Source organism: Netta rufina (assembly GCF_964035555.1).
Source record: "Netta rufina genome assembly, chromosome: 3".
Taxonomy (NCBI): domain Eukaryota; kingdom Metazoa; phylum Chordata; class Aves; order Anseriformes; family Anatidae; genus Netta; species Netta rufina.
The window spans coordinates 77,585,141-77,657,229 of NC_140125.1; the positions used below are offsets into that span (position 1 = coordinate 77,585,141).

Sequence of the window (72,089 nt, forward strand, 5' to 3'; positions counted from 1 at the left end):
AAGCACTCCTGAGATCTGCAGCTAATATGTAAATTGTTCACTGAAAATTCAAAACTATTTCTGGCAATGATTCTAGGTGCAGTGTCAGGCCGACCCTGCCTCCACAGTGTGCTTCCAGTTTGTGCTGCTGTCTTGCAAGGTACCCAAACCAGGCTGCTCCTTTTAGGGACGAGACAGATATTTGCACACGTTTGTTGGATCAGCACAGTTACCTGGTTGCACAGCAGAGCTGTAATCTTTGTGATGTCCTGCAGGTGTCCTCCTGTGATTCCTCAAACCTGGCGTTTTATACCCTATGCAACCAGAGCAAAAGGAGGGAAAAGGATGCAGCGGCCAGCAACTGGAGGAGCTAACTACAACTAACTGAAGTGCGTGTGTGTGAAGGTTGCAATCGGGCATAGATTTCTCTATGTAATTATGCCTGGAAGTTTTTCCAGGGAATGTATAGATAAATAGAACTGACACAGTGCTCAACTCCAGAAGGTAGCTAAACAGTACAAGAAATTAGAGATTCACTTTCACTGTAGTAAAAATTGGTCTATCGTTTGCCTAAGAAGAGTAGTAACAGTTCTGCATTGAATTACATTGAACAGACCAGGAAAAAGGCAACATGGTTCCTGTAAGAGGAAAGTTAGTGTCTTTCAAAGCTCTTGTTTTTGCAAACACTATTAAAAAAAAAAAAAAAAGGCTAAGGTCCCTCACAACTAAATTGGAGACACATAAATTGGTTATTGCTCTACACTTTTTGTACAATCAAAAGAGGTAAGTGGGCCGATTCACCTCTGAAGCTGCCTGTTGACTGCAGAGGAGGTTAAAGATTTTTTTTAAGCTAGGTGACTCAGTCAGCTTCATTTTAAGGGAAGTAAATTACAGCAAAGGAGGAAGACTGGGGGTCTAATTTTCTCAATTATCTGTGAATACCACTGAGATCAAGTAACAATATTCACATGTATTTAAAATAAGGGGTTGCTCTGACACACTGAACATATCTGATTTCTAATGTTATAAGGGAATCCTGTTATTCTTTAGGAATTGTGTCCTATAGTTTTTAACAGTTTCAGAGCAAGAATAAAACTGGAGAAGAAGTGAATGACCATTAGTCAAAAGCTGATATTGGGATTCTCTAGCCATGGTTAGTAGAATATTGTGTTTGTTAACAATTTAGTGAAAAGAAAGGACACCCAGGTGCCATTTTTTTCAGCTGCCAAACCAGAATGGCAAGTGCTGCAGATACAGCTCCTGAGAGCCTAAAGTTTTTTTTCTGGCATTTTAAATAACATGATGCAATTTCATATTAATTCTACACCTCCTCACCTTGGAGTTGTCTGTTGAATAAGTACGAAGGCTTAGGGAAAGAAAAACACCCAAGAGCTGAGATTGTGTATGTGAGCAGAGCCATCGCAGACTGCAGAACTGGGCACCAGATACTACAAAGATCAAGAAAACAATGGTATTGTGATAATGCCAGTTCCTGTATTAATCAAAAATGCCAGACTTTTGGGGAATACATATTACAGTGTTCTCAATGCCATTTAGTAGAAACTCACTTTTTCCTAGTCTCTTTAGGTTGTTTTTTAAGAGACTGGTTTGATAGTGGAACAGCTGCTGCTGACTTTGGCAGACATGGTAACTTCTTAACTTTCTTCTCCCTGTAAATGACAAATCCCTGTGCTAGTAAAAAAAAAAAAAAAAAAAAAAAACAACAAAAACCAAGCCTTTCCTGAAGTCTAAAAATATGATTAGGTGAAGTGAATGCACCCATTATCATCCAATTATTGTTCACAGCTATTAATTTCATACATAAAAATTTACACATGAAGTGGAGGATGGCAGACAAAGCCCCTTATATACTTTGCAAAGCATGCAAGAAAAAATACGCAACACTCACTTCAGAACGTTATAACAAAATGAGCTAGTGTATTTTATTTCGGGTAAGAGCCAAGAAATCTGACATTTTGCCCAATATGGCTTTCTTCTAAAATTAAAAAGTTGCATATACCTACAGTTGAGTCCACCAGCTACAGAAAGTTTGCTGTATGCATCTTTAATCCACAGCAGCATCACCAGAATACAGCTTTCAGTGGAGTTTTCAAGCAAAATTATAAGAAGATTTAAAATGTTCATTTAGAATATTTTATATTGTTTATATGAAAACATACAAATTTTTTCATTTATACATATACTACATATAAAACTCATTGTAATTAGCAAGTATCTTCATCTGGGTATTTACCTTTGTGCATACAAGGAAAAAAAATATGTAGTTAGGGCTTCAGATGAATATTAAAGTTCAAGACCTTTGTATATGCTAACTAAAACCTTATTCAAACAACTCAAACAGATTTTCCTGCTTTTAAAAGATAAGAGATTCAGCTTAAAAATACATTCATAAAACAAAGAGACAATTTTCTCCCTGAGACTACCAGTGTGAATTACTTTGTGGTAATCTTTGAATGAAAAAATACAAAAGAGACAATGGGCTTTTTCAATATACTGCAGCAAATTTCTGGAACAACACTGGCATCATAAAAGGTGTAGATTGGAGAATCATGCTCACTAGCTGAAAAAACATGTTCATAGATTAGTTTTAAGACAAGAAAACCCTTTAATATAGACAATTGAAGGTAATTCAGTTCTCAAGATCTGTATGTGTAATAAGTAGAACTGGGAAAAAGTTGTTTTGTTTTTTTTTTGTAGGCTTTTTTTTTTTTCAGACATGATTTTTATCCAAAGCAGGACTTCATGCTCAAAATGTAGATTCTTGATTTATGCAGAGATACTTAGTACATAGTATTCTAAAGGTTTCAAGCATTTGTTTTTGTTAGTATTAATAAAATAAATACATAATCTGTGAATCCAGTTTCTGCTTAAACTCAATGATAAAGTTATAAAGTTTTAGATTATAACTAGAGGGCAAAGTCTCAGAAGCAGAAGTTAAGAAGTCAAAACCCCTGCCCCAATGAACAGTATCTGTTTTGTTTTTATGGTCTCGTCAAAATCACTCTGCTCTGAAGGCTAGCAGCTACACTGATTTTGATTTATTTCACATTCTTCCTTTGAAATGTTAGAAAAAAGGCTTTTAAATGTTAGAAAGAGGAGAGTTTTTAAAATGCTAACATAATAGAATTGGGATGGATTAAACATACCTTGCCCAAATTGGAGAGAGAGTGAGATATATATATTTTTTCCTTTTACAATTTAAATTGTATTTATAACAACCATGCGATTTTTTCTAGGGGGGGAAAGCCTTACCTGAAATCAAAGAAAACATTTATAGGAAAAAGGGGGAAAGCATTATGTTTGTTCTACCAAAATTTATTATGTTGTACTTACAAAGTTTAAAGGTTCTTCCATTTTAAATAAAAATAATAGTTATAATTACACACATTATATAGTACCATGTCAAGTGATTCCAACAAATATCACATGAAATACAGTGCATTTTCAAATCAGAAAGACAAATACTTTCTCATTCACAGTGTTTGACAAATTACAGGAAAGCTTGTTCACATGAGGGTTTACTTAAGGTCATGCTCTGATAAACAGTCCACGTCACGCTGTGCCACAAGAACAAATCATCTCTCAGAATGTGAAGTATCGGGCAAACCACTCCTGGCGTTGTGGATCTGGTGAAGCCACTGGTGAAGCATCAGTCTGAGGAGGGCTAAATTCATAGAAAGAAAAAAAATAATTAACCCACAACTAAACAGAGTACCAAAGTTAGGAGGAAAAAACAACAACAACAACAAAAAAAAACAACACAAAATATAGCCTGGTTTTCCTTGGATTAATCATCAGTGTGCCTCTGGATATGATTTAATGTCTCCCTACAGAATCTGTGATCATCCACTCCATTGGAGAGCATCAGCAGCACAGACAAGTCAGTTCAGCAGCCACATTACAGGGTGGGCAAATAATACTTTGGGAAATGGAATTTAAAATCTCATAAACAGACGTGTTTTCAGAAGAATAAAAAGGGTTTTCTTGGAAAAGTGTGACTGTACAAGGTCCTCTTTTAGCATCCTTTTCCTGTGGCAAAGTTAATTTTCAGAAATATGATGCAAGCATCATATTCATAGACATGTGCTCACAGAGACTGGTTGGCAACTGAACAAAAATACAGACTGTTTTAATACTTTACACTGATCACAAGTATCACTTGCATTGTTGTTCATGCACACATTTAATATTTGATAATATGCTGGGAAAAACAAGATTTGATTCTCCTTTGAACCATTAAAATCCTTATTAAATAATCAAGAGCAAAATTAATTTGATTTAGATCTAATTATACAATTAAGCTCCTTTATCAATAAAAATCCATAATAAAAAATCCCTACTGTATTACTGGATAATACAAAGCACAAAACATTTTGGAATGGAAACTCCAGCATCACAGTCCACGAGTTCATGCACATGCATATTATAGATACCTGACCACAGTCATGCACATGACATGCACAGGAAAAAGTAAACTTACTTAACTTTTTTAAAGATTGTTTTCTTGCCATAAACTGTTTTTACTCATCTATTTTATATTCTATTATTTTTTTCCTTTTATAATAAGTAATTGCTAGGTATGTGGCCTTTCACGTTAAACCAAAAGAAAGCATCAACAGGCAGGTGCGAATTGGTAATTCTGTACATCACTTTAAGCTGCCAACTTGGAGGCAAAAGATCAGTACCTATTAAACACAGGATACAGCACTTCTTCAGTGCCTTTAATATGTGTAGCCACATAAAGCAAAACAATTAAAATGCTACCTCTAAGAAACCATTTTAAAGTTAATAATTTACTGTATGAATTTATGAATTACTTTAGACTTCAATGCTGATTTTAACTACCAGAAGCTCGGCATTAAGCACCCAAGCGTGTACGTTTCCTGTTTTGGTAGTAAAATCACCTATGAAACAGTTTGATATTGGTGGGGAAAGGGGAAACACAAAACATTCATGTAGCACAGAGAAGAGTTTTCTTACATAAAACCATCATCACGCAATACTGAATAAAAGAAATTCTGTGCTGGTATCACTTCCTAAATGACAATCAGCAAATAACACAAACATTTAGAACAATTGTTCATATATGTAAACAATTGGAAGCACATGATTCTGTTAAGGTATCTAGAGAGGTTTTCAAAGTTCAGGGTTTAGGAAAAAGTGAGAGAATACTTCATGTTTCAACAACGTCTACAATAAAAAGGAATACTATAAAGAGGTTACAAATATTATGTAAAAATTGAAAATTCATAATAGCACTTGTACCTCTGAAAGGTTCGTAAAGCAAGTGGGATTCGGCTCAGTACAAAAGCAAAATTTTCCTGAGTTAAGAAAAGAAAAAGAAAAAAAGATTGGTGAGGCAGTGCTCACCTCAAAAACGTCTTGGGCTCTTTGGGTGGTATTGGCTGTGGCAGTGGTTTGCTGCTGTTGAACTCAATATCGTGGATGGGTGAGTTGGGAATGGGGTCCAGGCGGTTAGGATGTCCATTGCCCACTCCGCTAGATTCCAGAGCACTTAGATTGGGAACACTCACAAACCTGTTTGTTGATTTATCGTTCTTCTTCTTTTGCTGCATTAAAAATAACAAATGTAAGGAAGGTGCCAGGACAGATGAGGAGATTTGCAAATTTAGGATTTTATTTATTTATTTATTTATTTATTTTTATTCTTTTTTTTGTGGTGTTATTTTTCTGGGGCTAAGGGGCAGGATAGGAAGGAGAGCAACTGGAATGGACTGGATTTTTTTTTTCTTATAGTAGTTTTACTGTTTTCTTTGACCAGAACTGACCACCACAAACTTCACACATTTCTAATCAAGTTGATTAAGTTATTAAGACTTAGTGTAATAATCAACAAGTACATGATTTTTAAATATCTTCCAGTATAACATGTTGCTCTATTCTAAAACACTTAAGATAGTAAGTTTTCCACCAAGGTTTTGTTAAACCTTTCATCTTTACTTATTTCTTTTCTTAGTATTAGTGAAACAGCTCTCCTGCCAAATATAATTACATGAAATTTCAGTGATGAAAAAAGTACATCTCTGAAACAGGGTTCACCGTATTACCGAGGCACATTTTGGTCAGTAAAACTTGGAACCTAGAAAAGCAGCTACATTTCTTTAAATGCAGTTATGCCCTTACAGTAAGCATTATAGCAATCCTGCTGAAGATGAAAATAATACTGTGTGAGAGTTCAGATGCTCAAAAAAAAGCCAGGCTGGTAAAGCTGCTACAGCTAACACTTCTAAACACCAGATGGCACAAGTGAACCTTCTTCCTTTCTTAATACTGCTGATAGTATTCAGGGGACACAAAATACTGAAGAACTTTATTTCGATTTCACTGTTTTACTCTCCATAACACATCATACTAAGGAATGAGTATTTATCCTCTGTGCTCTTATACATTTTCATGCAGAAAAATGGTTCAAATAGTTCTCTAGGTCTTCAAAAATTACTGTGACAATGCCATGTGTGTTTTCTGACTTCTATTCAATATTCCATGTCAACAACAAAACTATTAAGAAAACACCCTATTTACAAAAATAAGATTAATCTATTCTTGTGAATTATCTATTAATTGAGTACATAATAAAAACTTTCAAAAGAAGAGCTGCTCTATTCATGGGTGGCCTACAGTTCAAATGGAGACAGTCTTGCTATTTGTTTGTTTGTACTCTTCTGTTTAGCTCCCTGCTATCTGATTTCACTACTTGACCTCTTCAAAGTTGAAAGGTGCAAATACTGCTCTGTAGGCCAGTGGTGCATGTGCTTGTCAAACTAAGAATGAAATATAATATATTGAACAGAAAGCTATACTAGAAAAAAAAAAAAGTTTTTTGTTTTGTTTTGTTTTTAAATCACAGAATCACACAGAATCACACAGAATTTCTAGGTTGGAAGAGACCTCAAGATCATCGAGTCCAACCTCTGACCTAACGCTAACAGTCCCCACTAAACCATATCCCTAAGCTCTACATCTAAACGTAGAGGAAGGCCATCACAGAGGAAGGCCATTAGCTGTAAAAGATTAAACTAAAATCATCCTGAACACTGTACTTCCTCAGGCTGAATGGAAAAATAGTTTGCTAAAAGTAACCAAATGTATGTAGAACACACCTGCAAGGTAATACACACTGTAATTAAAACTGTGTATAGCACACACTGTAGTTAAATCTGCACTTCACAATGGGCTCATTTCTGGACAGTGTATTTATCTATATAAATACTTTGAAAATACTGTAGTTTGTATCTTATTTTCTATAAAACTCTACACTTCCGAAGCCGTCAAATCTAGAGAATCTAAATTGTGTGTATTGTTGCTATGGAATTTATGCAAAGTATTACAAAACCGCAGATCTACCAATGAAAGACTAAACAGATCCACTGCATAAACTTGAAAAAAGCTCTAATAAATACTGCAATGGTTGTAATTTTGTATTAATATGCAAAGCATATAGTAACTCATAAATTCTGTCATTTTATTATTTCAAAGATAATAAAATTTTCAGTTTGTAATTCATTCTCCAATAACATAGCATGTGCTTTGATAAAGTAACATGTTCCACAATTCATGAAATGAGAGATCAAAATGTTCTGGAATATAAGACTGTTTCAAAGTCTTACGGATTTTAAGAGCTAGAAACATATGATAAAAGTATATGAATTTTCTTTAGGGAAATCTGATGTTGAAGTACTTTTCCCAAACAATTCAGACTTCACACAAAACACAAAGTTATATACTCAAGGGTTAAATTTCACATCTTTAAAATGAAGTGGTTCAGACAAGCTTCCAAAATTTTCAAACAACCTTTCACACAAAGACAAAGCATTCAGATCAGTTTGGGCCTAGCAGAGACAACACCAGGACTGCTAAGTTCCTTTATGCAGACATTCATATGAGTTAGGTACCAGCAGGTAAGCTTGTCAGAGCTGCTGGACTCCTGAAAAATGTCGGAGAGTGTCGACAATTTGTTGAGTTTGTGGAGAACTGAGAAATACTCTCATCTGATGTGAAACCATAAGATTAGCTAAATAACACAGCCTGATCTCTTAAATGACAGAGACAGACCTTCTTTTACACAGTGACATCCTATTCGTTCTGCCCAACCTGCTTCCTTGATAACCAAACAACTCGATCTTAGGTAAAATTATTCCAATGTCAAAGAACCCTGAATTGTGCAAGAACTACTTTGCTTTATTTGGTATATCTTTATTTTTTCCCATACTGTCTGTACTTGTGGCAATCTGAGTTTCTATATATAATCTTCATAACTGACATGGTTGTGAACAACATAGCCTAGAGAACTTCAGAGAGTGATTCTGCACACCCTATATAGAGTAGATACCTACTCTATGCTCAAGTCTGTTGCAAGCTTCATTAATGAGATATCCCTTGGCTCTAACAGGAATTTAGACGCACAGTGCACATGTAGATACTAGCATGCAGACATATAAATTAAGGCATCAATACTGAACTGAATCTCAACCGAAATTTTTTTGTTACCCATTTCCTGAACGCATAAAGGATGTTTCGACTCCAACTGTTCTCTGATACCTGCGTGAGCTTGTTTAGCTCCAAAGTGGACCTCACAGCTGGGAAAAGTCCCTTCCCTTTCCATGCAGGTGAAATAACCTATGGATTATTACAAGGAAGAAGGAAATGTCAGAGGACTCATTCTTACTGCTAAAGTGATGGAAAGAGACAGAATGAAGGTACCCAACTGCAGACTATTCTTCATGTAGGAATGTTGCTGGCTTTTTAAGTGACAGGGAGGCTACTACGCCTGTTTGTACAGTAGCCTCCATTGGTTGCTGTTCACCAGGATGGAGAGAATTGGAAAAGGCTGCTACTGAAGTGTTTTTGCTCATATAGGATGCAACAGTAACTCAGAAGGTTGGAGGCTGACTTCTATCTCCTACCGCCCTTACACTCCATACCCAGTTTGTCACTCCAATTCTCCATTATTAGTCTGTCTTTTTCTACTCGGACTCATTTTATGCTCTCCTCATACTTTTCTTCTTCCTCTTTTCACCCCTATTCCTTTTCTTTAGTGTCCCTGCTCCGTCTGTGTTTCTAGTGGTCTTATATCCTGAGCACCATCTGCAAAATAAATTTGTCCTTGCATTTTCCATAATAACCAATAAAAATCATTTGAAAATAAAGCTGATTGAGGATGTTACCATTCTCTATTATATATATGCTATATATTATATATATGAGGACGTTACTATTCTCTATTATATATATTATATAGTGACATATATATGTCACTATTCTCTATTATATGTATGTCCTCTGTAGGGTCACTTTTCTGTTTTGACTTCAGAGTTTTGTGAGAAGGAACTGTGTTTTATGTTATATATACATGTACATAAGAAACAAATATGTACACAAAAATCAGGAGAGACAAATGGAAACATGATGTTCCTTGTTTTAAACATGTCACTCAGTAAAAAAAAAGTGATATATGTACATACGCACACACATTTCTTTTTTTTACTATATGCTAACTTTAGATTTCTTATTTCTCACTTTAGCAGTGAAGCCCATGAAACATACCTTCACCAATGGATTAATAACACCAACATTTGGGCTTGCATTAAACACTTTGTTGTAGTTAGTCTCCCTGTTAACTAGCTCCAGCTGATAGAACTTTTTGTCCTCCTAAAAAGAAGAACAAATAGAAACTTCTTTTTATGCATTCTCAATCAGTTAGTGGCCAAATCTGCCTAGAAAGTGATCTCAAATAAATTTATGCTTACATTTTTTAAAGGAACTGATATTTCTAAAAACTACATTTCATGTTTTGTATATTATTATATGTAAATACTAAATAATTTCTATTTATGCAGTTCTGTTGTACATGTTGTAAGAGAGTGAGTATAGCTCATTGGATTATACACTGGTAAGGATACAGTATAGTTGACTTCTGATCTCTAGTTACTTTGAACTTTCCTCATTCCTTCTTGCTTCTGAATTAGGATCTAATCAGACTAATCTGAGCAAGGCTGCTGAAGTGTGAGTTTGAGAAACTCAGTGCATCAGGAAATTGGAAACCTTCTTAAAAAGCTCATAGAAGAGACCATTTCTTATTTGGCTTACATGGCTCACTTCTTATTCCAAGATTGCAAATAGGATATGTCTGATCAAGGTCATACTGCAATATTTTTTGTAATAATGTATTATGCTTGATTGTACAAAACTCTTTGCATCTAATTAGTTTTACTATTATGAGGCACTGGAACCACAGGAATAATGTATTAAAGAATACAAATACATGCTATCAGCATTGGCTCTTTAATGAATTTTGTACACTTCATATTAGATTAACATTTATGCCTGTCAAGATATTAAACCAAGAGAGCATAAAAGTCTTACAATCAATTTCTTTATGAGTTGGTCCCGCTCTGCAATTAGGTCTTTCAGTTCTGAGATAAGCTGCAAGTCTTCTGGTCTCGATTCTCTGTTTTTATATTTTTCTTCCATTTCTTCTAAACTTTATAGGAAAGAAAAATACCCCCTTTAGTCTGATCCAGTGTTAAATGATGAGCGAATAAAGTCAAAACTTTGATTTGTATAAAAGAGATTTCAAAGAATAAAAACAGAAGATCATTTTCTTTTCTCTTTGAAGTTAGTTAATTCTATATTAACACTGAGCTTTGTCTAGTTAAAATAAATAAATAAATAAATAAATAAATAAATAAATAATCTTTGCTACAGTAAGTGAAATTTTTTGCAAAATTCTAAAATCCTAACATCCCTCTTGTACATGCAGTATTAGTTCTTTGAAAAGAGGCCTCTTGGAAGCCAGACTGAAAACAAGGCACTCAAAAAAAAAAAAGTGGACAGTAGAACTACAGCAGACATAGCTGAGACTGGTTATAACATATAATAAAAGAACTACATTGCTTTATATTTAATAATAATGTAAATTTTAAAAGCTGGCAATTGACTTTCTTAGTGAATAAACCAAACAATATCATTTTTCTTTTAATAGGTGACTACTCTGAATAAAGACGCATGCTTATAATACTGGATGCTGGCACCATCTTCCTCAGTTCAAGTGGAACATAATGGGACAAAGATATCCAAGAACACCGAAGACTAACAGGTAACTAACTCCTCTCCACAAAAGCAACTTAGTACCATTAGAGTTGAAATAAAGGAATGAGCTGCAAAAGAAAAGCAATAAAACCTGGATATTAGGATATGTGAATTAAAAGAAATGCCACAATTGATAAATGCTTGAAAAAAAAAAAAAAAAAAAAGGAAGAAATCTGAAATGCCTAGTGGGAAAGCATTAAAGGAGAGAAGTGAAATAAGCCAACTGAGAGGGGAATCGTGCAAGTAACTGCATAAATCTCCTTGTTTCTTTTTAAAGAACAAGTTTTGAAGACACACAATAATTTCAAATGTCTGTGTATCTGTGAAACAGACACAATGTTCATGATGCTAAACATAGTTCTAAAGGAAACTACTCAAATACTTGTCTCACATATTCAGCATTCATATAGATCAGAGTACCAAGTTTCAGAAGAGATCCAGGTGAAAAAAATATTCCTAAGGAAAAAACTATGAATTTAAGGTGTCTTAGCTCAAACTTAATTCCACAAGTAAATTTGACTTTGTGTTGCAAATGAAAAAACAGTGCATATTAAATTATAGCCTTCAAACAACCTGTAAATAACTTGAGGAGATTATGTAATCTATTTATATAAAACATTACAAATATGAGCAACATGACTGTTTTTATTTGCAGAAAATGCCTTTGACTCAGCAGAACAGCAATATGCTCTGCTGGCTTAATTTCCGTGTATACATTTTATGCTAGGTTAAGCTATTGCATACAGATCCCCAGAGTATAATACATAGTTACGCACAGCTGTCATGCATGCGTATGATTACGAGGGAGTAAGAACTAGAATTTTATACTCGATTATTGACACTCTTGGAGTGCTCATATTGTTAAGACAGAATTAGATGCATTTAGGTTTTACTGTCCATTATTAGTTGTTATTTACTTGGAGGAATTTCCTATCATATAGTTAGAACCAGTTATTCTCTCTGCCATACAATTTGTGCTGCACATACAAATCCCTCGGTGACCACTTTGTGTCAGGAAGCTCTCAATGCCCTATGGAGCGTTAGCAAGAAACATTGGGTTGCAGACCAAATGGGCTACATCACAGACACAGATAAAGAATGAAGATCATGGAAGACAAGAAAACTCTGGCTAGACAACATATTACCACACCACTCCTGCCCTGACATAGTCTAACCCCAGGTGACATTTTGACTCAGAAACATCATAAGTATTCTATTAAACTTATATAATCTATTTCAGACACTAATTTTCCTAGGTTTCCTAGCAAACCTGAAGCTGTTTGCAACACTAATTTGGTATAATCAAGCTTCTAAATAGCTAATATTGTACTTATTGTACTAGTTTTAAACTTGCTGAAGAAACTTTTGTATTCTCAAAAATATGCATTAATGTTTGAGAAAAAAATATTTTATTTTTTTTAAGAACAGCACATATTTAATATCTTTCCTCCTTGAAAATTTTTGGTCTCAAATCACTAACAATTATCTTGGTTAATTCCCCTAAGGCTTACAACAATTGTGTTGTCCAACAAATACAGCAATAGGCCTCATATTTCAGTAAGGTTTTTGTACTGTTGCACCTCTGCAGTATCTTCAGTGACTTATGGACATCAGAATGAACTAATGTTGACTCAAATGCAGCTACATACAAACTTTTTAATGCAACAAAACTTACGAAACTTGTAAAGCTGAATTAATTTCCTTGAGCAGCTCTTGGGTCTTATTAAAATCTGCCAGCATACTTTGTTTCTCTCTGATGTGATCTGCTGCCAAGACATCCAGCTCTTTCTCATGTTTCTTGCTTAAATCTTGCTCATGCATCCTGTTTAATTTATTTTTTGTTAAAAAAAGAGTTATTCTATAATCAGACTGATTTGTTCATCATGAATTTCTGCTATGCTTTTAACGGCTTTTACAAAATACCAGACAACACAGAAAGGAATTATTCTTCAAAACCCACTACTTACTGTCCTCCAATCTTCTAGCTTATTTCATCGAATATGCGTCTCCTTTAATGCTTTTTTATTTTTTAATAAACAAGCATAATGAATTTTTAAAAAAAAAAACAACCACACTTGAGCAGACTGTTGTTAAAATATGCCAAAGTGTGTAACTGAAATGCAGCTTAACTGTATGGTAATATTCACTAACTGTACCAGTAATGGGCACAGCTTCTTATGAAGAAAACTAAATGGTATATACTGCCCCTTGATTAAAAGGATAAATTAAAAGCTGCAAATGATAAAATATTTTAAGTAAAACAATATGTGAGACAATAAGTGTTTGAGTTCAGAATGGAAAAATTCATACCTGATCTGTTGGTTAGATTCACTGCGTATTCTAAGAACTTCTTTCCCTTTAAACTCTAGTTCCTTGGTCAATGCACTTATATTGTCATGAAGATGCAGAATCTCTTTGTCCAGTTCAGCTATATGATGGTCTCGATGTCTCAGTTCATCTTGGAGGTCTGATATTCGGCATAAAAATTCTTTCTCCTATGACATAAGTAGCAGCAGCAAAAACTATTTAGACTTGCCTCTCAAAAGCACGATACTTGTTTTCAGAAGACAACAGCTAAGCAGAATTTTTTGTTCAATATATTTTTTCTTTTTCTTTTTTTTTTATGCTGACACAAATTACAATTAAAACTTAAGAGTTGTTTTTTTTTTTTTTCTTGTGTGCAAGTACAGCTAACAATGTAATCAAAGTTATGTAACAAGTAAACATTTGTCAGAGAATTTAAAGCATTGTCATTGCCTGATAAAGTTTGTGTATTTCACTACATTTTCCTTTTGCCCATACATACAACAACAAAAACAACTACTACAAAGAACTATGGGATTGGGAATTTAGGAATTTCTACCTCTTGAACATACAATGTGGGGAAGCTGAAGGAAAATCATATCTGTTTTTCCCCTCACAACCCCATACAATGGGATGAAATAGTGTAAGATGTATGCACTGTGCCCATAAACACTATAATTCAGAAGTCTCTAATGCACATACAAATACAAGGGTCAGAAATATCTCACAGCACAATACACGTCGTACAGCCCATCTATGTAAATGTTTGCACTTACATGTGTTGGTTTTTGGTTTGTTGTAATTTCTTAGTATAAAATATCACTTAAAATGCCCCTAATGTGTGGTTTTAGTTTATATAATATTTACTTTGTGTCCAATAAATCAATAAAAGTCATTCTTTTCGCTTAAGAAATTCCAATCCAGTTAACATCTGGAAAACTTATCTGGATCCAATCCCAATGGTTTTGATAACGTTTACAACCAGTTTGCAAAGAATAAGATAAACCTTTTTCAGGGTTTTCCATTCCCATCTATCCCACTTCTTACAGTTGCACAATAATTAATATCATAATAATAAAAACCTTGCTTTTTGTGCAAATAGAATAAAAGCAAAGATTTTGAAGTAGTTTTATGTATAATTGTGTTTTGTGCCTTTATGCACCCAGGAAACACAAACATATCCTAATGCACAAATATTATTGTATATCCTTAAAAACAGAGTTTTAAAAATAACTCTCTTCCTCCCCATAGAAAGCCTATATTAAAGCTGTATGAAAAAAAAAAAAAAGGAAAATAAAAAAGTTATGAAAAGTTATTTAAGAAAAATGTTATGTCCACATATTTAAATATTTCAAAAATTAGCAAATAAAATCATCCCATTCTCATGTCTCTGCATCTTGTTCATCTGACTCTGTAAAGTGATAGGCATCCCAATGCATGAAAAAACAAGTGATTGCTTTGCCTTCAGTATAGCTGAAGTATGTACCTAACTGCTTACTGTGCTGAAGTCAAAAGTACAAGGCATTTGGTTGGATCAAACACATGCTCTTAAATTTTAATTTGGTTTCTTACATCCTCCGTGGGTGTCTCTAAGCTTAAACAGGACATTGAAACTACATCCTATTAAATACTCCATGTTTTCTTTCATTGTTGCTGACAGCACCACATTTTTGCCTGTAGTGATCATGCTTTCAAACCCATAAAGACACAAGGAACATGGGAGGGAAAAATAAATAAATAAAAAAGGCTCATCCTTGAATGTCATGCTGTAAAGGCTATATCCAATCAAACATTTCCTCTATTAACCTACTTGTAAGTCACTCCACTTCGCTGGTACTGGACTATTAGTAAGTGAATCCTGAAAAGCCTATTCTGTATGCAGATGAAGAAATTTCTTTGTTCTCTACTTTTCAGGAGTCTGTCTTCCTTTCAAATAGAGATGAAGCTTTAAATTTTAGTTTCTAGTGGAAAAACTGATTCTGTATAACATGAAAAATTAAAGATATAAGTGAAAGAATCACTTGGTTGATGAAAACAATTGTAATCCTTACTAGCTTTAGGAGTTTTGTTTTTACATATGAATTTGTTAGGTCTTCTCTACTTTCTTCAGAAGCTAATTTATCTTTTCCAGTTTGGTGCTGAAAATAAAAGATACTGAGCTACATTTTTGTTTGAAGCAATAATTTGACACCATATCACTTTGGTGTTGGAGAGAAGTAGTTTTTTTTGTTTGTTTGTTTGTTGTTTTTTTCTTTTTTCTTTTTAAGTCCTGCTGGCCACTGAGGACAAGTAGAATTTTGCAGGAATCAGCACTTTCCCCCCAAGGCAAGTCAGTTTGCTCCAAGATGGCTGCACAACTCTAAATGGAAACTGCCTTGATATGACAGCCTTTACTAAGCTTCTAAAGAAGTTTGCTGAAGGAAGAAAAAGCTAAGCAAAAAAATTTAGGTTAACTGGTAGGGATGCATTACCTGCTGGTGCTGGCTGACTTTCAAAGAGTAAATTCCTCCTTACATTTCCACAACAGTTATTGCCTCCAGCTAATAGAAAACAAACACTGATTATTTTACAACAAGTTGCCAGCAATGCCTCCTACCTGTCTTCTGCCAAGTTCTATGCTTCTTTCAAGCTCCATTTTGGCAGCTACCAGTTCCTGTTGATGGTTGTGCCTTAGTTGGTCAATTGCTGCTGCATGTTGATGATTTAGCTCTGAGCGCAAGGAAGCTAGTTACCGTGAACAAAAAGAAAAGCTTATTTTGCAAATATTTACTCTTAATTAACAATAACAGTCCAGCTCCTTCAAGTAGTGCCACTGACCTAACACACACTGCTTATATTAGCCACATGAAACTTCTGTTGAATAGGCTGATCGCATTCGAGCTCCACAGCCACGAAGGTTTAGACAGACTTGGATTTATTGAATATTAAAATACGAGCTACTAGAATATACCTTAGAACGATGGTTTCTGTATCCCTTCTTCAAAAGCATGGCCTATTATGTAAAAGTATTTATAGCCGGATTTGAAAATGGGATCAACTTTTCCAAATGTGAGTACTTGAGTATTCATTTTTGCAAATGGGTTTTATATGTGCATATTCAACCATCTATACATACACACGTTGGAAGCTTCTGCAGAAGGAAACTGATGAGACCATTTTAAAGAACAAGTCTCTAAATGAAATCTATCATGAATTCTTATTTGTGCGTGCCACTGTTCCTTCTGGTATTTTAATAAAATCTCCCTAACTACAGTGCCTTGGGCACCTCATGATCTTAACTATGTTTGCTCTCCTGATACTACTGAAGGTGGGGAATGATTCATTCTTATTCCAGTTTTACAGAGGGGAAAGAAAACGAGAGATGAAGTGTCTTCCCTTAGAAGAAGTCTGTTGTAGAACAGGAATTCCCCTTTCTTCAGGCAAAGTCAAGACCTTACCCATTAGATTATTTGTCCTTTGGACTACATTTCACTTATATTTTTCTTCTAATACTTACCTTTTCAATTTTGGGTGAGAATTAGTTATTAAATACAAATAGCGTCACTGATTATGATAACAAGTTTGTCAGTATTAAGAGGAAAGAACTTTTCTCCACTGATATTTTAATTATCTGTCACCGACATTCCATATGCCAGATTATTACTACTTCTGTATTAAAATTTTCCTGATGTCATTCACTCTCGTGTTAAATGTTCCTTGTCATTAATTTATATCTTTCAAATATTTCATTATTCTTGTATATTTTCTTATACCTCCATAATTACTGTCCACTTCTTTTTATATTTTCAGTGTTCTTGTTTACCAGATTTTGTGACTTGCATTTTTCTCCGTCACAGATTAAATCAGATTAAAAGCGAGATTTATGTTTTTTCTAGATTTTAAGAGAATTATTTCCTCTACCTTAGTGACATCCTTGGCTAGATGCATGCTAAGCTTTTACTGTCAATTGGAAGTGAGGATGAAATGATGTTTTTCAGCTGCAACACTTGCCTTTCTACTTAGGAATCATTCTGTTTTAGAAAAAATCACTTTGCATCAGCTTCCCCTGCACTTTACATAATTTTGATATAATCCTCAACTCAACTTTCTCATTCAGTTCATGTATTTTTAAAATTCTTGTATTTATAAAATCCCATATTTATTAAATTATCATTTTGCTGCTATGATACGTCAGCTACCTTTTAAAAACATTTTGAGACAAGCAGTATTCCAACAATTCACAGACAGAGGATGCATAATCAGACTCCATCTAAATTCCTACATGAGCGTGACTTATTAGGCATCTCAGAATGTGAAAAGTTTTGAAAGATAGAGCATAACAATGACCATACTGTCATAGACCAAAGGTCTACCTTGTCCCGAATACAACAGCAGATCCCTAAAGAAAAGCTTGAGCATAGGCAAGCACGTAATGATACTGCCTGAAAATACATTTGTAGTTACCAACAATTTAGATCTCAGGGACATTTCCGAATCAAAGGTTTGTCTTATTTTTAATAGCCCTCAATGTATTTTTTTTCCCCACAAACTTGTCCAGTTCATTCTGAAAGCACTCTAAAATGTCCTCTGGTATAGAATTCTACAGGTCCATTCCACATTGTATGAAAAAGTACATTATTTTGTTTTAACTTTTGCTAGGTTTATTGAATAGCTCCACTTCTCAATTGGAGAACCAACAAATTAAACAGAATGATCACTCTTCATTTACTCACTGAAAATTGGTTTCAGCTCCACAGAACAGACACAGTGTGTGTAGCCACCCAGTGCTGCTTTAACTGGGAAAGAACTGCTCTGTGCAGTAAACTGTTATACAAGAGAGAGGCACCAGCACCATCATCCTGAATAGAACTGCCTGTGGGTTCTGTGCTTTCCGAGCAATACCTACCCAAGTAAATTATAACAGGAGCTTGCCTGTCAATACTGGGGGTGGAAGGCCGTCTCAGAGACCCTTGAGTGTGAGAATCTGCTTTGTAGGTAGGCTCGGGCAGGTAACAGTCATTGAACTGCTCACCTCTGCTCAGATAGAAGGCACTTCTACAAATACATGTACACACAGCATTTTTGGCACTAACTAAACTTTGCAAACAAACCTGAAACGTGTTTTTTTTTCTTTTTTTTTTTTTTCTTTTTTTTTTTTTTTTTTTCCTGTTTCCTCTCAAGAGATGGAGAGGTTAGTGTTTTGGAAACTATACTTCTCGGGACTATAATTCTGGATTTCAGTGTCTCACAGTTTCACTTAAATTAAGCTTCTACTCTTCATACACTTCGTGACTACAGACCTACATTTACAAAGGACTTATCTGTGAGAGGCGACTGCAAGTAATAATGTGACAGAGGATACAAAGTTACGCTTGTATGGCTACAAAGGACAGTGGTAGAAATACCGATGCAGAAACTAAATACCATCCAGATAAAACAATTACTCCTATTTGGTGGGAGTTCTCCTAAATACATTCTTCAGAAATCTTCTCCAGACAGTAAAATGATGTTAACTGGTCAAAACTAACCACAGTGTAAGTCCACTCCAAATAGTGGGTCAGGGACTGCAAACAAAAATAGACAGAAGTCCAACTTTGATGAGTTCCAACATCTAGCTGAAACTTCTCTAACTACAGGATGTCTCCTTTCTTTTTTTCTGGTAGAAAGACTGAGCTAAATGAAGTGGAACAGATGCTCAGGTGGTACAAGAAGATAGAGTTCTGGGAACAGAGACACTGACATGAGTGAAATTTTATTCAGATGTGCATTGTACAAGATAAGATGTTCGCTTTCTCAGAGGAGATATGTTTGTACCTCACCACAAAAAAAAAACACTGTATTCCCAGTGATAACTTCCTGACACATAACATGGACAAAGAAAGCAGGGGTTAGACAGAAAACATCAGTGAAATGTCACAGCCCTTAGAAAAACATTTCTTTCTACATATATTTAACTATTTGTTTTAAGGCTTATATCTACCATTTTTAGCTGCTGTTAACAAATAAAAAAGACATGCATGTCTTTTTTTGTTGTAGCTCTTTCTCTGCAGTGTTTCTAAAATTTGACTTTTCCTTCCTGTCTGAAAAGAAAATCCCTTCTGTTTACTTATCTCCTGCTTGGAGTGATGCAATTTATCTTTACTTTTTTGTTTGTTTTTTTCATGCTACCCTTGTAATTTCTACATTTCAGACTTCCAAAATGCCTCAACAGACATCCTCCTTGTCTTCTCTTCTGTATTTCCTGCTTCCATACTACCTTGTACTGCAGTCTTCTTGCCTTTGACATCAATGCCAGGTATCAGGCCACTCTTTCTACTTCTGTGAAGTTTCTTTCCGGAATTCCTCAATCCTCACCATTTTGTGTTATACCACTGTCGGTATTCTTTAAACCTTACCACTCACAGACATTTGTTTTCCTCCATAAAACCTTCTTTTACATGTGAAATGCTTGAAGTCTATCTACCAAGACATCTTCCTTGCCTCATTCCAATTCCCTTCCAAAACTGACTTGTGCTGTTTTTGTCAGTGGAAAAAGTGTGTGTGTGTGTGTGGGGGGGGTTGCTTAAATTTTAGATCCAGCAAAAACACAAAACTGTGAAGTATTCAAGTGTTGTGGAGTAGAAGCATGTTATCTCTGTCCTTTCTATAATTATCACATTATCTCATCTATCTATATGCATCTATCTTGCATATACTAGGTTATGTGTTCAAAGATCATAATTTGCTTGTGAATGCTTGCTTCCTTTTTCAAACACAAAAAATTGACATTTCATCTACATTATTAAGAAAATAAACAAGGAACAAACTCTTATAAAACTCTCATAAGTTTTCTTATGTTTTGTCTTATTTGTTTAAGGAATTGTTTCACATTCCTTAGCTTGAACCCCTTCTGCAGTACAAAATACAATCTAACCTGTAATTCAATGTATCAGTGTATTACCTGACTCAAATATTTATTTCCTATAGAGACAGAGTGCTAGGGATCATACTCCTAAAATCAATACACAAAGAAATCTAAGCAACTACCCTGCTGCTTCTATTCTATACTCTGTTAATTTCCAAAATATTCATTATGAAATTTCATTGCTTACTTCTTCCAAAAAAATTAAGAGTATGATTCTTGAAAGTGAACAATTTTGACTTACCTGTTAAAGCTTATACTGATTTTAAGAGGAACAATTAGGTCAAATTTGAATGACACCCAGATACACTACAGTGTTACAATACACATATGTACGTGTGTTTGTGTGCGTGCGCACGCACATGTAGACTTGTATGAGTAGAAATGCTGTTTTTGGACCCATCTGCAAATTTGAAGACAGTGTACCTAACATAGCTTTTCCTTCATCCTCCAGCTCAAATCGTAGAGTCTGAAGTTCCTGTTCCATCTCCAATTTGAAACCTTCCATGGCTTGTTTGTGTGTTTCTTTGAGTGCCTGAAGTTCTTCTGAATGCTTTTGTTGTAAACGTTCTTCTAATGCCTATGAAATACAAATGAACAAGATTAATTCTATAGCAGCCTAGGGAATTATAAAATATTAAACAACTGGCAGCAAAACAGACAAACAAAAACAAAAACAGGCACTGGCATACTCTAGAAATTACTACAAAAAGCACAGATATTGCTCATAGTTTCTTCTCTCACTACGTTGTCCTGCTACTATAATTTTTCAAGGTCTGCTGGTTATCAAGATTACCTGTGTTCAAAACAACTGTTCTGCTCACAGTTAGAAAACTTTAAAAACAAAAATAACAACAAAGAAACTATGTTTTTGTTTTTTGTTTTTTTTTTTTAAACTATGTTTACATGTTTATATTAGCTAACAATTAGACTAGACAGATCCATAGATGGGTCTACTGTACACATAAGACTTTTGGGAGTGTTTGCTCCCCAGTAACACCCATTTTTACTCCCCATTAATGTGTACTAAGCATAATGCTCCTGGAGTACATCGTCTTGTTTCATTTTGAACACAGTGAATGGAGCAAGTGCTCCAAGACAATTCTATGATGTGAACCAAGTATGTGGGGACAACTGGTATATTCATTGAAAAGGTACACCTCAGATTTGAACTGAAAAAAGACAAAACCATAAAGACACAAACCCTATTTAAGTACAATGCCTTGTCAACACTTCTATTTTAAAGCAGGTTTAGTCGGGGTTTAAACAAAATATCTTAGGCATGACATTATTCTAGATGTAAAAACTATCTTACAAGTTGCAAAACAGTTTATACAAATTTTTAACACAATGAAAATTTAGAATACATTACAAAAGGAGTAAATCAACAGGAAATATCAGAAAACACATAAAATTGGGTAAATAGAATGGAGAAAAGACACCTCTTCCAAATCAAACCTGGAATATAATCTTATAGATGACCATCTCAAACTACTGTTAAGAAATGTGTGTTGGTAATTATTTTATATATATATATATATATATATATATACACACACACAATACATATATATATGTGACTGCATACATGAGTATTTATGAGCATATATATATATACACAAATACCAACATGCTGCTAGAGTATAAAGCAAGATGTGAAATAACGCTAGTATAAGAAATGACTTTCAATGTCTTAATCAGATTTAACTAGATAAAAATGTTACTATAAAATACAACATCTGAAAAGGAAATTCAGTAGTTATGCAAATAGTTTTACTAGACTAGTTTTTAGTCTTTACTATTTCCCTCTCAGTACATAACATTTTCTACATAATAGAGAATACCCATATGAACATGCCTTTTGTTCTTGCTCTTTTGTTTCTTCCATATTTTGAAAGGCAAGGATATGGGCCTCCTGAAGTGACTTATGCCTTTGCTGATGCTCTTCTTCTAATTCCTGCATCTCCTGAGTCATCCTCTGTCGCTCCTGACTGAACTGGGCTTGTAGCTGTTGCAAAGAGCTCTGTGACTGGGAAAGCTGCATCTCCAGATTCTGCTTCAGCAAGGAGATCTAACCCACAGAACAGCAAATACCAATTAGTCATTAATAGTAAAACAAATTCCCAGAAACATTCAAAAGAAGAAAACACTTGAAAGTTAAACAGAACAATAAGAGGGACAAGCAATGTCATCCATCCATTGAATTTCTTGTTAAAGTTATACCTCAGGAATGTAATCATTACATGTAGATAGCTTTTTTGTAAGGGTTCTCACATTTGTAAGTTGATACTACAGCACTAGCTACATGATTGTTCATGGCTGAATCATCAAAATTTACTTCTAGGTTTTGTGCAAAGATCAATAGAAATGACACTATCAAAGTCCGAGATTAAATGTTTGATTGCTAAAATAAGCTGCTCTTCAGATGAAGATCACATCAATTCTGTATGGAAAATCCTGCAGTTGATAGGGGAGGATAGCCTGTGCCATCGAGATTGATGGATTTTTATATCTTTTGATACTGTATGGTCCTATCTTACTGGTAGTTTTCTGATTTAAAAAGAAATGGTAGCATATAACTACTACATGAAAAGCAAAATGTTGCACTTGATAGATCTTTTTTCCATTGTTGTTGTTGGCTCAGTAATGATATGAGAGTGATTTTTTCTGCTCATTTTCAACTAATGCCAAAGCAGTTTGAGTCACAAGTACTCATCTTAGAAATACCTGATATTACAGATGCTTTTCACCCAACAAGCATCTTAATACATTTGAATACACTGCACTCCTTGAAAAAGTTCCATTTTCTTCTTGTAATAATGTTATATACTTGGTTCTTCACATCAGAGAGCATCTTTCCAGACTGAAAATACTAAACCTCTATTTCCTTTGGAGGCAAACAACAGAGATACACTCTCCAATTCTGAAAACAACGTTTTACAAAAAAAGAATTTTGTTGCAGTAACTCAAAGGAAGGAAAAATAAAATTGTCACATGACAAAAGATTTAAATTAATAAGGATATTTTACAAGCTTCAGAGCATTACATAGAATTTAATTAGAATTGAAAAGTCTGATAGTGTCATTTGATTCAGCATCTTACAGTTAATTTTGACAAATTAATTAAGACATTGCACATCAATTTATTGATTTACAGAACATTAAAACCCACCACTTAACATAAAATTAATAGCAGCATACCAGGGACAACTTGCAGCATGAACATTGTTATTGAACATGTTTTATTTTTCAGAAGGACATAGCTTAAGCAGATTTGAAAGAAAGAAGCTACACTTAAAGTAAAATTAGCACTAAAACAAAACAAGCAAATTAATTTGAATGAAATGACCACGGCTAGTTGCACTTAAAAATCACCAGGTCTTTGTTTCTGGGGATATATACGCTAGCTTCCATGCAACCTATATCAACAGTATTTTACTTCAAATAATGCTGAATTTCTAAGTGAAGAACTATGCAAAGGCCTACACTGCATTCTGTAATCTGCAAAACCTTCTACTGGCTACATTAAATATAAATGTGACATAGAAATCGCATAGTCAGAGGTTTGACTCCAGAGGTCACACTCCAGAAATGGCCAACCCTGGTTACCCAGGCTAAGACATAAAAGTAGGGATCATAACTCTAAAATCTACTAGCATCTACTAGATGCTATTTCTTAAACCTCAAGATGTATTTTTGGACAAATTCACGGCAGAAAGATCCATTAAACACAACTGCTATCTGAATCAATGTAAGCTTTTAGGAACCACAAAAACCTGTGGTAATTCCCACATTTCAGTAGACATGCATATTACACCTGTAATAGAAAGAAATTGGAAGTTCCTTTTTTCATTTATTCTACTAATCTTTCTGTAGATTTCCATCATATCCCTCCTTACTTTCTTTTCTAGACAGAACAGTTTTGGCTTACTGAGTCACACCTTGTATGAAAGCTATTTCATAGCTATCATCATATTTGTCCTACTTTTGCCTCTTTTCTACTATTTCAGATTAGGTGGCCAGAAGGTAAGGTATTTAAGATGAAGGTGAACTCTGCTTTTACATAGTGGCATGATTTTACAGACTTTGTTCTCTTTTTCTCTGCTATATTCCTAATGTTCTATTGGCTTGTATGACTGCTACTAAGCACTGAGGTGATATTCTTATGGGATTATATATCAGTATCCCCAAATCACTCTCTTTAGTTGTAACTGTCAAGTCAAAGTTCATCATTTAATACAATAAGTTAGAATTTTTTATTTTTTTTTTTTCCTTATGCATCACTGCAATTATCTACACCAAATTTCATCTGTCATTTTGTTGTTGAGTCCCTTCGGCTTTTTACAAATCTACAAGTCTTCAACCATTTTTGTCCTTCCTACCCTGAATAACTTTGTATTAGCTGCAAACGTTCCCTCTTCTTTTTTTTTTATAAGCAATCTGCAAAAGAAAGTATAATGAACAACTGTAGAACTCCACTGAGCATCTAACTTCACTGTGGTAATACTGTATTTAATTCATATATTTCAACCTGTTACTTAACTATGCAAAAAAAATTCTCTCTTGTGTCATGGCATTCCAGCTTGCTCAACATCCTCACCACTACTCAGCTGATTCCTTTCAGCATACCGTGGCTAGGGTTGCCATGCCATGCTGGTCAAGCAAGCCAATGACGCAACTAAATGTGGTATTCTTTCTCTACAACCCCAGAACTCCACTCCACTGATGAGATCGATTTGCACCATACCACTGGCAGCATAGTCAACTCTGAATTTTCATGTATGTGGTATTTTCATGTATCGTGCTATTAGGTTGCCCAGCAAGGTTGTGGATGCCCCATCCCTGGAGGCATTCAAGGCCAAGGCCTGGATGCAGCTCCGGGCAGCCTGCTCTAGTGGTTGGCAATCCTGCCCAGAGCAGGGGGGTTGAAACTAGATGATCCTTTTCAACCCAGGCCATTCTACGATTCCATTCTATGATTGTCTTTTTCCTCCAGGAAATAAAAAATAAAAAATCCAGGCACTTTATCTAAACTCTCCATTGATCTCCTCACATCCCCATCTGTTCTTATTCACAGTTGGGCCTTTGTCTCTTCTCTTAGCTTTCTGGGGTGTCCCCCCCCCTTTTTTTTTTCTTTACTTTGGTCTTTCTTTCCATCTGTAAGCCTTTATTTACTCTTTCTCTGCAACACTACCACCTAGCAAAAAACACACCCTAACTGGAGGTCTATTATTCTCTCTGTGCGTTTAGGTAACTCCTGCACTTCTTTCAGTTATATCTGTTCCTATTTATCCACCATCCATAAACTCTCAGGATGCATTTCTGTTTCCTTGTTTCCCCAAGGTCACTAAGGTCACTATGCCAACTTGGCTCTAGCTACTCCTTGTCTCCAATCCATTCAGTACTCCAGTATCTCTCCCCTTGCTTTTTCCCTTCTTTTGCTAATTTTCTTCTTCCTAACTGTTTTTAGAATCATAGGAATGTGTAAATTAGGATAGTCTTAAGAGATTATTCAGTCCAATTCTTTGCACTTGTTGGGAACGCTATATACAATTTACTGCTTAAAAATTGATATAAAGGGAAATCCACAATTTTTAATTAGATAGCCCTCCTCCAATTACCTGTGACAGAAACACTGAGATACTAGACAGAAGATCTGTCCAGTCTTATTTGTCCTTGTCTCCTTTCTGTCCCTCAGGTTTCTCACCATTGCTCTGTCCCTTTCACCAAGGCTATCAGGAAGGGCAAGGGCATTCTAGGGTAAGTCCTGATCAGTCCTGCAGTACCTCGGGTAATATAAACATGACCTTCTAAAAAGCCTTTCAGGATAACATTCAAATGGAATTGACTGGAATCAATTCAAATTGATATGGATTTTTATGAAGATGCCAAGAAAAAGCATATTTTGGGCTTCAGGATAAATCTCTCTCCTACTTAAGTCCCTGACCCACATTCTCATAGTTAACACTGTACCATTTATAAACATTTTAAGCAAGATCAAAACAGTTTTCTTTAATTCCTTTCTTGGAAATGCATGAAACATTTTAACTGAAATGTCTGGGAGAAGTCCAACATCTGGTCAGGAAGTTGTCTTAGAAGAGATCAGGAACACCCTTCTCAAGAGCAGTTCACACTTCCACCAGATTAAAGTGACTGCAAAACCACAGACTGAAATGAGTTAATCTCTGGAGATGCCTATTTGCATCAACAGACTACAAAAAAAATACAGGACAGTGAGAGTTAACAACCAACTCAGATTAGTCTACTACCCTAATGGCTAATAAGGATTTATTTTTGTTGTTGTTGAAAACATATACAATAGTTTTAAAAGAGTTATTTTTAAAAAAATCTTTTTAAAAATTAAAAGGTACATAATTTTAAGTGCTGTTTTGATTATATAATACATATACAGATATTCTTAAGTGCATCCCTTTACATGTCTTTGGAGCTTTGCCTCTCTATATTACTGTATTGAAGACTCAAAAGAAAACAGCTCTGAATACTGTTATCTGAACTTCCAATACTTCTATCTAAAGTTTTCAGCAGATTAAAAATATTGTTAAGAATTTAAAAAATAAAAATAAATAGAAAGAAAATTCTGGCTACAATTATAACTTGCACCGCAAAACTGCAAATTATAATACAGCATCAATCTCATGCTTTGTAGAAAGCTCCGCAATACACATTTGCACTGCCCACAAGCTTGCTTGCTTTAATGATGACATAAAAATATTGCTTATATTATGAATATGTATGTAATGTTTGATGTCCAGTGATATGTACATTTACACAGATGAATGGATGCAGAACACAAGCTTTTGATAACTAGTGGCAAACATGTTCTCCTCTCAAATGTTGTTACGTGTTCTATTTCACAGGCTAAAGCTTTAAAGCAGTATTACAGGTTACGCAAATTTATTAGTGCAAACATGCCCTATTTACAAGCTGTAAGTGCAAATCACTTACATTGCTGATAGATTTATGCAAAGCTTCACCAAGACAGTGCCGCTATGAAGAAAAGATCACAGGAATAAAGGGAAACATTCAGAAATCAACTAAGTGAAAGAAAAAGGATAAAGAAGGGAGAGTAAAACATAGAACATTAATTATAATATGACCAGGGAAAAACTAAGTTGAAAACCATTTGGAAAAAATTTAAATGAACACATTGCTTTAACTTCACATATAAACTACTGAACGTCTAACAGAATGATCAATTTTCCTGCATTAGGCTTTGAACATACAGGATAGCGTTATCTCTTCAACATAATGCTGCAATAGACTCCTATATTATAGAGCTGAACATTTTGGGAATTATCCAGCTGCTTTCTCTTCTCCTTTATGGAAGCAATTCTGGGGAGAGACCATTAAGTGCACCAATTTGCATTACTGTTAGAAAGTATGTTATATAAGGACTCAATCAACAGTCAGCTGTGTCTCTGAAAGCACAAGCATATCGAATGTAAAGATCAGATTTCACTGCTGGAAGGCAGAAAACAATTTTAGGCTGTAATGAAGACAAATATTAATATTAAAGTATTTTTTCTTAAAATTCAGAAACAGATGGGCAAATAAAAGACTTTTCCTGAAAGCTTTTATCAAAATTCCTTATTGTACCGCCTTATAGTGGTGTTGATTATTAATGAAAAACAAAAATAGAAATGTATCGCTAATAAATGTTCAATATAAAATATTGGTTATACAATTCTTATATATCACTCATATATAAATATATAAAATGCCTGCATGTATATATATATATATATATATGAATTACACAGAAAGGTGCACATGCAACAGAATCATCAGAAATGAAGTGAAAACAATTTAAATCCAGCATGACCAATCTCTCCTTTTGGCACAGGTCGGTCAAGAAGATGGCTTTCTCAAGGAGACAGCATGTATTTTTACACCAGTTTGGAAGACTTAACCTGGGAACTTTTAGGTAATACTTTAGGTAATACAATAAAATGAAGATATTTTCCTTCTCCTGAATCTACAAAAAGGAGTAATATAAAAATACATTATAGTGGAAAACCCAAAATTACCTTATTAAAATTATTAAAGTCAAGTTACAATCAAGACTGTAACACTAGGAGGCATCATACTCCAGTGAACAAGACAACAGACTGCCATGTAACAGTTCTGACTTCAACAAATAATTTTGCCAGTGCCAACCTGAGCAAACCCACAATTTTTTCTCTGCTTCCTTTCCCATCTGTCTTGCTTGTTTAAGTTGGAAGCTATTAAGAGCAGGAATTATTTCTTGCTAATTAAGTAGAAACCTTAGTTGTGTTCTACATTGAAAATAAATTGCAAGTAAAAATATCTTTTGGAAGCTATATTCTGAGTTCTAGCCTATGAATAAGAACAAATTGCCCCCCGCTGCTCAGACATTAAAACATTTATTTCCCAAGAAAAAAAAAAAAAAAGGTCTTTTTTGCTGTCAAACTGGCCTTATCACTAATAGAATAAAGAGAGCTTTTAATTTAAAAAAAAAAAAAAATATTTTTTTTAGCCATTTTAATATATGTGATTTCACCAAGTTTAAAAGTTTTAGATCTGGAAAACAGATAAAAGAAAAATGAATTTTTGGTGAAGATTTTGGACTAACACTCTCTATTTAAGTTCAGTACTTGGATTTGTTACAGATTTCTTTCTACCTGAGACTCAAAGCAATCTTTCTGCAGCCCACATTGCAGACTGTGAAATGAGAACAGTAATAGTCTTATGTAAGTATGCAAGTATGAAATATTCAAAGATTATAGGGGTGGAAAGAAGACCATGCACAGACCTATATACATATACATAATTTTAATAAATTTGTAAAGTTGAGCTTTTATACTTGACATTCCTAGGTTTTCAAAAAGACATGCAGGAACATTCAATGTATAGCTTATTACTTTTTAACAAAACTTCAAGTACATAAGTATTTCACAAATCTTGAAGTACTTCACATCTCTAAATATCATGGCACTGTTCAAAAGCATTTAATTATAGGCAGCTAACTAAACATCAATCTTGGAAAAAAAGAAAAAGACTGGAAAAGATGATATAAGAATCAATAAAGAAAGACTTCAAGTGTGAAAATAAGGTGAATTTCAGACAGCATAACAATGGAAAAAGCCCTGCTAAAGAAAACACGATTTCTTTCTTCAACAAGATTACAAACTTGAGTGATAAAAGCTATTGCACAGAAGCAATTCTTGAGGACTTTTTTTTTTTTAATGTTATTCAATTTATTATCACATTAGAGTTTAATTCCCCCAAAAAAGTATGTTCATACAAACTTAGTGAAGGAAAAGATGAGACCAGACCTCAAGTACTGTGTTCAGTTTTTGGCTCCTTACTACAAGAAGGACATCAGGGTGCTGGAGCATGTCCAGAGAAGGGCTACAAAGCTGGTGAAGGGCCTGGAAAACAAGTCCTATGAGGAATGGCTAAGGGCACCAGGGTTGTTTAGTCTGGAGAGAAGAAGGCTCAGAAAACCTTATTGCTTTCTACAACTATCTGAAAGGAAGGAGTGGGTAGCTGGGGGTTGGCCTCTTCTCACAGGTAACTAGTGATAAGAGTAGTGGGAATGGCCTCCAGTTGTCCCAGGGGAGGTTTAGGTTGGAGATGAGGAGACATTTCTTCTCAGAAAGAGCAGTCAGGCGTTGGAACAGGTTGCCCAGGGAGGTGGTGGTGTCACCATCCCTTGGGTTGTTCAAGGAAAGGTTGGACGTGGTGCTTAGGGACATGGTTTAGTGGGTGACATTGGTGGTAGGTGGATGGTTGGACCAGGTTATCTTGAAGGTCTTTTCCAACCTTAATAATTCTATGATAAATCTCAAAAACTGGTAAGAGGTGAATCATCACTTAAATCAAACAGGGATGCACTAGGATTAACACTAAATCTGATAGCCATTTATTATTTTAATCCTTTATTGGCAAGTAAATACTTTTCATATAATGCATACATGATAGAGTAGTAAATTATAGTTATGTAGGTATAGGGATTGAATTCAGCAAAATGTGTAGCAATAAAATGATACACAGCTCTGTATTGAAAAGGATTCAGGACACATTTAGAATGGAGAACACCAAAATAAGTCCAGTGTAAACATTAAGAAATTCCATAAAAATTCAAACATCATTGTGACTGCATCTACAGTATGGCCCATAACCTGGGGAAAAACTGATGAGAAGCAAAAAGAATGGAGGTGTAATTATTAACTCTCTTTACAACAGGAAAAAGTGATCAGAAAATGATGAGGAATAAATCATAGAATGCTTTGGGTTGGAAAGGACCTAAAAGACCATCCAGTTCCAACCCCCTGCCATGGGCAGGGACACCTCCCACTAGACCAGATTGCCCACAGCCCCATCCAACCTGGCCTTGACCACTTCCAGGGATGGGGCATCCACAGCTTCTCTGGGCAAAGAGAGAACGTGGATTTAACTATCAAACTATCACCCTCCTTATTTCTACATGTTGGAATTTAAGGTTTGTGATATGATTGTAATATAAGAAAGTAAGATAATTACAAATGATTGCAATATAAGAAAAACTTGCTCAACTGTCAGGCTTCACAGATATACATACATTTATTTGGTATCTTTATATTTATTAGCTGCTTTCATGTATTTTGCTGTCTTACCCCCTCCTTTTTTTTTTTTTTTTTTTTTTTTGCAGAAGCTTTGTCTTCTCAGGAGACACACAACTAATCCTCAGATATAACCAAGAGAAGAACTTCAGTGACCCAGAGGAACAGAATAGAGGTTGCTGCATCTTTAGAACCCACTGATCACTGCGGGCTAAAGAACAGGTCTGAAAGACCTATTATGCAAGACATGGTAGATTTGTATTCCCACCTCTGTTTCAAAATCTCTCCAAAAGAGCTGAGTTTTCCATGAAGTTATACCAAGTGATCTTATTGTTGTACTTTCCTCAAGAAGGGAGTTTTACTGCACCACTGATCTTTTCTCTTTTCATTCAGTTGCACTATTTCCTGCAAGACATTAGTTTACTGGATGTGTGGAAGTTCTCTTATTTCACTGTTTCTCTTGGCTAAAAATTACCCTCAGCCACATTACAGAGGCTTGACACTGAAGTTCTGCATCGGTCTTCATGTCACTCAAAGATGAGTTATGTAACTTTCTCACTGTACCTACTGAAGATATTTTAATATCATATCGTGCCAAGACCTGACTTCAGTATATGGTTTATTGAGTTTTCAAAATTACCTTCAGCAACAGAGATTGTTGTGCTGAAGCCTGAAACCCTAAGTGGGGAAAAATAACTTTATCTGTTGTATCAGAGCAGATGTAGACTACCAGATCATTGCCTCATTTTAAGAATGACCTCTGATGCTGCTAAACTTCTTGAGGAAGAAAACCTATATGTGCCCATATGATGTTAGTAAAAGAAACTATTTTGAGGGGCCTACTGAGGAAGCTGAAGGGACCTTTGGCATAAGTCCATTTTATCCAGCTCAAAATAGTGATAATAAACAAAACTCTCTTGAGATACTTCTTTGGTTTGAAGAGAAAGACTGATTTTATAGCAGATTTACTGTCTCTGGCTGCCTGCTGCTTACAAGACAGGTGACTGCAGAGATTTAGAAAGCAGATGTTTCCTACTTCAGTATTTTGTAGACCTGTGACATACTAGCAATGGAAAAACTGCATCAAAGTTTGCCTGGTCTGGCTGATCAGAAAAAGCAGCATTTAGAGCCCCTTCCCCTTCCTCTCTGTCAAAACCCAACAGTTTTCTACTGAGAAAAATGACGTATATATAAGGCATTCTAAAATGTATAAATATCTCTGAGATCTAATTAGTCCTGATTCCCTCCTGGTTTTGCTGCAACCCTGAATGAAGATACTGTGTCCAGGCAACACAAGGTAGTAAGCATCCTGTTGTTTTAAAAAGATTAAGCTCTTCCCTATTCTAGTTGTAGGATTCTATCAAGCTGATAAACAAAATGATTAGGTATTTTGACAAATTTTTACCTGTTAAATTTTGGATTATGATCATTTTATCTGACAAACTGCAGGTTCAATGGTCAAGGAAAAAAAGTTTTGAATAGAGAGATAATTTGCATCTACTGACATTTATTTTTTTTAAACATTTTTTTGAATGGTACTAGAGCTTCATTTCATTTTACTTATTTATCATAATGCTTTCAGGATTTTAAAGATTATTCATGCGTCTTGGTTAGCATTTCCTAGAGCACAGAGGTATCTGTTAAGAAAGGCCCTTTACCTAGAGTTTTATACACTTACTAATCTCAAACAAATGTTGTCCTACCCATTAAGTTCTTTGTCATTAATTCCAGCGTCTATTTTTACTGTTCCTGGGCCTATGCAAAGGCATGGAGATGGTTAGTACTTACCTGTGAATATATGGGCAATTATCTTCTGGAGCAAACAGGCTAAGAGAGATGCTTTAAAACAAAGTTCTTGCCAGAGTCTTGGTTTTATATTGAGGAAAAAAAATATATACATGCAAATGAGATTAAAATTTGATTTGGAGAATGGTATTACCATTGGATTTGGTTTAGATTTCTATTTACAAGTTTTGGAAGTGTTGGCTCCAAACATCAAGCTAAATTCCTTTATGACTCATGCATCATTAATTACATACTGTACTAAGAATTTAATGCTCTTTTCATGCACTGACAGGTAAAATTAAAAAGTCTTTCAGTCTCCTTCAGATTTACTAACTCAAATACTTCCAAACCAAAACTGATATCATTAAATTCCAATTAAAAGTTTATGACGAGAAAGACAAGATTCTTTAGATAGGAAGATATCACAATTTCAAACAAACTAGATGTACTTTTTAATTTAGCTAATCACAACACCATGGGAGAAAAAATTAAAAGAAGATGAGACCAAAAGAGAGATGAAAATGAATTCCAGTAACACATTTATTCTTAAACAGAGAAACAAAGCAAACATTTATTAGTATTCCTATCATATCCCAGTGAAAATACTTTGAAAACTCAGATTTGTTCTGGGATTTTTTGGTCTTTGTTGTGGGGTAGCTCTTAGTTTTAAATTGTCTTTAATGAATTTCCTCTGTTAAATTCAGAATCTATTAAACAAAAGAGTAAAATCACCACCATAGCTAAAAGCTCAGAAAAAGAGATAGTACAGCTGGCTGGATCTCATGCATTTTTGTTTGAAATGAATGTTTATTTGAATGAAAACAGAACTACAATGACCAATCTGGATATGATAAAAACACCAACTAAACTCCAGGATCACATCTCTGCATGGAATACGGATCCTAGAACAAGGCTTTGTTATTAAAGAGTACAGACAATTGCTAAACAAGGGGGAATACTCTCAAGAGACAGTTCTCTGAAGGCTTCAGTGACTCTGGATTGCATTATTATTCATATGCTCACATACAATAAATTTTGATTCGCTTAAAGCATAGTTTCCCACTCAGATTACTGAAGTACTGATTCCTGAGAGTCAGTGCTAAGTGGCAGGGTCCTTACAGGAACTGGACCAAAGGTCCTAGGTAGGAACTCCCAAAGCTCCCCTGATTCTCTGGGACTCCTATTACCACAGTAGTAAGAGCTACAGTCACTTGTGAAAAGTTTCCCAGAGCTGCAGGTAGTGGTGCCTCTTTGAAAAACAAACAACAAAAAAGCAAATATAAATACTTACAGATTAAATAAGAGGCATGCAACTTTATCCTGAACTGCGTTCCAGGTCCCCTCCTTGGTATTATTTCTCTTTTTACTCTCTTGAATTTTTGCATTTCATATTTGTAAGTACTTTTTAACTTTTGCCCCAAATCCTTATAGGGAGACATTTACCATCCACTAGGTGTCATATTAGCCTTACTGATAGTACTGAATACAAGAATGACCAGAGTTAGAGTAAAGAAGTTGCTTGAAATTTACATCCTGCCCAATTCTGACAGACAAACATTTATACAGTGCGTTCATGAGAAGATCAAGTGAAAGGAATGAAATGATTCTGTGCTCAAAGTTAATCCTCCTTCCTTCAGGAAACAGATATATAGTATACGCAGGTTTTCTCTAGCAGAAATTTCCAGCATCCATTCAACAGCAAATCTTCTAAGCCAAGGATTACCAAGACTGTAGAACAGGCCATTAATCCTCATGCTAAGGAAAGCAAGTAGCATTTCCTGATTTTGCTTATGTGGATGCATGTCAGTAAGCACAACAGGCAAATAAAGACCTAGCAATAAATGTCCTTAGGTAGTAAACTGGACAACAGTCATTTACAGATGGGCATAGGAGCTCTATGACTTTTCTACAGCACTCAGTTTTGTGAAAAAGACTGTATTCAGTGGCCAGAACTTGTTTTTAAGACTCTGTGAAAGAGTATGAATTTTTCTAGAAATTGCAATTTGAATAAAATCTACATCAAAATGAAATATTTATACTTTGATATAAATAAAAGTTTCTCATGTTTATTTTGAGATTGTTTAAAAAGGAAAAAAAAAACAAAAAACAAAACAAACAAACAAACAAAAAAAAACATAATAGAAACAAACTCCAAACATGAAGTTTCCATAACCTTTTTCAAAACAGTAGCAAACCTTTGCAGCGGGACAAACAATAAAGGGCTACCAAGTGTATGTAGTATACTTTTGTCCATTCTCACTGTACTATTATTTCCACTAACAGAAGATGGTATCTTTGTATGCAAAACGTTAACAAAGTTAGAAATAATGTCATGCTAATGCTTGGTCACATAGTAGTATGAAAATACATCAGAATTGGGGAAAAACTGATAAAAATTTCTTTCAACTTACTGGAACTTGTATTACTGGTAAGTAAGGAAGACAGGAGAACCAATACATGTATTTGGTAAAACATAGAAAAGTTCATCACAATCATATTAACTGGTTCAGTTTACAGAAATAGAAAGAATATAGAAATTCTATAAAGAATATAGAAATAAATAGATAGGATAGGAATAGATAGGAATATGCATGTTGAACTGAGCATAAATTCTCAAAATTGAAGGTTGCAAAACATGAAGCAGCAGAACAGAGAACACATTCATGCTTTAAAAAAGAAAATTTCTTCCATTTTGCTCGTGGTAAAGCCTTCTCAGCAGTAAAATGTTTTTAAGAAAAAACATTAAAAGTGCATTCCACAGCTAAGAGAAATGGAAAAGAGCCAGCACATCTGATTTTGCTACATATTTCATGAAGATACTCCCTCATGGATTGATATAGAAGTACTTGGTAAAATTTGCAGGAGAAAAAATAAAGGCAAAGCACTTTCTTTTTTTATGTCTTCTACAACCATTGCTCATATCAGAAAAAAGAGATACACACTTGGTCTTTAGACACTGATCCAATTAACTTACCAACCAGAAACTTAACTGTAGATGTTAAGTGATGCTTTACAACCAGCAATAAGGCATTTAAACTTCTGGTCAGCTGAAAAGCATTTTCTCTCAAGGGAGTTATTTTACTCATAACAAAACTCTACTGTTACAAAATCAATAATCCTACATGCAATTCCATAAAAGACTACTTAGCAAAACTGGCATAAAAGCAAAAATATTACCTTGCTTCATTTAAAACTAGGTCTCATCTATCAAATATGCAACAACTGTAATATGACAGAAATTTGGCAATTAGTGTAACATTAAAAATATCTTAGCATGTTTTATGGACATAAGTTGTTGGATTCAACTTTTTTTTTTTTTTTTTTAATATTGTCACCATTTATAGTTGTCCCTCGTCATTCATTTATTATGGCACCAATCTGCAGTACCCCAAAATGGGCATACTGTGTGTATAACACAGTATTCTGTAACATTTTCTACAGTTTAAATAACTACACTGTGTCTCTTCTCTCCATTCATTAAAACCAGCTTTTTCAAAACCTTGCTTACATAACCATTCCAATACTTCAATTTAGGTATTATACTTCATTGTAACTCATTTTCAGTCAAGTATGAGATGCATCAATACATATTAGAAAACAATGTACCCACAAGAATGAAAGCATATAGTAAATTTATCAAGAAACACAGTTATTATCTAAATTAAAAAGCATATTACTATCACTGTTTCACGCTGGACATCATACTTTATCAAGCATGCAAAAAATGATACTCAAGTCCTTTAAACTTAAACTGTATCTGTCAAATATACATTATCACACTTTTTTTTTTTTTTTTTTTTAGAAAAGCAATCCCCCCCCAGTGTTCATTAGAACTTTCTGGAATGCCCTATACTGCAATATACTGATGAGCAATTAATTTATGAATTCAACCTTTCTGAACAGCATTTATACAACTAAAGGTCAAGCTCCAGACACTTTCTAAACATAAAGAGCATAGGCAGACCACATTTTCTGCCAAGTTAAGAGTTTACAAATGATTTTGCAGACAGCAGTAGACCTTGCTCGTGTATTATTTTGACAAAGCATTGTATAGTACTGCTGCTATAGACCAGGGAAATGCTTCAGATGTACAAGTTTGAACTGCAGAAAAATGAGTCGGAACTTTGCTCTCTTCCCAATAATTTAATGGACCTTGTGCTTGTCAAATGTGTTTTCTGAAACTGTAGGTTAGAGTTATTACGGTATTTTTAAAAGGAAAAGAGAAACATATTAAAAATACTGAAAGCTTAACATACCACTCTCTATTTGTACTCTCATGTAAAAAATGCACTTCACAGGTTCAAGTAAATAGAACAAATGAAGCTTGGTTAAAGACAAGTAAGTGAAACTTGACATTAAATGAATTCAATTCCTTTATTACATTCACATTGTAAAAAGTGTCACACCAAGAACTTTCAAAGCCTTCAGCTTTTATGAGCCTAGACTACAAGATTTTAAAAGCTTAAATTTCTTTGGCTGCAAAACACATTGTTATCTGCTCATATAAGAAGCTCTGTAATCAAGTGCACGTTCAGTTATTAAACGTCTCAAATTAGACAACAAATTTAAAGCCATCCCAAAGCAGCACCGTGAAATCATAGTCATTAGATGAGTTCCTTTTTTTTTTTTTTTTTTTTGCTTTAAAATGTTATTTGTTTATTGTCAGCTATTCTTTCAAACCGTAGCCAACAAAACAAGCACTATTGCATTTATGGTTTGGAAAAAGTACAAAGCAAGTATTTTCTGTGAATTACCTAACATAACTGAGTTGATAAATATGAGCTGCAATTACAAAGCCAGTATTTATAAAAAAATTATCCCAAAACAATGTCCAAAATTACTTAAGAGAAGACATAGTTGTAAGAAATACGTTGTAGAAGCTGAGGGATGTTTTGGCTTTTCAGTGACCTGTCCAGTGTCTGTACTGTAAAGACATAAGATAACTCCAACTTCAAAGAATTAGCTTGGATAAATATTTACACTAGAGTGTAGAGCAGAGAGAATCAGAAAGTTTTTCAGTGAAGTTGTGAGACTCCCACTGCCTCCAAAAAATCTGCAAAAAGTTTTATTTGCATTCAGCATGAAGAACATTCTTATCATTTTAAGATATCTTCATGGATTACTCAAAACATTCATTAATGATTAGCCTTAAAAAAACATCACACTAACAAATTTCATTTCAAAGATATATGTCACAAACAATTTCATGTAGCTAATTGGTAATAAAGCATCAGAAACCAAATTGTAATGGACTTCAAATTCTCAGAGAGACTATACTTACCTGGTCTAAAAGATCTTCAACTTTTTTTTGCCATCCATCCCTGGCCGCATTTTTTTCACGTTCTTTCAGCTGCAATAGTTGAGTCATAGCTGCTTTCTTATCCTCTTCATGTTGAAGCCTCAGCTCTTCACGAAGCTTATTACACTCCTGTCTAAAAATAAAGGTCAAATAACTAAAATGCAAAATAAAAATTTAGCAATAACTGGAAAAGCTTAGATAATACAAAAAAAAACTTTGTTTTACTTTTCATTTGCTGTTACATTTGTACTTAATATTTACTTTATTTCTTATTTAAAGAAAACAAAGACAAAAATTAATACTTGCCGAAGATTTTCTGTCCATTTGATTTCCAAGTCACGAGCCATTCTGTCAACTTTGAACTTTTCTTCTTCTCTCATGGCAGCAATCATTGCTTCGTGCTGTTGTCTCTCCTGATCTAGTTCTCCCTGCAAACACAAGCTTTACAATAGAGACTGATCAGCAGCAAAAAAGTATTTCAAACCTTACATTTATATATTTATAACAAAAACATCTGTTACAATTGGCTTAAGCTTTGGACTATAACTTTTTCACTGTGTTGTTCCTTATTTCACCTATTAATGCCTATACTTCCACTGATATTTCATACCTGTGGAATGCAGTTCTGTACTCCTCTAAAAAGTTTTTAAAAGGAATTTGCTAATAAGTCATTTTGAAAATAATCTTTACCAATATTGCTATTTGGAAACACAATAATTTGTTACAAGACATCTCAAGAGATCTTCCAATCCTATTCAGTACAGGACTAACTTCAAAATTAGAGCAGGCTGCTCAGGTTCATCAGGTTCTTGTCAAGTTGTTAATGTTTCTTTTAATTAGCAATTAGTACTTGAATTACAAACCTCGAGCCATCTGGATTAGATACACAGTTCATATATCTTTTTATTTCTTGACCAATAGAAACAGGGTTTTACTCTGAATATAGAAAAAAAAAACACAAAACAAACAAAACAAAACAAAAAACAACAACAACAACAAAAAAACACTTTAGATTTCATATCAATTTCTGTTCAAATTTTACCATACTAAATAGTATTATGTACTACCAAGATTCATGCTTACAAGAATATTTTTCAGCAGTGCTGGCTTCATTCAAGAGAAGCAAATATTGCCATCTAAATTTAATTATTTTTTTTTCATGTAAGAATTTTTCTGTACTATTTTGTCCATTTATAGATTTGAAAATCTCTTAAGATAAATGTTATTGCCAGTAGTCTGCTATATATGAATATTTAAATGTGAATAAATGAAGAGATAAGATTGTAGTAGCTCATATGCACACTTAAAGAAATTACAAAAAAATACAGAGGAAGTTATAAACTGTAATAGGGTGCACATCATATGACTATAAATTAAAAAAAATAATAACAATATCCTGCTTCAAACTGCTCCTTTTAAGAAAATTACAGCAGTATGAAATCAGATTCAGGAATATTTTTTCTTTTGCTTTACTTCAAATATTTGCTGTAATCTTGTAAATGTGCTTTGTTCATTGAGGAAAGAGGGAAAAAAAAGTTATGCTCAGTATTGAAGTATCGTAGAATGGCTTAGGTTGGAAGGGACCTTAAAGATCATCTAACTCTAACCCCCTGCCATGGGAGGGATGCAACCCACAAGATCAGGTTATCCAAGGCCCCATCCAGCCTGGCCTTGAACATCTCCAGGGATGGGGCACCCACAGCTTCTCTGGGCAACCCATGCCAATGCCTCACTACCCTTACAGTGAAGAATTCCCTCCTAATGTCTAATCTAAATCTATTATCTTTTAGTTTAAGGCCATTCCCCCTTGTCCTATCATTATCTCCCCAAGTAGAGTCCTTCTCCATCCTTTTAATAAGCCTCCTTTAAGTACCGAAAGGCTGCAATGAGGTCTCCCCAGAGCCTTCTCTTTCTCCAGGCTGAACATCCCCAGCTCTCCCAGCCTTTCATCATGCTCCAGCCCTCTGATCATCTTTGTGGCCCACCTCTTGTCAGTAGATGACCTACTGACAGATAACTTGCAGTTCTATTATTTTACATTCATATCACAGCTTTTCTTTCTTAAAATTTTATAAAAATAATAACTAAAAACAAACAAAAACCCCACCTCTCAGTGTAATCTTGTATCTCATTCTAATGTGATATTAATGAGGTACGAGTAGGTGATGGTAGCCATACTACCTGGAGTTCAGAGTGCTGAGCTTACCCACAAAACCGTCTTAGGCACATGTTTCAATGAGTTCTAGAGCCAATAGTGTTCTGGGTCATGTTTATCATCAAGACATGAAACTGTCTAGTACAGCAGAGGTGTAACACATATCCTTTTCACTTTTTCACGAAATTTTGTTAACTCAGGCATCTGAGAAGTATGACTCAATACAGTTTGTACAGACTTACTATGGCAGGTACAGTTCATATAGCTCCTTCAATAACGTGTACATTATAACATGTCTTGCCATTTCAATAACAAGACTGAAATCACAGTGATGGTACTTTGCACAAATTATTTTCCAATGCTATGGTTACCTCAACATTATACAATGAATCTGTAGTTTCACGCAGTCTTGCTCTTGTTAACTCTAGTTCTTTCTGGAGTATTTCCTGAGCTTCCTGAAGACTGGAGATATGTCCTTCTGCAGTACCAAGGCCTTGTTCACTTTTTCGTACAAGATCTTGCAGACGACAAACCTACAACATATCAAAAAAGGTACCTTATATAATTATTACTAACAGCCCACTCAGCTTGGTTTCATTTTCTTCTATTTCTAATTCCAATCTTTTTTTTTTTTTTCCTTTGCACAACCTGTTCTCCTTTAATATCACTTAATGTTTGTGTATTAAAAAACAAAATCCTGTAATACTGGAAAAGCGAACAAAGATTCAGATTAAAGGATTTTTTACAAGGAAAAAATCCAACTTATAAATGAAGCACTTCGGAAAGGAAAGAGGTCACATAAAAGTTCTGAAATTACCTGTAATTTTACTGTGAGAAAGCATATTTTATGCAAATTAAATTGACAAGAAACACTATTTCTAAATACAAAAGCTTTAATCTAATGGACAAATTGACTTGTACCAGGGTATATTTGTTTTATATTTGCTATCTGTCCATAAATTAGTCTGTAAATTATAATAGTATATAGTAAATTAATAGTGTAAATTAAATAGTGTAAATTAAAATGTGATTATTTCCCTAACTGCTACATAAAAATATATTTATGTGTACCTGTTTGTACTTCAGTTTCCCATTTGTATAACAATAAAATAGCAAAACTTCTTTTGCTTTAAGGAAGAATATTAGAAATTAAACATTGCATATTAAACAGAAAAACTTTTTTTCATATATAGGCTAGAAAAGTGGAATAATGTCAGGCAGATGAGACCCAAGAAGAGCAGCAAAAGAGAAGTTTTTTTCAGAAATAACAGCCTATCTCATTGCCTCTTCATGTTGATATAAATATCAATGAATGAGTGTCTTAAAACATTATCTTTGGGTTTATGGGTAACGTTAACTACTTCTTCTGTTTGTTAGCATAATTATATAATTATTAATTATGTGCAAGTACTGAAAGCTGTTTAAAATGGTCCTTAGTAAAACCATCAGAAATCCTGTGCATGGAGAGGGCAGTCTAAGAACTGGCACTATCAGAGACAGACAACCTTTCTAAAAAATCTTGATTGGGCAAAGATGAAATGAGGAGAAATAAAAATAAAAATAAAAATAAAAATAAAAATAAAAAAAAATAAAAATAAAAATAAAAATAAAAATAAAAGAGGAATTAACCTAGGAATCTAAAGGGTAAAAAGGCAACTTAATCCTAAAATATGTGAAAAAGGTGGTATCAACTTAATCAGAACACTCAAAGAAATTTCTGGCAAGTATTTAAGATGATGCCCTTCTTAAGTAGCTTGATGCTAGGAATAGGCTTAATGAGGCTTGAATCTTCCTTGTCCTTTGGCTAAGACAGTTGCTGTAAAAAAAAAATCTGTCAACAAAGAAAACAGGATGGCATAGGTTCAAAAACAGCCTTTCCAGCAAAGATGCTGAGTTAATGTCTGCAGAAAGCGATAAATATATTCCTACCATTAAACGAAGTCTGTAACTTAAAAACAAACAAAAAAGGAAGAAGCAGCAGAAACATAAAAAATAAGCTAAAGATGTGCCGGACATTTCACAGACAAGTTTCTTCCAGATCAGTGAACACACTGAGAAATTATTCTCAATTGTCAATATTATAAACTCAAAAATAAAAGTGTATTGGGATATGCGTTTAACACAGATTGCATATATCAATATGTTTTAAATAATTTGGCTTATTAAAAGGAAGTGTTGCATGTCATCTTTTGCTGGAAATATATGAAGACCATCTGCAAGTTAGGAAGCTGACTAAAATTTACAGTAAGTTAATTAAAAACCAATGTGGGTTTAATTACAAGTTATTCTTTCCCCTCTTTGTCTCGACATACTTTGTATAGAGAGATCTTAGTAGCTAAAGTGAAGTTAAGCAGAGTAAAAACAAGCACAGCTATTTATGTCACATTTTTGTACTTTTTTTTTGCTTTATTAATTTTGTAGAAGACTATAAAATCATTTCTCAGAAGGAGTCAAGTAACTTATGCTTGAAGAATATTCCACTTTAAATAGAAATAATACTCTGCACAGACTGAACAGTGTAGACCTTGCTTTGCACTGGAATCTAAGCGCAAACTGAGTACAAGCTCATTATTGATTAAATGTGATCTAATGCACAGGACTATTAGCTGATACAATTAAGTTAACCCTTACCTCCTGATTGGCAGATGTTAGTTTTGTTGTCAATTCTTCTCTCAGGTTTTCCAGCTGTTGTCGAAGCTGATTCTTATCATCCTCCAAATGCAGTTTCTCCTTCTCAAACTGCTGCTCCAACTCCTTCAGAAATAAGAAAAAATGTTAAACATCTGTGATAAGGTTATCAAAAAGTACAGGCATACCACATGAAAATTCTTCTTCTTTGCACAAATAATATTCCTGATCTCAAGCAAGAATTGTCCTTTCCTTAAAGTGTTAAAACATAAACATTTACTTCCATTTACAATAGAGGTATTAATTTTTCATCTTATTTTGTCATCTAACATCCTTGATTAATCACAAAATAAAGACATACAGGACTTCCTTCTCAATGATTAGTTTCACTTTGCATTTAATTAGCAAAATCATTAAAACTACATCTACTTTCACAGTTCCTCAATCCATCAACACTTAAAAAATTTTCACTTTGTATAAAATTACACTGATAATGCTTATCTGTTGGCCTTCAACCATTTACCTCCTACACATAACTGCAAAGACAATAGGAAAACTTAAAATCCAGACTGAGCTTTAAGAAGTTTTTCATGCTGTTACTATTAAAAATAGATATCTAAATAACCATGTCATACATATAAATTTTATATAGAATCCGAACTAATCTAGAATTTGTCCTCAAGTTCAGCCATGTGGAAGGAATCAGATTAACACTGTTTTCCTTCAATTGCTGTAGAGTGACAACCAAATTCTGTTGTTTTCAGAGGAATGATGAATCACTCTGTGACAAATGATGCTTAAGTAAGACTTGTACAATCTTTCTTGTTTGCACTATGAGATATGCTGTGGCAAAATTTCATTGGTACTATTCAGACCCTATTCTGATAACTGAGTAATTAGATCTTTTATGACACTTGTCAGTACAGCTGTGCAGTTCTGAAAAATTATTAGCAATTCTATTTTCATAATCCTTCTATAAACTGTAAAAACGGCATCAGTACATTTTATAGATGGAAACATTGAAGCAAAGAAATATTAAAGCCATTTCTTCAGAGTCCTACTCTCATTATTTACAGAACTCATGTCCCATTTTTTCCAGACTACTAAGCCCCAGATGACTTTTCTAGTCTTTCAGTTCCAAAGAAATCCTCATGTTGTCTACCCAAAGGCTTCTTGTACTATGTTCTTTCCTCAGATTAGACTCAACTCCTCTCAGCATTTGAGACCTCTCTGTCTTCCTTGAATTACTCAGAAAACAAACAAACAAAAAAAGGGACATACATTTCACAGAGATAGTATACCAATTAAGAAATACTGAGATCTAGACCCTGACATCTTTTGATAGTTAACTTCCCCTGACTAGAATCAAGTTTCACAATTCTCACATTTATAGGTGTTCCCTATTTTAACTAATTTAATGATTTAAGAACAACTATTTTATGTTCTTTCATTCTCTATGTTACTTTTAACAGCTATTTTTTAAAAACAATTTTTGTAAGGTACCCAGAACATAAGATAAAAACACCGCTGATGCAAAGATGTTCTAAAATAACAGATAGAAAAAGATTTAAATATTTTCATCAGGTGTACAGAAAGACCATTACATATTGAAAAACAATGCAATTGCAGAAGGCAACAATGTCCCCTAGTAAATTACTCTTCCTAAGCATCAGTGGCTACAGCAAAAATATTTTAATAAAACAATAACGTAACAAAAAAGATACTATAAGGGAAAAAAAAAAAAAAAAAGAAAAAACCCACAATGTAACAACAACAAAAGATCTCTGTAGTTTCAAGTCCAACTGGCTGTGACTCTGCCTGTCACAGAACGTTTTTTTCCTTGGGGTCAGTGTAAGAGACTCACCAGGCCCCAGAAACATCCTGCTAACTTCAGTGAACTTTAACAGAATTCCCAGGTTCAGCTTGCCTAAATACCAGGATCAACGGCAGCTTCAACAGGTCCCTGCTATACACTGCCATATACTTAGATCTGCTGAGGTCCCTTCCAAACTGGGTTATTTTAAAATTATTTTAAAATTCTAAACTCAGCTTTCAGGTACCTATCGCTCCAGACATATATGCAGTATGGGTACCCTAGCACAGGTACGGGAAGCTGATCTAGGACAAAATACTTTTAGTTTTCCTGACAGCACTTATTTATGAGAGAGCAGTGCTGATATCAAGTCTGTGTCAAACCTCAGAGGAGAATGGGTAATGCTCCTGTATCACAGATCTGATTTCCTCTTCCCCAACCTTATTGGTTTTGCCTACTGCAATATCCTCAGCTTGCTCGTACCTTGCTTACAGGTTGCAAGCTGCGCAGCTCCACAGAACTGCAGCTTCCTCTGCTTTATATCCCAAATGTAAACGTAGTATCAACTTGAGACATGTAGAACAACAGCAAAGGGAAATAATTTACAATCTACAATCTATATCCTCTAAAAAGTAACTTTAAGGCATGGACTTCTTCTTTTTTGGTCAGTAATGGACATGATATGAGTAGATTTCTACCTGTTGCTGCACAAAACCAACTTAAACAACTTTTGAAACCCTCCATGTTCAACAAGCTTGAAACAGTAACTACCTCAACTAGAAACAGGCTGACTTTCAGGTAGTAAAAAGACATTACACATAAGCAACACATTTTTTCTGGTTTAAAAGTGTAAGCTTAGCTATTTTATAAAGCTCGAAAAATGAAAACATTCATCACAAAGGTATCTTTAAGTATGAGCAATACATCTTCATTTGGCAATCTGCCAGTGGGAAATTCTTCAGAGTGAGGATCGCTTCAGCAGTTAATGCAATTATTCTTTGCTCTCTAACCCACTCTGAATTGTTTCCAATGTTCCATGTACGACTCACTAATAAGAGTCTCAGAGTTAAAGCTAGTGCTTAGGAGTCCATAAATAAGAATTTTTATGTATTTGGTCCTGAAATGTGGAGAAATCAAACAATACCAGTAAGTACTGCTTGGAGTAGCAGAGAGAATTCCTTATTTCTTTATTTATAGATAGATAGATATTGATTTACATAAATATTTATTTATTGATTTATTTATTCCTTATTTGTTCCTTTACCATAAATAATCTATCTCCCCTTAAGAAAAACAGGTAACACTAGTTAAATTACAGTTAAAAACTGCAATTCTTTTGCAGATATGTCTTTGTGTTTACTGAACCTAAAATTAATGCTCCTACAGATAAGTTTTCTGTATAAGAGTAAACCTAGGAATGAGAAAACCTCAGTATCTTTTCAAAGAAGGCAAGTGAAGTCACAAACAAAGATGACCCCACCCTACCCCCTAAAAAAACACACATCATCTTACTGAAGTGAAGGAAAATATTCCTAGACACCTTTACAATACATTGTTTTAATAAACGGTATTTTTAAGTTACAAACAAAGTAATCATGAAAGATCAGATGCATATATTTCTCAGAGAACTACTTCCATTACCGAGAGACACAGAAAAAATCTCTGTGATTTATTCAAAATAAGTTTAAGAAGCAACACATTAGTATAATAATTTGGGGAAAAAAAAAAGTCCAAGACCCACACCATTGCCTACACCTGTGTTTTGTGTTATATTTCTTGTGGACCAGAAGAGCACAACAAAGCCTTTACATTCAATGATTAACATTTATCCCATATCTTTTTTATACAGCAGAACTTGTGTATAACATATATACAATCAGACTATGAAATAATACATCAAAATTTGTCCTCTCATCCCAAAAGGCGAATTCTGTGAAAGTGAAGAGCCTTTAAATTTCAGTATTCTAGTCAAAGGTAAATTAATAGTCTACATACAACTAGCATGATTTTATACGTTAGGTAGAGATGTTGTCTTCTGAGCATCCATAAAGTACTAATATATTATCTTTTTGAATTTATGGACTGTTCATGTTGAATTGTAAATAACCTTTAGCCTCCTTCAGAAAAACTAATCTCAAGTGATATTCCAACCATTCTGCATATGGATCACAAAACTGGAAAAACACACCTACTACGCTTAGAAGTGGTAGTCTTCATCACAAAGAAAGATGTTTTGAGCTGAGAATTTTTCTTCTGTATGCAGAAAAGTAAGAGAAATTTTTTATTTTTTTTTTGGTAAGGCATGTGTTATTTTAATAAAGACTGAGTAGTTTCTTCAGAAAGGCCCAGCAAATCTGCAGGTAGCTCCAAATAAGACTTGCCATTCAACAAAACCATGCAGTACAAGGCTCAAATTATAATACTTGTTTTTTTTTTGGAATATGTTTGATTATTCAGAAAAAACAAACCTACCATCTGCAGTTTTTTCTTATCTTTATTAGCATTACTGTGTGCAGCCTCTATTGCAGTATGGTGCTTCCAGGTCAATTCTTCTAAAGTCTTTGAATGAGCCTCCTTCAACTGTGCAGCCTCTCCTTCTAATCTTGCTTGCAGTTTTACCAGCTCCTTCTCATAATATTCACGTTGTGTCTCCCTTGCTTCATTTACTTTCTACAAAAGATGAAGAGAAAAAAAATTTACTTCTATTCAAGGGTAACAAAATCCTAGCACCATTCCATTAAGATGAAAAAATACAAAACATTACTGATGACATAAATCAACAAAAAATAATTTTCATATAAAGCAAATTGAGTGAACACTAAGCATTGATTAAACCAGTATGTAACCATAAACTAGTTTAAATATATCCATGCAAAACAATATATCCATTTAAAAATCTTTTTTTTTTTCTTTTTCACTATTTAATCTGGGGAAACAGCCATCAGGTATCAAGTCTCATTGGTTTCAAACACATGCAGCACCTTTTCATAGACTTTATTTTTTAATTTATTATTTAACCATTCCACCTTTCTTCTTACCAAGACACTTTTGATACTAGGCATCTATGCATATCACAGTAAGTTATATGAGGTTGCTTAAAAGATGTCCAAAGCAGTCTGAGCAGTATCTAATCTGATCTCCCTCTGCTCTCACTTAAAACCCTACGTTAGTTGTTCTATGTTAAAACATGACGTACACTTGGAACACGCTAATATAGGTCCTAGTCCAGTCTTACCAAACTTAAAAATGAAAACACATTCACTTTTTTTCCCTTACAATTCTAAGTCTTATTCTTTTATTCAGCTAAAGCCAGTAAGAAGTCTAACCTTCTCCAAGGCCAGAATCTGCTGTCTTTGTCGCTCATCCAGACTCTGTGTTTTGCTTTGTAGTAAGTTTCTTTCCTCTTCCAGTTGGGATAGTTTTTCCTTTAATCTAGACTTTTCTGATTCCAAATCTCTGATTGTAACTTCTTGAGTCATTTGGGTAGCTTGAAGCATTCCAATATGACCTAGAAACAACATAACTCTTTAAAACCTCATGTCATTGTTCCCGTAATTGAAGCACAAATTAATTAATACTCTGGCAATTTCAAGAAGTTAGTGGAAGCTTACATGTTGATCTCTACTATCTTTACTGCAATGTTTACATTCCTTTCCATTTTGCCTCTTTTTAGTTTTATCATAAAACATCCCACAGCTGTTGAGGACTTGGTGCTGGGGCTCCTTTAGTTTCAGTTTTCCTGGTTCAAAGTTGCATATTGACTCCAAGAGAAAGCAGAGGTAGGCAAGGATATGAACATGCACAGTATGTCTCAAAAACTCAAGAGAACCAAACCTAAAGCTGCACATTTTTCTGTAGCTTATTGCAGGGCAAAAGAGAGGTGAATACTGAAGTCTAATGGTAAAGATGTTAGTGTTATCAAACTCATAATTTCACCACCATACTAGGTATAGCAGCTAAAGCTATGTAAAGCATAAAATTACACTACATTTTGCTATGAGGATATGACTAAAAGCTGCAACAGAACTCATTCTCTCCATAGCAGGGCATGAGCTAAATCTCTGTGGGTGAGAGGCTCGCTTTTAATGTCTGTCCTGGTTTGGGCTGAGGTAGAGTTAATTCTCTTCATAGTGGTTGGTATGGTTCTGCACTCTGGATGAACACAGATGTTCTAGTTGTTGCTGAGCAGTGCTTACACTGAGCCAGGCCTTTCCTGCTCCTGGCTCCTGACAGCAAGGAGGCTGGGGGTGCCCCAGGAGCGGGGAGGGGACACCAGCCTACACAGCTGACTCAAATGACCAAAGGGACGTGCTCTACCACACAGTGTCATGCTGAAGAATAAAACTGAGGGAGTTGGCCGGGGAGGTGCTGGGCATCAGTCAGCGGGTGGTGAGCAATTGCATTGTGCATCACTTGTTTTACTCCTCCTCCTTCCCCCCCCCCTTTTTTTTCCTCCTCACTTCATTATTAAACCGTCCTTATCTCAGCTCACAAGCTCTTGTACTTTTCAATTCTCTCTACCATTCCACTGTGGGTGGGGAGCAAGCAAATAGCTTGCATAGTGTTTAGCTGCCTGCCAGGTTAAAACACAACAGTTACAGAAGTTCAGCCATTTCTAAAGATAAACAGAATGACACATTAATTTCCCATGATAGACTTAGCAGTTTTCTCAAATCACAATATGAATAAATACTTCATATGGTAATTAAGTACAAGAAGTCAGTTTCTTTGGGGCAAGATTTTTGACTTCCACATTTGAGCTGAAAATCAAAGGAGACAGCAGTAGGCCAAGAAGAGAAACCATTTCTAAACAAGGTGGTATCCAATTTCCTCACATGGTAATGGCTTGGTGATCTGAGATTCTTTTACCAGGAAACCTATTAGTTTTATCTATTTACATCCAGTCTTGTATCCCAGTTGGTCTCTATATTGTCAAAACATATCGCCTAGACTACTCCAAGCCCTACCTTAGCTAGCTTGTGTATGCACTTATCCTAGACATTAAGCAGACACACTCAGTCCTTCTGTACAACTACCTCATTATTTGAGGGTCAGAAATAAAGCCTCGATACAGGCCACATTCACAATTCAAGGGCTAAGCCACATGTAGCTACCTGTGCTAGCACACTTCCAGTATTAGCACGTTAATGCTGGGAAACAGTTTCTGTCCCTAAAGCTGACTGGTTTAGTCTGGCAGCATCTCAGCCTTCAAAAGGAAGTGATCTTATCCAAACTGACTCTTGGGATGTGCCCTGGGGCTTGTGCTAACTTCTGGAAAATAATCAGGTATTTCTATGATTGGTCTAGTTGAGTAACACAAAAGATAAGCCAGGTACTTATTTTTAACCTACCTGCAGCATAGTTAACCAGGTTAAAGTCCATGCCCATGTCCTATCACTAAACAGTTCGCCAGAGACACAACATTAATGAGGTAAAATCAAAATCCACACATGTACAGCCAACTCAAACAATTTTCTATGCCTTTCCTTAGGCCAAAATGCACAGTCAAGAAAACAGCTATAAAGAAAACCCGAACAAATTTATTAGCCAAAAAGCTGCTTATCTTCTGAAAGTAGGTGTAAAGCAAATTACCACTGTCTCAGCAAAACCACAGAGCAACAGAAAAAGGATGAAGAAATGGGAAGCACGTTTCAATAGTTACACAGAGAACAAAGAAATAGAAGACAGAAGCATTTTGTACGAGTATAGTTAAGGCAAGACATTTCAAGGCCTACAAGATACACACATGGCATACAAATACAACATTTATAAAAGTACATAAAAAAGAATCTTAAGTACAGTGCATGCAATATCAAAACAGTCTATAAAAAACTTGTCAAACTTCTCTGCACGGTATTCAACAGTTTTTAGGCACTCTAAGCCTGCACAAGGCTAAAAGAAAAAAGAAAGGCTAGAATTAATAAATGAAGTTCATTTCCAAACGATGTTACTAACATACATACTGGCTTTGAGAACGAGATCGGTGGCCTGCTGCTGTAAGCGTTCTCTAGCAGCTGCTAGCTCACTTTCCACTTCTTTGTGTTTGCTTAGCAATGACATCTCCTCCTCCTTCACATCGTCTAGCTGTTTTTGAAGAACCTAGAGGAAGCATGGTATAACATCTTATTATATAGAATCATGTTTAAATTTAAATGAGCTTTTGGTGAAAATGTAAATAAAAGACCTGTTAGCAAGCAAGTTTTATTCAAACAAAAGCTGAAATCTTGCAATATTGTCACCATACTCATTTTGTTCTACTTTTCCCAAAAAAGATACAAAGATACTGTATATATGGCATAACAAGGATGCATAAAGAGAAGCGCGACAATATTCAAAAAGGTATATGAAAAATAAAAGTGGCAATGTGGTCCACAGATTTTAGGGACCAATTTGAGATGCTTGTTTTCAGGTATCTCAGAGTTCTTCAAATTGAAGAATACATTATACATGCACAGCAGTTTTCATTTTCCTTAATTAAACAGAGTTGAAAATGGACTTTTGGAAGATCCCTTGGGACACTGAAAGAGATATTTGGTATTATCTTCTGATACATCAAGAAGGTAATCTTCTTTCACTATAGCCTGTAGCCTTTACACAAGAAAGCAGCAAAATATTGCGTAAGATTGGCTGAAATTAGATTATAAATGGAAAAAGCTAATAGTCTATCTTAGCTCTAACCAATGATGTCCTGGATGCTTCCAGAATTACTAAAATTTAAGGTACTTGGAAACTTGAGTTACTAAGAATGCTACAGTCAAGATACTTAAGTTTCCCCACAGAGATTACTGATCTTCAGTAGCCTCAGACCTCAGCACAGTTACCAAAACGCAAGCAGTATTTCACAAAATCTTTTCCTTCATGTCCAGCATACCCTGTCCTTCCTTTCTGATGACCCAAAAAAAATAATCAGTCTTTATATTTATGGGATGTCTTGTCCTTCTTTATGGACAAGAAAGGTTAGTATTGAACAAAAACTTCAGTATCTAAATAATACTGAAAATAAATGCAAGATTTCAGATACTGCTAGTAAAAACATCCCTGGAGACTTTTTTATTATAAAGTTAAAATACATAAAGTTGGTTGTTTTTTGTTTTGTTTTGTTTTGGTTTTTTCCCTTGCCTCCCACAAACCTACTGTTCTCCATACCGAGGATGTTTAGGCCAGGTAGTCATTATTGATCTCTATAAGCACAACTGCACTGAATAAAGAATATTCATTATACTTACCTTGACCGTTCTATGACATTCTTGTATAATACATTTCTGCAGCCCGGATAAATGGTTTTTCACCTTTTCTAGCAAGTGTTCCAGTTTACCAGCATAACATCTCAGTCATTACCAGTCACCATCCTCCTTCCTACTCTGAACCTTTTGCTTTGGGAGGTAGGGATGAATTTATGGGAAGACCCAATGCAAAGATTCAGCACTGTTCCATGAACGTGTGTGTTCCTAAGTGGTAATAGTTTTGAGTAATCTGTTGAGTACTTCCTGCACTTTGGGTAATATGGCTGGATCAACCAAGTTCTGGTCATGTCCAGCTGAAAGCAAGACACTTTCCCTGTATAAAGACACTAAAAATATCCCCTGGGCTGGGGCTTCTAGATTCTACTGGAATATAAGCATATATTAATCCAGTCTGGGAAAATTAAATAAAATACTATAAATAAATAAATAACATCTAGAAATGGATGAAAATCAACTATTAATAGCAGAAAATTCATTTTACATGTTCCAAGCACCTCAACCTAACTTCCTGGCACAAAGACAGCCTAAATAAGAAAAGAAAAAGAAAAAAAATCAGTCCTTGAAACAACGTATTACTGGCCTCACCTGAACATTGTTTTCTGCTGTACTAAGAGCCACTTGAAGTTTTTGGCATTTTTCCCGTAGACTGGCAGCTTCATCCTGGACCATTTGTAACTCAGTTTTAAGTTTTCCCAGGTTCTTCCGTAAAATACTTTCTTGGTTTTGAAATTCTTTTCTTAGCTCCACCTCTTTCTCTTTGCAAGCATGCAGACTTTCAGCTGTAAAAAGCTGAGATCTTTTCAAAGAATCAAGTTCATGTTCATAGAAGGACTGTGCTTTGCTGAGTTTGCCTTCGTAATCCTCAATGAGTTTTTTTCTTTCCAGTCTTAACTCCTCAACTTTATTGTTCAAGTCTTCCAGCTCCAGTCTGTGCAATTCCTCTAGCTTTTCTTGCCCCTTACTCAAGGTAGCATTCTGACTCTGTTGAGTCTTCAGAAGTTCTTGAATCTCAAGCCTATGTGCAGCTCTCAAGTCTTCCAGAGCTGTACGCTTGTCCTTCTCATACTGCACTTGCAACTGTATGAAACTTCGTAGCCTTTCCTCAAATTTCTTTCTAATCTCTTCTACTTCTCTTGACATGGTCACTACACGTTGGACATGCTGGGCTTCTGCACAAAGCTGCATATCCTCAACTCTACCCTTATATGCTTCAAATTCTGTCAAGGCCTGATGTTTCATCTTTTTATGATCTTCCAGTGACTCTTCCAAAACCTGGATCTTTCTCTTAAGATCCATTTCTTCTGCAACTTTACTTTTATACTGCAAGATCTTCTCTCTGGTCTCTGCAAGAATTTGCTGAATTTCTTCTTCATGGGCATCCTTAAGGGCTTGGATGGCAGCTTCGTGTTCATCATTTTTAGTGTTCAATGCATATATTACCTGCAGGTATTAAATAGTAATATACTGTGACAAGGCATTCTGGCATCCTAATAAAAAAAATAAAACAAAAAACAGCTTAGATACTTTGCTACTTTGACAATCTGGCTCGTTTTCCTGATACAAGTAAGTCACCAAATGGTCTTATCAATTTAACTGCATAAACTCTGTATTATAAAAATACAGATATAAATATAAAATTACAATTTTACACATTTTGTAGAATGGGCTTTTATGCTTTTTAACCTATAATTTTCCTGATCAAAGTTTTGCCTTTATAAGCATGCTGTTGCTGTAAACACCACTGGGTGAAAAAAAAAAAAAAAAAAAGCACATTCAACATCTGAAAAACAAAACATTTATTTAAAAGAATTAAAAGCATTGCCTAAAAAGAAATATGAACAGAAGTTTTCTATAAGAAAACAAACACACACAAGACAGTGTAAGTTCCAATTTCATTTCATGTTGTAATGAAGTCTAAAACTCAAATTCCTTCTTTCCAAATGCTGACTGTTCTTAAATATTTTATTTTAAACAAACCTCAAATGCCAACATTGATTGCTGTGGTTTAAAGGCCTGAAGGTTGCTTGGATACAAGTAGTTTTTTTTGACAGCTTATCTGGAAGACAACCTGCACAAAGTCTCCTAAGGTCTGAGGTCCCTGGCTATGTGAGCTTGCCAACTCCTCTGTTTCCAAGTCAGATGAACAGAAGGGTAGCTGGCAAAGCAGCCAACAGTCTGGGGAGCCCAGGAAGATACACAGCCCAAAAAGGTTGTGAAGCCAGCAAAACTACCTAACATTCAGTGCAAGTTTTACAGTAACCAGGTATATCCTATGGGATGTTTCAATTGCCCCACAACGTGGTAGTTTGTCTTTCTGGTTTTAAGCCAAGTATTCTCACCAACACACAGAAGTGGGTGCAAATGTACGTATCAGTGAAGAAACTCTTTACACTGTAGTAAGTGGATTTTAATACAATATTTTGTACTCGTGAATCCAGCAACCCACACACCTCCCAGATGTTAGAGGCAACAGAACTGTAAAACACATCTGAACGGGGGGAAAAAAAAAAAAGAGACTGATTATAATATTTAATACATCATTAAAATGAATAATGAGAAGAAAAAAAAAAAAAGTCAACAAAAAAGAGGCAGAGAATCTAGAAGAAAAGTGCCCTTTAGTTTCTTTGTGAGGACAGAACCTAGACCAGCCCTCTATTAGCATTTAACCAGGCAACAGAAGAGGATGCATTGATGGGCACTTGGAGCTGGGATGTACAAAGAAGGCCCACAATCACTCTCCAGGCACCAACTACAGAGCTTCTGCCGTCTGGTCTGCAGTCAAGGGTTCATACACGTTAGACAGATCAAAACTGTTTCCACAAGGGAAAAGGCAAAGTCAAGATTTTGTCCTGGTAACAAAGACAGTTACCATATTTTTCATTTTTCATGCGTGCGTGTGTCTGTGTCTGTTTCTTAAAAAAAAAGATTCCAGGCATTATATTCTACATTTTATTGTCTAAAATCACAAACTTACCATACAGTCATCTGGGCTGAGGGGAGGATGGGGGGGAGGTAGGGATGGGATGGGACATATCACTAAAAGGGCACGGGCTTTATTTCTTGTTTTTAATAGAATACAAAAAGTAAGTTCTGAAACATCAAATACAAAGGGGAAAAATACCTAAGCTACCTCACTCAACTTTATACAGCAGGGAAACAACTTTTTTAAAGATTAACTTACATTATTCAAATTCATTTTTTTCTAACCTATGTAAATGTTAGTTAGTGAAAGAGGAAAAATGACTCTGCCATGCTTTTGGTGACTGTGATTAACATTGCTAATATCGCTGTAGGCAGCAGGTAGTCTTTTGGATTTCCCTAGAAAAAATAAGTTTCATAGTGCAAATGGGCTTTGTAGCTTAGAGACTCAAAAATTTCCTCTAATACATTACCAAAAAAAATGACACTAAGTGACATGCAATTCCATTAACAGAATCATAATTATTGTTTTAATGCCTGGCACCCAAGGGTTTTCAACCTTTTATATTCTCAGTGGTTTTGGTGATGCCAACAGGAACTTCTGAGTGCAAAGCTCTCCTCTCTCTCCCGTCACCACCATACAGTCAAATTTCTCCATTACTGGAGGGTCAAGACACATCATTTGTCCAACCAGTCACAAAAGCAAGTACCACGTGTGCACATGCACAAAACCACACAGGTGCAAGGGCCCCAGTCTGGACCTTGTCCTGATTTACTGACTTATGTCCTGGGCTTCACCTTGCACCTGCCTTATGACCACAGCCTGGAGGCATACATGGCAGAGTGCCCCTTGATATGAATGTATTTCACATTCTTTGTATAAACATTCTTTGTATAAACCTAAGCACATAAACTTTGAAGTGCCACCCATTAACAGGAGTAAGCTTTCTTCCAACTCCTAATTATTGTCTTCACTGTGCTTACAGTTACCATACACAACTTCTCCACAGGACCTCAGACTCTTACAGCACAAAGCAGAGCCCTTACTTGTCTCTTCAGAAGGTCACCTCTTTATTTCTCTCTCATCAGCCACTCAAGTTAGAAGGCTTACCATACAATGGATGACCTTAAATTCTGACAAATCTACCATACAACGTGGGATTTTCTTCATCTCCTGCCACAGAACTTGGACCATTTTCACACTAACTGCTATATTCCTCATTTCTTCAGTAGACTATTAAAACTCCTGGAATCCAGTATCCACGAAATTGAAGAAAAGAACTGCAGCTAAGGTTAACAAGGTATATGGCATGCAAATAAAAAAGTAAAATGCTAAGTTTCCGAAAATTCAGAGGTAGAAAGGTTGCAAAAAATGGAGGAGCACAGAAGTTTTGTAGTCTTCATTTATGAACCAAAGGATGAGCTATTTCCTAAGCATGCTTGTTATATTTTTAAATTACAGTTTTAAAATTATAGTTTTAAAGTTAAAATTTTAAAATACACTAGTACAACTGCATATTACCAAGGAGTATAAATTGCTCATGTTTTCCCCAGCTCCACTCTAAACGCGTCATACACACTGCAGTCCTTATCAGATGGCATGAAAAAAAGTAGACTGTATTTTCAGTTAGTATGGTATTCCAGAAGTACAGACCAAACTGTCTCCAAGAATACCGTGGGACTATCAGCTAAAAGTCTTAATACTTTTTATACAAAACAATAACATACCTAAGAAGAATCCAATGAAACACTACGTGTCAAAAGCCTTGCTGAAGTCAAGGTAGACCACATCCACAGCCTTTCCCTCATCCACCCAGCGCGTCACTTTGTCATAGAAGGAGATCAGGTTCGTCAAGCAGGACCTGCCTTTCATAAAGCCATGCTGACTGGGCCTGATCGCCTGCTTCCCCTGCAAGTGCTGCATGATGACTCTCAGGAGGATCTGCTCCATGAGTTTCCCTGGTACTGAGGTCAAACTGACAGGCCTGTAGTTTCCCGGGTCTGCCCTCCGGCCCTTCTTGTAGATGGGTGTCACATTTGCTAGCCGCCAGTCAACTGGGACCTCCCCTGATCGCCAGGACTGCTGATAAATGATGGATAGTGGCTTGGCCAGCTCCTCTGCCAGTTCTCTCAGTACCCTTGGGTGGATCCCATCCGGTCCCATCGACTTGTGCACATCTAAGTGCCGTAGCAGGTCACCAACCAGTTCTTCATGGATAGTGAGGGCCACATCCTGCTCCCCATCCCCTTCCACCAGCTCAGGGTACTGGGTATCCAGAGAACAACCAGTATTGCCACTAAAGACTGAGGCAAAGAAGGCATTGAGCACCTCTGCCTTTTCCTCATCTCTTGTCACTAAGTTTCCCCCTACATCCAGTAAAGGATGGAGATTCTCCTTAGTCCTCCTTTTTGTGTTGATGTATTTATAGAAACGCTTTTTGTTATCTTTAACGGCAGTAGCCAGATTGAGCTCCAGATGAGCTTTGGCCTTCCTAATTTTGTCCCTGCACAGCCTCGCTACATCCTTAAAGTCCTCCCTAGTGGCCTGCCCACTTTTCCAAAGATTATAAACCCTCTTTTTTCTCCTAAGATCAAGCCACAATTCTCTGTTGAGCCAGGCTGGTCTTCTTTCCCGCCAGCTCGTCTTTGGGCACGTGGGGACAGACCGTTCCTGCGCCATTAAGATTTCCCTCTTGAAGAGCGCCCAGCCTTCCTGGACCCTCTTGAAGTTCAGCATAATTTATTTCCAAGCAGAACACATCAACAGATTTCCACTTCTACCTAACATTCAACCTTTGAATGAAAACAACTTATGGGGAGGGGTTCACTTGCACATTTACTGTGAAACATTTACACTTAATTTTCTTTTAAAAGAGAAGTCTTGATAAGTCAGGGGACATACAATGTTCACTAGCAGCTAAGCAAGGCAAGCAGATGTGATGTCACACAAACAGAAATACAGATGAAATGGCAAGAGCTATTTGAAGATACCAGTATAGTCCCGTGAGAGTGGTTGAATATTCAGTTGATTAACATTAGCCACTGACTGGAAGTAGTGTATAAGATGCGTGTTAAAGAAAGCTGCAGATGGCGTGCCTGCTGGCCAGATTCTAGTGAACTGATTTTCAGGAGTAAAACATCCAAAAATGATCTGCAGAATCTTGAACCAAAACACCACTTCCAGGAGAAAACGTAGACTTTAAGACCCTGACGTAAAGATGAGAAGCATTTGGATACAAGAGAAGTGCACTTCTTTACTATAAATCAAAATAGACATGAGGACTTCCCCATTACAAGAGAGATGGATACGTGCATCGCTGCTGCTGCTTTGCATGACCTGCCATGTCATGACATCTACTACATGACATCTATTGCCGAGAGAAATGCTCAGCTGTTCTAGCCTTGTGTTGCTGGCTCTAAGAGAGTCATGCAAGTCCACATTATACAGCAATCCAGTTCTGTACATTCGTGTTACACTGTTCTCAACTACAGCTATTTCTAGGCAGTGTATTTCCTGCATGATTAAAAGACACTTTGTTTGTTAAGTGTGTATAGCATTGTTTTTAACTGTAAAGTATAAAACCAGCTTGTAGGATAAGTCAGAATAAAAAGTTTAATATTTTTGATGTCAGAACAAAATTTAAATTTGCATTTTCACGATGACATATTTTAGTATGGCCCAAATACACACTGCAGAAAGACTTACGAAAGATTAAAAAAATAAGTTTTAAAAAAAAGTTTCAAAAGTTAGAGTGCTTAAGTCAGAGAACAAACATAATTCCTCCTTGGAAATTAGTTCTTATTTTTCAATGCAGATGATACCTGTAAATCAAACTAGAGTCTTAAACCACTTACTTGCTTAATTGATAAAGAAAGCTCTCTTACAAAAATGTGTAAGAGAACATAACCACACAGCCTCTAAAGAGCAAGAAGGAATTCAGTACCAGTGGTCTAAATGGCTATTCAGGAAAAAATATCAGAGCAAAAAGCACACACTGCAGGACTTCCAACTCAGTATTTTCAGCTACAGCATTTTTTCATTTTATGGAAGCCTTAACTACAACAGATCTCTGAAAGTTTAATGGTAAATGCTGATTTTTCAGAATGCAAAAGGGAAATCCCAACTAGAAACTTCATTCATGAAACTGTTGTAACTATAGAATAATTTGAGCCACTTACCCAGACATACCATACTACCTTGATGTAATTTCTCTTCCTTTCTCTGGAAAAGTTACCAAGATTTTAACAAACAAACAAAAATTGATGTTCAAACCAAGAGCTGATCAATAAGCTTCCACTCCTTTTCACAGTTTTTCTCCTAAAACTTTAAAAATAAATAAATAATAAGGAACGAAGCTGCCATGGTCACTTTTGCTCAAATCACACCACTTGTCAGTTCAAGTTTCACCTCAGGCTGAACTTTGAGAATAATATCTAGGACAAGTTTGCAATGTCCCAGTGGTAAACTTTCCAGCAACCTACAGGGCTCTATTGTACAGTGAAAAACACATTTCAAAGCTACCTCTCAGTATTTGCACAATACTGGCTATTATTTTTGTCATTTCACAGCAAAAATTTAAATGTTTAATGCATAATTTTTATTAACTATTACAGAAACAACATATGCCCAGAATCACAGAATAGCTGAGGCTGGAAGGCCCCTCTGGAGGTCATCTGGTCCAACCACCACGTTCAAAGGAGGGTCAGCTTAAAAAGGTCACGCAGGGCCCTTTTGAAGTGTGTTTTGAATATCTCTAAGGATAGAGACACTTCAACATCTTGAGGCAGCACATGTTAATGAACACAACCTTTTGAGCCCAGCATTTCAGGCAGTCTTCATGCTATCTCAATGTTTATTTGTCTAGCACTCACCTGGAAAAACCAAACTGGCACACGACAAACAGCAGTGAAGACGCACTTAGTGTTAGATTTCCTAAAAGCAATCCTGCAAAAAATACGGCTCTGAATACACTTTTTTTTTTTTTTTTAAAAAAAGTCTCTTATATATCTAGAGAGTGTGTATCTATAAAAATACTTCAAGTTTTTGCCATTCCCTCTACCCCAGGTTATCTGACAACAGAATAAAGTCACGAAGTGCATACTTAAGTAGGAAAATTGTAGTATCTCCATTAAAGACCTACAGGAAAACTGATATCCTGGTGGCAGCTTACGGCTATGTTGTTTTGTCCAAAACAATCTCTTTTTCATTCTTCTTATTGAATATAGTAAGGGGAATCCCACGGCTGCTCAACCCAAATATTAAGTCACCAGTCCAACATTTGTATTTTCTGACGGTGGTTACCTAATTGGATCTAAACTCTATCAGTGATATAGTTTTCTCAAGAGCTACACTAGTTAATGTTCTTAAAAAGCTGTCCTATGCATCTGCAATAAAGATTTTTACTAATGCTTTTGTTTGGCATCTGGAATGCAACATGATTCAGAGCTGTTAAATGATTAAGAGTACTTAAATTGTAACAATTATCTGGATTTGTGCTTTTACGGTACTTCATTCAACATCAAATGGAAAGCATTAACTCCTTTTGTTCCAGCAATTCATCATATAAAAGTAGATCTGTTCAGAGTTTCTCACCTCCCGTAAATATCCCTAACACCTGACAGGTCAAGTCAAATAAGGTTTTTCATCAAGGCTTCAAGTTTTGGGCACCAAGAACTATCCTAGGAAGCAAAGAAAATCTTTAATAGCTGGCATGATAAAGAAGGATGATTAAAGGAAAACCAAGAAATCTTTCTTCAGCATACACACACACACATAAATACATATATAAAATGAAGGAGTTGAGAAAATATTGGAAATCTTAGGACACACCCATAAATACGCTTGCAACCATTTTTTTTTTTTTAAACTAAATACTTGCGTGCAACTTCACATTAAATAATTAGCTTAAGGCCTTGTGCCTTGAGGCATGTACAGGTCTGTATCATGCACATGTCAGTTTATATATATTTAGTCTCTCAAATGAAAATGCCCAGTTCTGACTACTACTGTAAAACTCTCCATTTTTATATGAAAGAGGAAATGAGAAGCACACTAAATTGGTAGTATATTGCAAAATACACTGTTGGCTAACAGAAGACTTGAGAATGATCAAATAAACCACATATAAAGGTCACCTTCATAGAATATCAAGGAATTATTCTGAAGCACTTTCAAAGACTATTCATAGTACGATGCAAATTCTAAAACACCCGCTCTTCTGCAGAATTATGAACAATGTCTCAACTTCTAAGAAACAATGCAGAATAGATTTGCTTTGCAGAGTAAAACATTTAGCAGCAGACAATAAATTTGTTTGTTTAATACTTTTTCAAAGTTCAGTTTCAAACAGCTATCGAATAATTAAGTAAACAATACATGGATGTTATTAATAGCACTTTTAAAAACATTAAGCACAAGTATCTCCAGCAATTAATGCACTTCTTCCCCTAACACAGTCAGGAAAGGTTCTAATAGGGAGGAAAAACTTTGATACCTAGCTTTCCAATTTGTTTTGTTTTTTGGCAGGTCTTCTCACTAAATCTAATAGATATTTAAAGAGAACTTCTGTTGCTTTCTTCTTACAGTTTAAAGGTTAGAAAGTCTGTATAATATAGCTTGGTGAAATTAATTGATGCCATATAGGACCATAGAACAGCTTGGGTTGGAAGGTGCCTTAAAGACCATCCAGTCCCAACCCCTGCCATGGGCAGGGACACCTCCCACCAGACCAGGTTGCTCAAAGCCCCACCCGGCCTGGCCTTGAACACTCCCAGGGATGGGGCATCCACAGCTTCTCTGGGCAGCCTGTGCCAGGGCCTCATCCATTCCTTTGGGTGAAGAATTTCCCCATAACCTCTAATCTAAACCCACCTTCTTTTAGTTTAAAACCATTTCCCCTTGTCCTGGCATTATCTGACTAAGCAAAAGTTGCTCTGCATCTTCTTTATAAACCCCCTTTAAGAACTGAAAAGCTGCAATGAGGCCACCCCAGAGCCTTCTCTTCTGTAGGCTGAACAGTCCCAGCTCTCTCAGTCTTTCTTCATCCTCATGGCCCTAATATGCCTTCTAAGCCATACCCTTTCCCAAAATCCTATACATGATGACACATTGAGAAGTGGAATTGCACTGTAGTTGCAGCTTCCTCCCTTTTCCAGTTGCCTAAGAATAGAGAAAATTTATCTAAAAAAAAAAAGCTAAGCAATCTACTGTACTACATGTTTTCTGTTTGAAATCAATGTAGCTTTCTTTAGAAAGGAAGCGCAAGGAAGGTATAAGTTATATGAAGGTGTAACTGCCAGGAGATTAATCTGTGTCGACATCTGCTACAGCCTCCTGGCACTCTTAGAGAGCAGGTAACTCACCATTTATGAAGTTAAACACAAGAGTACAAGAAAGATCAGCTATGTGTTAACCCCCAAGTTGTCATGCAGTAAATTGAACACAAATTAGAAAGCCAAACTAATCAGATCATTTTCAAGCATGCTTATTTTCACAGCTAAGCACACATAAAAGAGTTGACCAGAAAGGACACACAATTGACAATTCCACCATGATAAAGGTGGAATTGCAAAAATAGTCTTTCACAGCCATCTAATAAGCAGGATTAACTTAGGTATCCATGTTGCACACAACTGGAATCAACTGTTTTCTCCTGTTACAGACCAGTTTAGCAGATATTTGCAAATGCATCTCAATGCCCTTGGGCTGGACAAGGCACGGCAGTATTGCCAACAGCACCCAATCACAATCCCTTTCTGGTTCTGGAACGTTAACCTCTACCAAGCGAGTTATGTCAGAAACAACCATTACAAATCTGTAGCACAATTAGCTTCAGGCAATTTGCTAAGACAGTTAAATCTTGAGAAGCAGACCGCAACAACAACAACAAAGATTTAGTGACAGATGTACAAATTCCACAATTTGCCTCCTGGTGAGTAAGAAACCCATTTGCCCTCTAATCATCAAATCAGAATACAGTTGACACATCTGCTGTATGATTAGACCTTAAATCACTTCAAGGAAAACAGGACGGGCCAAAGGACTACTCCAATTTCTGCTTTAGTCACTGAGCTGCATTGTCTTACAGACTTAATTAATTAATATTTGATTTGGGACTTTCAAGCACAGAAAGCCCCAGAGAAAATTAAGCTAGTATGTCTATATTGCATCTGTTTGTGGGTATTTGGACTCCAAAGCAATGCACAGGGAAGTTCTCAGAGCTGAGCAAGTGACTTGGCATTCAAGAGATAATGTTAGTTTGCCCTTGGCAAACAACCCACACAGCAGAGTTTTCTCTCAGCAGAGTGATATTATTAAGTTCAAATCTTCTCAAAACAAAGAGTAACAACACCTAACTGAAGTAACAGGGTGAAAAAGTAGACATATTACAGACTTGTACCACTTTTTTTTTCATTAATCATCAAAATAACTGTTTTAAAGCTTTATATAATCTCAAAATGCAATTTCCTCATCTTCTGAGAGCTTTTTTTTTTTTTTTTTTTTTCTACGAGGGCTTTTGAATCTAACAGACTTATGCAACTTTCAGAAATAGCACACATTCCTTTAATGAATTTGATGACAAGACAACTTGGTTTCCAACCTTCTAAAATCCTTTAAAAGGTAAGAATGCAATTCTTTCAGAACAGACTTTAAGTATAAATCCCAAAAGAAATCATCAAGTTTTGTGTGGTGTATTCCCAAAGTTAGCTTTAGGCAATCAAACCTGAACCCATTTTTAAGAATTTTGCCAATATGAATAAAATCCTGCTGCTGCTGACTTAAACACTCTCTAGCATATCTCAAGATGCTAACCGTACCAGTAAGTACCAGTGATGTTTCCAGTCCCACTTTGTCCTCCTGTCGTTCTTTTGGGAAGTCAGTACCAAGCGACACGGCTCATACACTCGGGGAAATAATTCCCTGCACTCAGGTACTCGGAGGCACGGCTCACCACGCTGCCCCGGCTCCCGCTCAGCACCGCGGAGAGCAGCCGGCCGCAGCCTCGCTCCCCTTCAGCACCACGGCGAGCGGCCGGGCTGCGGCCCCTGAGGCCGCCGGGGGCAGGGCAGGGGGCAGAGCCCGGCCCGCAGCCCCACCGCCAGCCACGGGCCAAGCCTCACACAGGACTCTGCCTGCACGGCTTCCAAGAGAAGCACGCACAGCCTCAGACTTCGATAAAATATATAGAGCGCGTTGAGAAAATCTGTTCTTGTAGATGAACTTGAGACTACTCTGAATTCCTCGACGAGGCACTGGCTTTCGTGCTTCCCACCCACTAAAACATCATTTCTTTCGGTACACTTAATGTTTTTTACCTTTTCTGCAAGAACCTCCAAGAATCCATTTTCTACAGATGAGGGCAGAGGCTCAAGAATTACTAGCTAACCTAGAGCCCAGTAAAGGCGTGTGAGTCAGGACTCCAATATGACTTTCTTTAAGAGGTCACATTTACCAAGATTTGATACGGGCACATACAGAAGCTATAATTTATGATCTGCATTTAACTTTTTTTTTTTCATGTAATCATAGAACCAAACAATCATAGAATCATTAAGGTTGGAAAAGATCTCCAAGATCATCTGGTCCAACCACCTGCCTACCACCAATGTCACCACTAAGCCATGTCCCTAAGCACCATGTCCAACCTTTCCTTGAACACCCCCAAGGATGGTGACTCCACCACCTCCCTGGGCAACCTGTCCCAGTGCCTGACTGCTCGGGAAGCCCATCTACCAGTGCAGACAGAGGCAAAGAAGTTGTTGAGTACCTCAGCCTTCTCCATGTCTGTCGTTGCCAATTACTCAGATATAGAAGCTCACTCCTAATATAAGAAATTAGCCACCTATAATTGCTTACTACTATTTTCATCCCTCAGTCTATTTTCACAAATGTTAAAGGCACATGGTGGCCCGTGGGGAACTCCTCCTGTCACCTCAATGCAGCAGCCTGAAGGAAGCTGGGTCCTCTCTTGTGCTCTTCCTCAAGGCTCTGTGCAGAAAGGCTGCCACCTCTCACACAAGGGCTGGGGGATGGGAAAGAAGCACTCACAAACCCCCTGAGAATCAGCAACAGAGTTCTTTATTGCCAGGACATCTTGCAGGTGAGCCTGCTGTATGTCCATGGTGTTTGGTGGCTCCAAGCTAATGCTTGGGATGGAGCCTGCGTGACGAGTAGGGAGCTCGCCAGGCAGTGCTGCAACGCTGTTGGTGGGCTCAGATGGCAGAGAGCGAAGAAATGCCACGGTAGCTGAAGGTCTGATCTGGCCGAGGTGGATCCACTTCCATCGGTTCTGCCACATGTGCTGGTGGATCCACCTGCATGGGCTCCACAGTGTTTGGCAGAAGGATAAGCCACTCCTTGCCTGGGACTGCCCAAACAGGATGCCTTCCATCCAGAATGTTTTCAGGCCAGGGAGCTGAACCAGGGGCTCATCTGCTTCCACCCCTAGGTCCCATGCCACTGTCTGGCTGATTCCCATTTGAGGGTTTGATGCTGCCGTCTGGCTTACGGCCACGGCTGGGTCCCACACTGTGTTCTGGACTATGGGCAGGCCTCTGCTCCCTGTGGCTGTCTGCCTGACACTCCTGCCTTCACCCCATGCTGCCGTTGTGCCACTGGGAAGGCCCAGGCCCCCTGTCGCTGTGTGGCCTGTTCCCCATGCCCTTGTGGTGCCAGTGGTACCGTCTCTAAGTGTCTGTGGGCTGTGTGCCAGAGGTACCTCGGGCACTGGTGTCAGTTGTGCCGCAGGTGCTACCCCTCTGCCCATGACACTTCTCGTTAGGTGCCTTCATTCTCGGTGCTTCCTTGGACTGCATTGCTGTCCTCTCACACCGAGGAGGCCTGCCTCTCGCCTTACTGCTTCTGGACTTCTTCCTGCCGCACAAGCTGGCTGTCAGAGTGCCTAGAAGCTCAGCAAGTGGTGGGCCAGCTGCAGGGGTCTGGTTTTATAGGGCCCAGCACAAGGGCAGGGCAGTGGTGGCCACTGTGACCTCAGCAGGCCTCTCTGATGGAGTGGCCCACACGTGGCCAAAGGCGGCTGTGTTGGGAGCGGCCTGGAAGATGCCCTCACGTGGAAGGAGGAGGAAGGCTGGGGGCTGAGGGCCCCTTTTCTGGGGCTGGCTCCCCCAGGCCATTTGGCTTGCCAGAGAGAAAGGCTGCCCCTCGGCCACAGGGACTGCCCTCCACCTCCCATCCTGTGCCCTGGGTTTATTTTTAGCACTGTTTTTAGGTAATTTCATTCTATTATTTAGGGAAAAGAACAGAAGCAAGGTGCACCTTCAGCCCTAATTCCCAGGTGCGCTTTGTGCGCTGAGTGAAGGATTTCTTCCTCACATCACATCTAATCTAAATCTCCCTTCCATTTGTTCAAAGCCATCGTTCCTTGTTCCATTGCTACACTCCCTGATAGAGTCTCTCTCCAGCTTTCTTTTAGCCCACTTTTATGGGTTAGGTGAGATGGCAAAATTGCAGGACCTTGCAAATTGCAGCCTTTTTCCACATGTTCCACATGACCTTTTCCTGCTCAGGCTCTAGCCTCTGGTCAGTGTAACACAGAATCATACAAATATTAAGGTTGGAAAAGACCTCCGAGATCATCTGGTCCAACCATCCCCCTACCACCGTCACTCACTAAACCATGTCCCTAAGCGTCAGGTCCAAAATTTCCTTTAACTTCTCCATGAATGGTGACACCACCAGCTCCCTGGGTAACCCGTTCCAATACCTGACTACTCTTTCTGACTATTTATTTCTGAGAATAAATGTCTCATTATTTCCAATCTAAACTTACCCTGGTGCAAATTTGACTTTTAGATGTTGTCCTGTGAGAGGACATGTTACTTACATTGCCAAGCTAACGGTTTTCTGAAAGCAGGAAAATAAGTTTCCCTCAGTGCCAGGAACATAGGCCCATAAGGAAAAAAAAAAGTTATGTACATATACATAACCATGTGTGTATCTGAAAAATAACTGCCATTAGAGGAAAAAAAAAAAGTCTACTAAACAGGTATCTCAAAAGAATAATCTAGGATTTGGAATGTGGTTTCTTCTGGAGTATCAACTTCCAGGCAAAGCACTCTTTGCTAGGGAGTGTAGTGATAGGACAAGTCTTTGGGCAACCTGATCTGAGGGGAGGTGTCCCTGCCCATGGTAGGGGGATGGAACTCTAAGGTCTCTTCCAACCCAAACCATCCTGCAATTCTATGAAAACAATACCAAGCAATAAAAGCTTCATTTGCTTCAGGCTCTTTGTTTATGCAGGATATGCAAAAATAGAGAATATAGCAAGGTCTGCCCAAATATGAATGAAGCATAATGTTATATAGTAGATACTTGGAGCTAAGAGGTGAAGCAGAATGTACCTCAAACACCAAATGATGAATGGTCTACACTGTAGAAGTACACATGACAAAGTATGAAGCAGAGCATAAAAATAAACGTAAGACAAGAATCCTGGGAGTAGAGGGAATGGCCACAGAATGTTCCCCAGCCCAGCTCAAAGAACATGCAAACCAAACATCATGTCAGATTCCAGTCCCTCTTTCAGGATATATTTTTGCATTTAAATATGTGCAACTTCTATAATAGCATAAACCAAATAGCCACGTTTTTAAAAAGAAAAAGGGACTGACTGATTTGCAGAGCACAGGAACTGAATGGTCTATAAATTAATAATATAAAATTTGATACATAATGGGAAAACTACTGAACCAACTCAAAATATAGCTCAAAATTTTCATATAAAGTTTCACCACTCAGTGGCACAACACAGATATATACTAAAATAAGTAATATAAGTAGCATATGTTACTGGACTGGCAATACAGATTAATGTTGGAAAGACAGACATTTTCAAGGTGTTTTGATTTTTTTTTTTTTCCTAGAAGCATGTCTTAGATTGCTAATTACTACAAGGTACAAATAAAATTCATTTTTTAAAGTAGAAAACCTGTATTTATTATTACATAAAGCAGAAAAAAAATCTGTTTTAAGTTCTTTTACCTATTCTTTATTACAAAAATGGTTTATCACCATTTTCACATCTCAAATTTCAAAAGGACGAAGACAGTCACAGGAGATTACTGCAATGCATTTTAGTACAAGCTATCCAAACATATCAGCTTTCATAATGCAAAATATGACATCTGAGAAGGCAGTCCCAGACAAACCCTTAGCTAAAAGTTATAGCTTTCAGTCACATCAGGAGCAAAAACATCATTCAATTAATGATCTCTAGATTACAGCACACCTGTTTTCTGAAGACAGTACAATTCAGGTTTCTAGAAATTAAATTGTTCCAGCCAGTTTCCTAAAATTTATTTCATCACATGAAAAGGAAATTAAAAAAATATACATTTTTGCAATCACATCATACTTCTTTTAGCTAAAAGGCTGTCTTTCATTTAATAGGAGCATCTTAAACCAGGACTTCATCAACTTTTTAACAGTAACTATTTTTAAAGGCTGTCACTTTGAGCCTAACCAAGTGACAACCTCAGTAAAAAGCTGTTCTCTCTCATAGGCTTCTATATGCAGTTTAAAAAGCCTGCCCACAGAAACAGAGCCAGGTAATGCATTAAGTAGGACAAGATGGTGAACAGCTTTAGAGTGTTTTTGTTTCTTCTGGTTATTTTTGGAATGCAATGCCTTTGGTTATTGGTATGACATCAGTCATTAGAAGAATACATAGAAGCCTAGCTTACCACTGCCAGCCTTGTATCAGCCGAGAGACACACTCATCTGATTTCATACCACTATGTAGAGATTTACTGGATGTATTTAACAGTAAGTCTGAAAATAGTATAAAAAAAGCTGGTGACTATCTAAGGCAATGAAACTCCCTCCTCCCCTCCACAGAGTTAACCGCAGGAGAATAAAGCTTTCAATGTAGGTTTTTCACAAGAGACTTGGAGGTAAAATCAGGGTGAGGTGAACAGTAGAATCACTAACAAAATTACTATTTCTGATAAAGTCAAAGCCTGAGTTTAGAAAAAGAGATATTTAAAGAATGACCATGATTAGAAGTTCCTTACGGCTAGAAGTTAATGTGTAAATACGACTGATGACAAGTAACATTTCTATACATGCTTTAGATGCAGTGTGCACCAAAAAAAAGCGTGACTGATAAGGTTTCTCTGCATGACAACACAAATATCTGAACACAAGCAATGCTGTTACTGGGTAGAGTTTTACAGTGTTTGAAGAAAGTATAGAACCGCCCTGACTTATATGACTTGTTCTAAAGAAATGGTATAAAGCAAGAATGAAAGACTCCTCATTTTGACATAACTTCTTTGTACTTCATGGTACTCCAGGAAAAGAACAAACAAAAAAACCGTCTTCTGCCTGTACATTTTTATAAGACCTCATAAATCAGAGCTTCTTATAGGACTGAGTACTTATGAATCATCATGGACACAGCACTTTAAAATGCTGCAAACAGATCAGCATGTAAGTTACATGTAAAGTGTAAAATTACATAGGGTTCTACCACCGACTTTCTTTCTCAAATATATATAAAAGACTCTCCTCTTTACAAATTCTGTATTTGGAGCAAAGCATTTCAATGTTATGTTCTTAACAGTGAACTGACACTACCTTGATTTTATCTAAAGCAGATGATATTAGCAAAAACTTTTGTTTTGTTTTGCTGTTTTGGGTTCTTTTTGTTTTTGTTTTTTCAGAATGCAAAACTTATCTGAAACTGTAACAATAACAACAAAAACTAAACTTCAAGTATTTCTTATTCTTTCCATGGGATTTATGGAAAGATAAATCATATGTAAAAAGTAGATAAAGATTGACAGATTTTAAACTATGGCTGTTGTCATACCACGATTTGTTTATGGCCTGCATCTCTTTTTATTTTTTTCATTTTGACATATTGATAGAATTTAAGTACAAATTTCAATTGTTACTCTTTTGCTTTTTTTTTTTTTTTTAAAAATATCCTTAATGTACTGATGTATCACATATAGCAGCTGAAGTACATTTCAGCAAGATTAACATCAACGAGTTATTCATCTCCTTGTAATGCTACATTATTTAAATACACCACAAGTGAGCACAAGCAGAGTAAAAGGACACATATTATTTGTCCTCTCTTTTACCTTGTCTGTTCATTTTGATTATTATTTTGGATAGATGTTTCCAAATCTTATAATCTCCAATAAGTTAATAAATACCTAAGCATACTGAAGAAGCATTTTATGTGAATGTACGATCATAGTTTTCCCAACAAAATCACAGTTTCAATTGCACACATAAAGAACATCTCTTTAGAATATTCAGGCATCAGTGGTCTCAGATGAACTCCCAGGCAATGGTCAAATATTAAAACCAGACAGAACAAAGATATTTGATTTGAGCTTATTTTTATTATATAAAAAAGTTAGCATTCTTGTCCTACTCTACTCCTTTTTGATGCCTTATGACAAAAGACTGTAAAGTCACTGACCTATTTCACAAATACCACAACTGAAGTATAGCTGTATCAGGTCCATACACCACCCCTGCAGTCTCACCCAACATGCATACAGTGATAATGGGTGGAAGAACCATTCCAGAGATATATACTCACAAAGTCTTCAAGGCATCAAAATAATTTTTTTCAACTAGTCCTGACTGGGGGAAAACCAGCATGAAGTAATAGTTTCCACACTTCACATCGGAACTGCCAAACTTCCCTCCCCCTAGTCCCTTGATCTCTCCTTTCAGAGTCAAAGAGCATATAAACATTTTGGAAAGTGACGAGATCCCTACAGCACATGTTGATCACATTGTTAATAAGAACATTTTTGCATTTCACTGTCACCATTCTGCCTGCAGATTATACAAGTTCATGCTAAGACTCCATGAGAGAAGCACAAGGACCATCAGTCCAAAACACTCAGTTCCATGACTTCTGTCCTACAAAACACAGAAGGTTAGAAAGATTTCTTCAGGTCTACAACAGAAGCCACAGCAGCTTTAAAGCAATTTTCAGTGCTTCAATTAGCAAATATTAAGCTAAAGCTGATAACTGCTGCTTTTATTTAAAGTCTGTAGAAGAGTCTGTGAACCTAAAAACTCAACTTATTTTTAATAAAATTATAGGTTTTATTATCTTTAATACTGAACTACAGTGTTAAAGATAAACCATTTTTTTACACAGTCCCATCTTCATCCTTAAGCCATCACAGCTACATAAAACTTCTCTTTTGTGAATAACCCTTGCTAAGACTACAACTACTGGAGGCTGACAGTCAGAAAACCACATGACAAGAGTCAGAAAGGGGAGGCAGAGAGAGTATATTAGCATGGTTAGAAAACAAAAATACCCACTTCAGAAATACTGTTATTTTTCCAATTCCCACCTTCAGCTGATCCCTTCACAGAGGGCTTACTCCAGCTATCTCTGGAATAGCTAACACAAACCAGAATTAGGTCCATCTAAAGAAATGCAGAAGAATTCAATATCCATTTTTTACATGTTCAGGTCTTTGAGTTCTTGAAAGCTATTCCCACTGTAATAAGAAAACTACAACATTTATTCCCACATTACCAGTAGGAAATACATGCAAAAATGTTGACATTCAAATCTGTACTCAAGTCACACCCTCTTTGAAATTCCAGCCTTTTTCATGCAGTGCTAGAGCCGTAAGCAAATACTGGCCTGCTGCCAATGTTCACAAACATTGGAGAGATGACATAAGGTTGCTTAAAAAATAAAACACAAGTTTTTCCAAAACTGTTAATGGCATCAGCCACCACTTGATGACAGCTGATGTCAAAACAGTTCTAAAAGGTTTTTAAGATTCTCATTTCTGCCCTACTTTTAAGGGCTCTTACATTCTCCTATAAGCCTATATGTAAGGAAGCTTCTTTCTGCAAGAGACTGTTACTTTGTTTATTGAGGCAGAATACTCTCAAATAAAAACTGACAAAGTTTCAGTAGAAATGTAACATTTTAACTATTATGATTAATATGTTAAACCCCACAGTTACATACATAGCACTGCATCCTGTGATGCTTGAGCAAGACCTTTAACTTTCCCAGCAAAAAAGGCCACACAATAAGGAAGCAGCAAAAACAAATGAATTAAGGATTATTAAATTTGCTATTTATTCTTTGAAATAAGTTGACTATTGAAAGTTGACTATTGAAACCCCAAACCATTCAGTATGGTAAGTATTAAAGTCTATTCTCTAGGAACCTCTCTTCAAACCAGGAAGAGGGAAGAAAACAAAGAAAAGGAGTGAGAGGAATTTCCTGACTTCATACAGCAAGCTGCTGGCAGAACTCAGAACCGAACTCCAGCCGCGGGAGTCCCAGAATTGAGTTTCTTGTTTAGTGAATCATGTTGTGCCTTGGACAATCTTTTTGCCTTA

At 36.1% G+C, this 72,089-nt stretch overlaps 1 protein-coding gene across 3 annotated transcripts; it reads right to left on the reverse strand.

The window, feature by feature from the left end:
* Positions 1-2,918: 2,918 nt before the first annotated feature.
* FAM184A (family with sequence similarity 184 member A) lies at positions 2,919-53,221 on the reverse strand. Of its 3 annotated transcripts, XM_084283897.1 has the most exons (17): positions 52,388-53,221; positions 50,522-50,657; positions 47,885-48,066; positions 47,031-47,228; positions 42,749-42,871; positions 40,489-40,650; positions 38,265-38,390; positions 37,945-38,091; positions 22,152-22,364; positions 20,720-20,873; positions 16,010-16,137; positions 13,420-13,604; positions 12,785-12,931; positions 10,384-10,501; positions 9,565-9,669; positions 5,371-5,570; positions 2,919-3,664 (listed from the first exon to the last, which is right to left on the reverse strand). In XM_084283897.1, the coding sequence occupies exons 1-17, from the start codon at positions 53,096-53,098 to the stop codon at positions 3,583-3,585; spliced, it is 3,117 nt and encodes a 1,038-aa protein (XP_084140023.1). In that variant the 5' UTR covers positions 53,099-53,221; the 3' UTR covers positions 2,919-3,582. The 3 variants fall into 3 exon arrangements, with proteins under 3 accessions (XP_084140023.1, XP_084140024.1, XP_084140025.1); XM_084283898.1 differs by lacking the exon at positions 12,785-12,931 and having other exon boundaries at positions 52,388-53,196; XM_084283899.1 differs by lacking the exons at positions 9,565-9,669; positions 12,785-12,931 and having other exon boundaries at positions 52,388-53,196.
* Positions 53,222-72,089: the final 18,868 nt, after the last annotated feature.

Excerpts from the sequence above, each read along its gene's own strand:
- FAM184A (XM_084283897.1), bottom strand. The coding sequence starts at position 53,098 with ATGGATCTTAAGAGAAAGATCCAGGTTTTGGAAGAGTCACTGGAAGAT. Across the intron at positions 38,092-38,264 it reads GGACAGAAAATCTTCGGCAA|GAGTGTAATAAGCTTCGTGA; the intron begins GTATTAATTTTT and ends ATTTTTAGACAG. Across the intron at positions 20,874-22,151 it reads CAAAAGAGCAAGAACAAAAG|GCATTAGAAGAACGTTTACA; the intron begins GCATGTTCATAT and ends TGTATTTCATAG.